Consider the following 72,089-nt stretch of genomic DNA (forward strand, 5'->3'; position numbering starts at 1 on the left):
TGAGTGAAGCGCACAAATCTCGGTATTCTATTCATCCTGGCACTGATAAGATGTACAAGGATTTGCGCATAACTTATTGGTGGCCCGGTATGAAAAAGGATATTGCTGTGTTCGTAGCTAAGTGCCTGACTTGTTCTAAAGTTAAAGCTGAACACCAACGCCCATCTGGTTTGCTCGAACAACCAGAAATTCCTACGTGGAAATGGGAAGGTATAGCGATGGACTTTATTACCAAGTTACCTTTGACAGCAAGCAAACATGATAGCATTTGGGTAGTAGTGGATCGATTAACTAAATCTGCTCACTTTCTGCCCATTCTTGAAAACTACCGTGTTGAGCATCTCGCGCAGCTTTATGTCAAGGAAATCGTCTGCCGCCATGGTACTCCTTTGAGCATCATATCCGATCGCGATGGCCGTTTTATATCTCGCTTTTGGAAATCTCTCCAATCTGCGCTAGGAACTCGCTTGGACATGAGTACGGCATATCATCCTCAGACTGACGGTCAGTCTGAGCGAACTATTCAAACTCTTGAGGATATGCTCCGATCTTGTGTTCTTGATTTTGGAGGTAATTGGGATTCACACCTGCCTTTGATCGAGTTTTCTTATAACAACAGCTATCATTCCAGTATCGGTATGGCCCCATTTGAAGCACTTTACGGTCGTAAGTGCCGCTCCCCGATCTGTTGGAGCGAAGTGGGTGAAACTCAAATCACAGGACCCGAGCTTGTTCAAGAGACAACCGATAAAATCGCCAAGATCCGTGATCATTTGCTGACTGCCAGAAGCCGACAGAAGAGTTACGCAGATCGTAGGCGAAAGCCTCTCGAATTTCAAGTTGGTGATCTTGTTCTCCTCAAAGTGTCGCCTTGGAAAGGTGTTGTCCGCTTTGGGAAGAAGGGTAAGCTTGCTCCTCGTTATGTTGGTCCATTCAAGATTCTCGCGCGTGTGGGAAAAGTTGCCTACAGACTTGACCTGCCGCTCGCGCTCAGTAATGTGCATCCAACGTTCCATGTTTCCAATCTCAAGAAGTGTTTAGCTGACGAGAACCTTCACATTCCACTTGATGAAGTTCAAGTTGATGAATCCATGCATTTCATTGAGAAGCCTGTTGAGATTATGGATCGCGAGGTTAAGCAAACCAAGCGCAGTCGTATCCCTATCGTGAAAGTTCGCTGGGAGTCCAAGCGCGGAGCCGAGTTTACATGGGAAAGGGAAGATCAAATGAAGATCAAGTACCCGCACCTGTTCTCTGCGCAACCTACTTCGAGATAAATTTCGGGACGAAATTTCTTAAAGTAGGGGAGACTGTGACATCTGCCCCGATCCGACCCGACCCAGGTACCCGTTCTCTGACCCGATCTCTCTTTTATTATTTAATATTTATACTTATATTTTACTTTTAATAATAATATATATTTTCCTTCCCGCCTCTCTCTCTCTCTTTCTTTCCGCCGTCCCGTCCCTCTTCCTTCTCTCTTTCCGCCTTCTTTTCCCTCTTGTCGCCGTCCCGCCCTTACGCCTTGTTTCCCTCTTTGCTTGTCCTTTGGTTCTTCCCGCCTAAGGATGTCTGCAGCTCCACGCGCCAGACTCCTTACATGGAAGCCTGCGTGAAGACATCTTGTTCCTGCGATGCGTGAAGAGAACTCTTCTCGCAGCGCGCTAAGAATGCATGTTCTTCCCGCGATGCGCTTAGAATTCTTGTTCTTCACGCAGCACGCTAAGGATTTGTGATTCTTCCCGCAGTGCGCTAAGGATTGTTGTGCCAGCCTTCGCGCTCGCGCACTCAGCCTTCCCGCGCTTAACCCTTGTATCTTCTGTTTAAATCTAGCCGTTTGCTTTTGTGTTGTCTTATCTTCTGTGCTGTTGACCTAACCTATCTAATGTCTGAATAGTTACTTTCGGCGCAGCATGCGTACCAACCCCCATTGGTTGGTAGAAAAAGTGACTGACATTATCTTTTGAGATCTGCTTTTGCCATGCTTGACCAGTACCTTTATCTGAACCGCCCATGCTTTTTACTGTTCCCTGTCAGCTTTATCTTGCCCCCTGCAGCTGCCATATCTTTTGATATCTTTACTTTTCAGAACTTTTTACCGTTGATATCTTTTCTTTTACTTTTTGAGATCTTTTCCCCTTTTTCTAGGGTTTGTGTCTCCTAGGGTTTTCCTATAAATAATAATAATATTTTCATAACACATCACACACAAACACTTAATCTCTCCTGTTCTCTTGCTCCTTGCTCTCTCTGCCGTCTTCCTCTCCTGCCTCCGTCTTCCTCCCTGTTCTTCCCTGCTTTTCCGGTAATATATATATATTATATATAATAATTTACTTATTAATTATGCTAACTTATAATCAAGACTTAAAACAGATCATTAAAACAATAATCTTATTTATAGGTTAACTTGTGCTTGTTTAAAGTTGGTTCTTGCTTTATCTTACACCGCATCGTTTATCAAGTGAGTTATCTCGTATCTAATCCCTTTTTATTTTTGCTTTGGGATGTTCATGTGTTCATACAAAACTTGAGTCTTAAACTGTTTATGAACTTTAGTCGCGCAGTATCCCATGTGTTGAGGACGTAGACTTGGCTGTTTATTTGTATGTGTGGATCATTAACCGTCTTGTCGGTCTATTCCGCAGTTTTCATGGTACCATTAGATGAACACGGGAGAACATTCGTTTATGATTTTCTCTTTTGTTACACTTGCACAGTTAGTCTTGTTTGTGAGCTCAATTGTGAGCACTGGCAGTCTTGTCTCTTAGAGTTGGTCCCGATCAGATTACACCCTTGTTGAAAACCAGACATACACATGTTGCGCGCAGATTTATTGTTATCTATGTATTGTATTAAACTTGATTTCTCACCAACACGCAAGTGTTTGACGTTTATTTTAACACATGTTCAGGTTTGCAGTAGCTGTTTTGGAGCTTGTGGACACGTAGGACGTTTTTACTTTTGGACCTAGAATTAAAATGTATCAAGACAAGTTAATGTTGTTTGAATGTTATAATTTATAATATATTGATTTATGTTTGATTTATGTTCTTTATTTTCCCCGCTGCGCGTGCGCGATAAAATGTGTATTAATAAATATTGACACCAATAGTGTCACGAGTAATGAAACAATATGTGGCACCCCGATGTATAATCCGCCTTTGGTCGGGGTGTTACATAAGTGGTTAGGGGCAGTCAAGTGGTTAAGTGGTAAGGTGGACAGGTTAGACTGTGGATTATGTGTCTTCAAATACGTATATAATGCATGTGGTGGTTGTATGATAAGTTGCTTGATTAAGTAAAACTCACTCAGCGTAGCTGACTTTTAGTATGCACGCAGGTGAGCTGATTATAGAGTTAACATGAGGACGGCACATGGCATGGATTGAACGGCTGGCATCTGAAGATAGAAGTAAAGATGTTTTAAATATAATGTTTTGTGTCATGGTATCAAAGAAAATATTTAATGTTTTGTAACAAATGGTTGATGTATTACATTCCGCGAAAAGTTTTAATAAACTCTGATTTGTAGAACTGTGTTTATGAGTAAATCCGACGCTAAAGTAAGGCACCGGGATCGGGGCCTTACACACAACGAACGGGGGTCCGGGGGCAGCGCCCCTGGCAACGGGGTTCTAGGGGCGGCAGCCCCTAGCGGGGTCCAAGGGGCAGAGCCCCTGGCTGGGGTTAAGCTGGCGGCAGCCCCTAGCGGGGTCCAGGTCAGCTTGGAAAAATTTTATTTTCGTTAACTGTCTTAACACATTTTCCATAAGGGTTTTAATTATTATTTTAATTCGCTATCTCCTTTGCCATAATGAATTAAGACTAATTCGTTACTGTTTCATCACCTTACACGCCTGATTCGTTAGTTGATTCGTCAATCTATTTCGTTAGCTTAACATAGCGAATGATGGGTAACGAATCAACTAAATATAAATAATTGGTCATTAACGAATCTCCTGATCCGCTGTCTGGTTCGCTGTCTCATTATAACGAATTGACCAGTAGCGAATGACCTAGTTCGCTGCTGTAATTATAACGAATTGCGAATCACCTGATTCGTTATTTGAACATACGAATGGATTGACTAATTCGTTATTTTATCATAACGTACCACACCTGAGCATAACGAATTGCGTCCATCTTATCCAGACTTTGACTCAGGATCAAAGTCAAAATTGCCAAGAACAGCAAATAGTCAACAGATCTTAGATCTGCAATTAAACCCTCGTTTCTTAACCAAATAACATGATTTAGGTATCAACAGATTCGGAATTACAGTACCTACAAACCCTAACCATTTAATCAGCCAAACATTAACGTTTAAGGGGTGCAATTTAAGCATCTATGTTACGGCTTCTTTTAGGTTAACAATTAACCTATCAGTTGTTAATCAATTTCAGTAGGATTGATGTACTAGGTTCGTTTTTACCATCTAAACTTAGGTCTAAGATTATCTCATTGAATCCGAACCTAAATAAACGATTTCCGATTATAACGTACCTTAAACGAGTCAAACTACGAACACGAGCTGGTCTTTGATGTTGTTTTGGTCCGTCACGACATTCCAGCACCAACAAGCTAGGGTTTTCGCCTTCGGATCTTGGTTCGGGTTTGTGTGTGTTTTTGATGGTGTAGGCTATGGTGTAGAGATGGATAAAATGGAAATGATTAGGGTTTAAGGGTATTTATACTCCCTTAAGCCCATGGACCTAAGGCCCATTCCATCTTTTATTCCATCCTCTAAGGTCCAAGTCCACTCTCTCATAGTTTATTATCTAAACTGATAAACGACACACTAATAAATAAATAAAACTTGTTTTATTAATCTTATCAGAATCAGGATGTTACATGTAACATTTTAATTAAATATTCTCTTAAAATCCATTATTATGTTATTAAGAGTTACTAATAATGATGAAAATAGTAACCGTAAATTTTTTAATGTTCTTTAAGTGAAGCATAATTTATGCATGTTTATACATATAATTGTGTATTTATCAATAATAATAATTTGGAAATTAATTATGTTTTGACCGAAATCAAATAATTAATTTGTATAAATTGTATTAAGTTTACTTCAAGTAAAAGAAAAAACAGTGGACACATTTTGGATTTTAAAAAATGCATATATATTATGTTGACATTTTGAAGTCAAAATATGACATTTTAAAATTAAAAGTTATGACCTTTTAATTCAAACATGGTTTGTTAATTTTTTTTCAAGATGGTAGGTTACTAACTATAATTTTTTCAAGATGGTAATATTTAATTCAAACATGGTTTACAATAAATGTTTTAAATTGATGGGCAAATAAACTCGGGTACTATCTTAGAGTAATAAATATTGCAGTTATTGATTTGTAATAAATGTCTTAGATAATGTTCATCTTTTAAATCAACACTGAGATAAAAGTTTTGTTGAATTCACATTGTAGAATTGTTTTATTGATTTGGAGACTATTTTCATTTGTTTGCTTATTATTGTACTAATGCTATAGGTTATAAATATTTTAACTTTATATTTATCTTTGTTAGTCTTTGTATGTTTTTGTATTTGATTCAAATAATTTATGATGTCTTATAATTCATGTAAAAGTATCATTTATTTATAAGTAAAACATTTGCATTTTATTAAATTTATATGATGTTACTTATATATCATGTTTTTAAATATGTTGCACCGTGTGTAACACGGGTACTATCCTAAATCAATATTGGAATCCAATGATCTGTTTCTTTTAAGAGATTTGGATCACTTAAAGCTTGCTAATGTTAAAAAGAAATGACACATTTGAATTTGGAAAATGAAGTTAGTGATAAATGTTTTTCAATATGGTAATATTTATTGAAACATGGTTTGTAATAAATGATTTGAATTGATGTGCAAATAAACACGGGTACCATCTTAGAGTAATAAATATTACAGTTATTAATGCGTAATAAATGTCTTAGATAAAGTTCATCTTTTGAATCAACACTGAGATAAAAGTTTTGTTGAATCGACATTGTAGAATTGTTTTATTGTCTTGGAGACTAATTTCCTTTGTTTGCTTATTATTGTACTAATGATAAAAGTTATAAAATATTTTAACTTTTCGTTTATCTTTGTTAGTCTTTGTATGTTTTGTATTTGATTCAAATAAGTTATGATGTCTTATAATTAATGTAAAAGTATCATTTTTTTATAATTACAACATTTGCATTTCATTAAATTTATATGATATTACATATATATCATGTTTTTAAATATGTTTCACCGTGTGTAACACGGGTACTATTATAAATCAATATTGGAATCCAATGATCTGTTTCTTTTAAGAGATTTGGATCACTTAAAGCTTACTAATGTTAGAAAAGAAATGACACATTTGAACTTGGAAAATAAAGTTAGTGATAAATGTTTTTTAAGATGGTAATATTTAATTCAAACGTGGTTTATAATAAATGTTTTAAATTGATGGGCAAATAAACACGGGTATTATCTTAGAGTAATAAATATTACAGTTACTATAAGATTGTGTTTATAAAGTTATGCTAAATTTTATGATTTTCTAAATGTTTTCTTGTGAAATTTTATGATTGTCTATATTTATATGGTAATTATTACATTCACACATTTTGTTTTTAGTTTTACATAATCTTATAGATATTAATGTTAGCATAAACTCATTATGAAATACATTAACATTTTAGTTTAATACTTAATTAATCAGGTTGTATGGTTTGGTTTGTTTTTCAGGTTCTATAGCAAAATAATTTTGTTTTTGGACGGAAAATTTTGAAGTTCATACTGGGATAATACGATTTAAATATTTTCATAACTTTGCTAATATAGACAAGTTTGTGTAACTATTAACTTTTTATTTGACAATGTTACTGTCTAATATTTTGATTAGGCCATCCTAATGTTAATATATGGTTGTCTATTTATAAAATTTTATGATTGTCTATACTTATTTTGTTATTTATCTATTTTCAACCCATTTGTAACACGGGTACTATCCTAGTTAAATATAAGGAAATGGTATTTTATCAAATCACTATTAGAACGTTAATGTGTCTTGTCAATTAATCTCGTAACTAGTGTTTGTATTGTAACATCCTACTTTTGATTATAATAAATAAATGAAATTTCGTTTATATATTGTGTCGTTTATCGGTTTTGATAATAACTTTACACGGTTGGGCTTGGACCTCAGAATATGGAATATAAGATTGAATGGGTCTTAGGTCCATGGGCTTAAGGGAGTATAAAAACCCCTTAAACCCTAATCCTTTCCATTGAATCCATCTCTACACCATAGCCTACACCTTGGAAAACACACACAAACCCGAACCAAGATCCGAAGGCGAAAACTCGAGCTTCTTGGTGCTGGAACGTCATGACGGACCAAAACCACATCAAAGACCAGCTCGTGTTCGTATACTGACTTGTTTAAGGTACGTTTATGACTTGAACTTGTTCGTTTAGGTTCGGATTCCGTCTAGAAATCATAGATCTAGGTGTATATGGTATAAACGAATCCAAAACAACAAACCTCACTGAACTTGGTTAAGATTTGAAGGGTTAATCGATTGATAAACGAGCCGTACCCTTATATGTTAAAAACGCACCCTTTAAACGCAAATGTTTGGCCGATTAGTCACCTAAGGTTTGTAGGCGCTATGATTCCGAGTCTATTGGTACCAAAATCATGTTATTTCGTTAAGATTTGGAGGGTTAATTGCAGATCTGAGGCTTTGTTGACTATTCGTTGTTCATATCAATTTTGACTTTGACCCTGAGTCAAAGTCAGAATAAGATGAATGCAGTTCGTTATGATTAGATGCAGTTCGTTATGACAAGATAACGAATTAGCCAATCCATTCATTATGCCCGGATAGCGAAGTAGTTCAACCATTCGTTAAGACAAAATAACGAATTAGATCACCCAGTTCGTTATGCTAAGATAACGAATCAAGTGATTCGTACTTGCCCAATTCGTTATGATAAGTTAGCGAATCAGATGACGAATTGGATGATGATTAGATGACAAGTAACGAATTAGCTAACGAATTAGGCTATATTAGTTTTGGCGAAGGAGATAGCGAATTAAATAATAAATTAAAATCCTAATGGAAAATGTGTTAAGACAACTAATGAAAATAATATTTTTTCAAGCTGACTTGGCAGCTTAACCCCAGCCAGGGGCTCTACCCCTTGGACCCTGCTAGGGGCTGCCGCCCCTAGAACCCCTCTGCCAGGGGCGCTGCCCCGGACCCCCGTTCGTTGAGGGTAATAAATAAGACTAGAAATACGTTATGGAAAGTGATAGTAATTAATACATGTAATTGTTATACATTTAGTCGTGCACAGCTCAAGAAAGGGATTACTATTAACGGTGAACGTAACCGTGTTTAGGTGAGTTTCTAGCCCCATTTCCTTGTTATGTTTTCGGGGCTGTGTGCATACTCGATGTGAATGCTAATACACTTACCTTAAATGGTAAGTGTATGTCTTGATGACAAATGTGATAGTTATGAATAACTTAGCTTGATAGTACGTGAACGACCTTCGGGTATTGCATGTATTGTAAGGGCAAGTAAAGTATGGCATGTATGATATGTGTAGATGAATAAGGAAGTATGTACGACTATGAGAGCAACTTGTAAGGCCTCGTTACCGGTGGCCCTACTTTGGTGTTGGATTTACTCATAAACACAGTTCTAAATATCAGAGTTGATTAAAACATTCGCGGAATAATAAAACTTCAACCATAATATGTTACATAACCTTTAAATCTTGTCGTATAAAACATTCAAATTCATTTAAACATAAAACATAGTCTTTGAAAACATCATAACATTTTCTTGAGATGCCAGTATCTTCGATTCCATGCCATGTGTCTTCAATCACGCGAGCTGCCTCAACCTATTAGCCTGCGTGCATACTAAAAGTCAGCTACGCTGAGTGAGTTCTAGTTAATCACATAACTTACTTTACATACACATACATGTGCCCTTAGATACGCATTACATACTTAACCTGTCCATCATTCATCATAAACAATCATAACTAATATTACATTATAAAGAGCATTCGCTCTACATACCTCGGATATTATTAGGGTCCGGTACCCTCAATCCTCAGATATTATTAGGGTCCGGTCACCCTTCATCCTCGGATATTATTAGGGTCCGGTCACCCTTCATCCTCGGATATTATTAGGGTCCGGTGCCCTTTCTTCCATACCTTTTTAACATACTTTTCTATATACATAACGTAAGTTTCATACATGCTGAAACACCCCGACCAAAGGCGGATTATACATCGGGGCGCCACATATTGCTTCATTACTCGCGACACTATTGGTGTCAATATTTATTAATACACATTTTATCGCGCACGCGCAGCGGGGAAAATAAAGAACATAAATCAAACATAAATCAATATATTATAAATTATAACATTCAAACAACATTAACTTGTCTTGATACATTTTAATTCTAGGTCCAAAAGTGAAAACGTCCTACGTGTCCACAAGCTCCAAAACAGCTACTGCAAACCTGAACATGTGTTAAAATAAACGTCAAACACTTGCGTGTTGGTGAGAAATCAAGTTTAATACAATACATAGATAACAATAAAATCTGCGCGCAACATGTGTATGTCTGGTTTTCAACAAGGGTGTAATCTGATCGGGACCAACTCTAAGATTCATAAGACTGCCAGTGCTCACAATTGAGCTCACAAACAAGACTAACTGTGCATGTGTAAACAAAAGAGGAAAATCATAAACGATAGTTCTCCCGTGTTCATCTAATGGTACCATGAAAACTGCGGAATAGACCGACAAGACGGTTAATGATCCACACATACAAATAAACAGCCAAGTCTACGTCCTCAACACATGGGATACTGCGCGACTAAAGTTCATAAACAAGTTTAAGACTCTAAGTTTGTATGAACACATGAACATCCCAAAACATTAAAAGCAAAAAGGGATTAGGTACGAGATTACTCACATGATAAACGATGCGGTGTAAGATAAAGCAAGAACCAACTTTAAACAAACACAAGTTAACCTATAAATAAGATTATTGTTTTAATGATTGGTTTCAAGTCTTGATTATAAGTTAGCATAATTAATAAGTATATATTACCGGAAAAAGCAGGGCAGAACAGGGAGGAAGACGGAGGCAAGAGAGGGAGGCGGCAGAGAGCAAGGAAAACAGGAGAGAGTAAGTGTAGTGTGTGAAGTGTTTAAGAAAATAGTACTATATATAGGCAAACCCTAGGGGACACAAACCCTAGAAAAAAGGGGAAAAGATCTCAAAAAGTAAAAGATTCCAAAAGCAAAAGATATGGAAAGATATGGCAGCTGCAGAGGCAAGATAAAGCTGTCAGGGAACAGTAAAAAGCATGGGCGGGTCAGATAAAGGTACTGGTCAAGCATGGCAAAAGCAGATTCTCAAAAGATTATGTCAGTCACTTTTTCTGTCAACCAATGGGGTTGGTGCGCATGCTGCGCCGAAAGTAACTTTTCAGACATAAAGCAGATTAGGTCAACAGCTCAAAAGATAAGACAACACAAAAGCAAACGGCTAGTTAAACAGAAGAAAACTCAAAGGGTTCAGCGCGAGAAGGCTGACACAAAAGGTCAAGAGAGCGCGAGCGCGAAGGCAGACAGAACTAACCTTAACGCGTCGCGGAAAGAACTACCATTTCTAAGCGTGCCGCGGGAAGAGTCACATTTCTTAGCGCGCCGCGGGAGGAACTAAAATTCCTAGCGCGCCGCGGGAAGAACTATAATTCTTCGCGCGTCGAGGGATGAACTACGATCCTTAGCGCGCTGCGAGAAGAACTACAAATCCTTAGCGCGTCGCGGGAAGAACTTCCGTTCTTCGCGCGCTGCGAGAAGAATTACAATTCTTAGCGCGCTGCGAGAAGAGTTCGTCTCGCGTATTGCTGAAACAGGTGGTCTTTACGCAGGATTCCTTGTAAGGGGTCTGGCGCGTGGAGCTGCGCAGACAACCTTAGGCGGGAAGGAACAAAGGACAAGCAAAGAGTTAGAAGAAAAAGAGGGAAACAAGGCGTAAGGGCGGGACGGCGACAAGAGGGAAAAGAAGGCGGAAAGAGAGAAGGAGAGGGACGGGACGGCGGAAAGAAAGAGAGAGAAAGAGGCGGGAAGGAAAACATTATTATTATTATTAAAAGTAAAATATAAGTATAAATAAATATTAAATCATAAAAGAAAGAGATCGGATAAGGGAAACGGGTACCTGGGTCGGGTCGGATCGGGTCAGATGTCACAGTCTCCCCTACTTTAAGAAATTTCGTCCCGAAATTTATCTCGAAGTAGGTTGCGCAGAGAACAGGTGCGGGTACTTGATCTTCATTTGATCTTCCCTTTCCCATGTAAACTCGGCTCCGCGCTTGGACTCCCAACGAACTTTCACGATAGGGATACGACTGCGCTTGGTTTGCTTAACCTCGCGATCCATAATCTCAACAGGCTTCTCAACGAAATGCATAGATTCATCAACTTGAACTTTATCAAGTGGAATGTGAAGGTTCTCGTCAGCTAAACACTTCTTGAGATTGGATACATGGAACGTTGGATGCACATTACTGAGCGCGGGCGGCAGGTCAAGTCTGTAGGCAACTTTTCCCACACGCGCGAGAATCTTGAATGGACCAACATAACGAGGAGCAAGCTTACCCTTCTTCCCAAAGCGGACAACACCTTTCCAAGGCGATACTTTGAGGAGAACAAGATCACCAACTTGAAATTCGAGAGGCTTCCGCCTACGATCTGCGTAACTCTTCTGTCGGCTTCTGGCAGTCAGCAGATGATCACGGATCTTGGCGATTTTATCGGTTGTCTCTTGAACAAGTTCGGGTCCTGTGATTTGAGTTTCACCCACTTCGCTCCAACAGATCGGGGAGCGGCACTTACGACCGTAAAGTGCTTCAAATGGGGCCATACCGATACTGGAATGATAGCTGTTATTATAAGAGAACTCGATCAAAGGTAGGTGCGAATCCCAATTACCTCCAAAATCAAGAACACAAGATCGGAGCATATCCTCAAGAGTTTGAATAGTTCGCTCAGACTTACCGTCAGTCTGAGGATGACATGCCGTACTCATGTCCAAGCGAGTTCCTAGCGCAGATTGGAGAGATTTCCAAAAGCGAGATATAAAACGGCCATCGCGATCGGATATGATGCTCAAAGGAGTACCATGGCGGCAGACAATTTCCTTGACATAAAGCTGCGCGAGTTGCTCAACACGGTAGTTTTCACGAATGGGCAGGAAGTGAGCAGACTTAGTCAATCGATCCACTATTACCCAAATGCTATCATGTTTGCTTGCTGTCAAAGGTAACTTGGTAATAAAGTCCATCGCTACACATTCCCATTTCCACGTAGGAATTTCTGGTTGTTCGAGCAAACCAGATGGGCGTTGGTGTTCAGCTTTTACTTTAGAACAAGTCAGACATCTAGCTACGAACACAGCAATATCCTTTTTCATACCGGGCCACCAATAAGTAATGCGCAAATCCTTGTACATCTTATCAGCGCCAGGATGAACGGAATATCGAGATTTATGCGCTTCACTCAGGATATCAGCGCGAAGATTCTCATCAAAGGGAATCCAGATGCGATTGAGATAGCAGAGAATTCCACTCAGATTAGGGACAAAATGTGCTTCCGCGCCACACGCTAACTCGGCGCGAAGATTACCATTACTGATGGATGCGCGCTGCGCGTCACGAATACGCGATTCAAGGTTGCTTTGAATCGGCGCGAAGTGAAGCTGGGTGCGCGGCAAGATACAGTTGAGCTGGCAGGGTTTTCGGCTGAGCGCATCGGCTACCACATTAGCCTTACCAGGATGATACCGGATCTCACAATCGTAGTCGCTGATGAGTTCGTTCCATCGACGTTGTCTCATGTTAAGTTCCTTTTGATCAAAAATGTGCTGAAGGCTTTTATGGTCTGTGTAAAGGATACACTTAGTACCATAAAGGTAGTGTCTCCAGATTTTCAAGGCAAATACAACTGCACCAAGTTCGAGGTCGTGAGTTGTATAATTCTTTTCATGAACCTTAAGTTGCCTTGATGCGTAAGCGATAACCTTGCCTCGTTGCATAAGAACACAACCGAGACCTTGGTTGGATGCATCGCAATACACGACAAAATCATCATTACCCTCAGGTAACGCAAGAACAGGAGCTTCACACAACAATCGCTTGAGCGTTAGAAAGGCTTCTTCTTGCTTCGAGCTCCAAATATACGGTTTACCTTTGTGCGTCAGAGCTGTTAAAGGCAAAGCGATCTTTGAGAAGTTCGAAATAAATCGCCGGTAGTAACCAGCTAAGCCCAGAAAGGAACGGATCTCAGAAGGAGAGGATGGCGTAATCCAGTTCTTGATTGCTTCAATCTTGGATGGGTCGACATGAATACCCATCTTGTTTACAACATGACCAAGAAACTGTACTTCATCAGACCAAAATTCACACTTGGAAAGCTTAGCATAGAGTTGCTCAGCTCTAAGCTGTTGCAATACCAATCGGAGATGTTGCTCATGCTCGGCCTTGGTCTTAGAATACACCAGAACATCATCGATAAACACAATCACGAATTTATCCAGGAAGGGCCTACACACCCGATTCATTAGATCCATGAAAACGGCGGGTGCGTTGGTTAGACCGAAGGACATGACCAAGAATTCAAAATGGCCATAACGAGTTCGAAAAGCAGTCTTCGGAACATCTTCATCGCGGATGCGCAACTGGTGATAACCAGAGCGGAGATCAATCTTGGAAAAACAAGAGGCACCTTGGAGTTGATCAAAGAGGTCGTCAATACGCGGTAAGGGATACCGGTTCTTAATGGTGAGTTTGTTCAACTCGCGGTAATCTATACACATGCGAAACGATCCATCTTTCTTTTTAACGAACAACACCGGAGCACCCCAGGGCGAAGAGCTAGGGCGAATGAATCCTTTAGCAGTCAACTCTTGAAGTTGGCTTGCCAATTCTTGCATCTCAGCGGGCGCAAGACGGTAAGGAGATTTAGCTACGGGGGAAGCACCAGGGACAAGATCAATACGGAACTCGACTTTACGAGCGGGAGGGATACCAGGAAGATCATCAGGAAAAACTTCAGGGAAATCACGCACAACAGGGATATCGCGAAGCTTCTCTTCAGCAGGTTTAACCACATGGGCTAGAAATGCAATACACTTCTTCCGCATGAATCTTTGGGCTTCGGCGCAAGACATAAGTTTAAGACCGCGGGAGGGTTTTTCGCCGTAAATATGAAGATCACCATTTTCTCGAGGTATGCGAATCATCTTCTTGGCGCAAATAACTTCGGCGCGATTATACGAGAGCCAGTCCATACCAATGATAACATCAAAGCTTCCAAGAGGCATAGGGATGAGGTCGATTAGAAAATCGTTTTCGTTAAGATTAAGCGTGCAATCTTTAATCACAGAGTTAATTAAAACAGTTTCACCATTAGCCAATTCAACTGAAAAATCTTCTTTTAAGTTATCGCGCGGTCGCGCAAGCTTCTGCTCAAACGCGCGAGAGATAAAACTACGATCGGCGCCAGTATCAAAAAGTACAGAAGCATAAAATCCGTTAAGCAAAAATGTACCATTAACTACGTCATTATTCGCTTGCGCTTGGTGCGCGGTTATGTTAAAAGCTCGTCCACGCGTTACTTGGTTCGAAATCTGGTTCACCGGGTTCGCTTGTGTAATCTGAACTTGTAGCCTTGGGCACGCGTTCCGGAAATGACTGGGATCACCGCAGTTAAAGCACGATCTGGGTCGTGGGTTTTGGTAGGTTAGTTGTGGATTCTGCGGGTAGACTGGTGGTGTTTGCGCAATTGGGTTGGCGGGAAGGACTCTACAGTTCTCAGCAGTGTGACCAGTACGGCCACATCGGGTACAAAGTCGACACGGGGTTTGGGTTGGGTGGTGAAATCTACAGGTTGGGCAAAAGGGATGGTTTCCTGTGTAAGGTTTCTTAGTTGGTGGGGCAGGGAGTGCTGGGTTGGTTAAGGCATAGTTGTGGACTACAGGAGGTGTTGGTAGGCTGACAGAGGGTTAGGCGCGTAAACTGGAGGTTGATAAATGGGTTGCTGGACAATGGGCGGGTTGGTAAGCGCATAGGCCTTGCGCCTGCGCTTGAGGTTGTTACGGTTTGAGGGTTCAGGTTTGGTTTCTGTTGGTTCAGGGGCAGTCTTGGTGAGTTTGGTCTTCTCAGTTCCCCGCAGGAACAGGGTTCCTGCTCTGACATGGTTGTCGCTGAGCACAGCGGCCAACTCGATGGCGTCAGAGAGGGTAACTGGGTTTCTGGCCCATACAGAATCTTGAATTTCCATGGGGAGACCCCCAAGGAATTTCTCGATTGCTCGGCGTGAAGGGGTAACAAGGTGAGGGACCAGTAAGCTTAGCTCGTGGAAGCGCGTCGCGTACTCGCGCGCTTCGCCACTGTACTGCTTAAGATCCCAAAATTCTTCTTCCAGGCGCTTAACTTCGTTGGGAGGGCAGAATTCTCGCGTAAGAATTTCCTTGAATTCCTCCCATGTCATGCTAGAAGCAGCCTCTGCGCCACGCGCATGAGCTACTCCATTCCACCATGTAAGCGCTCTGGATTCCAGGACACTGGAATCATATAGGGTTCGTCTGTCTGAGGGGCATTGGGTGTGGAGGAAAGTGTTTTCTATCTTCTCGAGCCATTGGAGCATCACGGTGGCTCCTCCAAGACCTGTGAACTTTGGAGGGTTACCCGCGTTAAAGGATTTAATGTTGTAGCCAGAGGTGTTGGTATTGTTTTGGCTCAAGGCTTGGGCTATCGCGGCGGCCATTTCCTGGGAACGTTGCTGTCTACGCATGCGCGAGGCATCTCTTCTTTGAAATCGGCGAGATAGCGGAGGCATTCTATAAAAATTTTAATTTTAGTTAATATCTTGGTTTTAGCGCAAAGTTTTAATCTTATAAAGCTTGGTTTCACGGAGTTAGATGCTATCAAAAGTTAAAGTAAAATAAATGACCCAAAATGCAGACTTAATAAAGGTAACAAATTCGAATCAAGAATCGACAATTCATGTATCACCATGACTTTCCGAATTCCAAATTTAAAATATACGAGTAAACGAGTATTGGAGATTGACAATTCATGTATCACCATGACTTTCCAATCTTCAATATAAAATATACAAGAAAATGAGTATTGGAGGTTGACAATTCATGTATCACCATGACTTTTCAAGTCTCCAACCTCAGAACATAATCGTAAATGGAAATTGAAAATCAACTATTCATGTATCACCATGACTTTTCGGATTTTCAAATCCCACAAACGAATATGTAAGTAAAATCAATAAAAATCGAAATTCAACAAAAATCGAAACATCGCGAAATAAAACATAAAATCCTATACTGCGCAAGCGCGAGCATATTCATAAATAACGAGTAATTAACAATAAGCGCGCAAACATGAGATTTCTCTCATGCGCGAGAAGGGACTCTTAGGTATTCTAGGCCGTTACGTCTAACCACCTATCCTAAAGTCAACGAGCTCTGATACCAATCTGAAACACCCCGACCAAAGGCGGATTATACATCGGGGCGCCACATATTGCTTCATTACTCGCGACACTATTGGTGTCAATATTTATTAATACACATTTTATCGCGCTACGCGCAGCGGGGAAAATAAAGAACATAAATCAAACATAAATCAATATATTATAAATTATAACATTCAAACAACATTAACTTGTCTTGATACATTTTAATTCTAGATCCAAAAGTGAAAACGTCCTACGTGTCCACAAGCTCCAAAACAGCTACTGCAAACCTGAACATGTGTTAAAATAAACGTCAAACACTTGCGTGTTGGTGAGAAATCAAGTTTAATACAATACATAGATAACAATAAAATCTGCGCGCAACATGTGTATGTCTGGTTTTCAACAAGGGTGTAATCTGATCGGGACCAACTCTAAGATTCATAAGACTGCCAGTGCTCACAATTGAGCTCACAAACAAGACTAACTGTGCATGTGTAAACAAAAGAGGAAAATCATAAACGATAGTTCTCCCGTGTTCATCTAATGGTACCATGAAAACTGCGGAATAGACCGACAAGACGGTTAATGATCCACACATACAAATAAACAGCCAAGTCTACGTCCTCAACACATGGGATACTGCGCGACTAAAGTTCATAAACAAGTTTAAGACTCTAAGTTTGTATGAACACATGAACATCCCAAAACATTAAAAGCAAAAAGGGATTAGGTACGAGATTACTCACATGATAAACGATGCGGTGTAAGATAAAGCAAGAACCAACTTTAAACAAGCACAAGTTAACCTATAAATAAGATTATTGTTTTAATGATTGGTTTCAAGTCTTGATTATAAGTTAGCATAATTAATAAGTATATATTACCGGAAAAAGCAGGGCAGAACAGGGAGGAAGACGGAGGCAAGAGAGGGAGGCGGCAGAGAGCAAGGAAAACAGGAGAGAGTAAGTGTAGTGTGTGAAGTGTTTAAGAAAATAGTACTATATATAGGCAAACCCTAGGGGACACAAACCCTAGAAAAAAGGGGAAAAGATCTCAAAAAGTAAAAGATTCCAAAAGCAAAAGATATGGAAAGATATGGCAGCTGCAGAGGCAAGATAAAGCTGTCAGGGAACAGTAAAAAGCATGGGCGGGTCAGATAAAGGTACTGGTCAAGCATGGCAAAAGCAGATTCTCAAAAGATTATGTCAGTCACTTTTTCTGTCAACCAATGGGGTTGGTGCGCATGCTGCGCCGAAAGTAACTTTTCAGACATAAAGCAGATTAGGTCAACAGCTCAAAAGATAAGACAACACAAAAGCAAACGGCTAGTTAAACAGAAGAAAACTCAAAGGGTTCAGCGCGAGAAGGCTGACACAAAAGGTCAAGAGAGCGCGAGCGCGAAGGCAGACAGAACTAACCTTAACGCGTCGCGGAAAGAACTACCATTTCTAAGCGTGCCGCGGGAAGAGTCACATTTCTTAGCGCGCCGCGGGAGGAACTAAAATTCCTAGCGCGCCGCGGGAAGAACTATAATTCTTCGCGCGTCGAGGGATGAACTACGATCCTTAGCGCGCTGCGAGAAGAACTACAAATCCTTAGTGCGTCGCGGGAAGAACTTCCGTTCTTCGCGCGCTGCGAGAAGAATTACAATTCTTAGCGCGCTGCGAGAAGAGTTCGTCTCGCGTATTGCTGAAACAGGTGGTCTTTACGCAGGATTCCTTGTAAGGGGTCTGGCGCGTGGAGCTGCGCAGACAACCTTAGGCGGGAAGGAACAAAGGACAAGCAAAGAGTTAGAAGAAAAAGAGGGAAACAAGGCGTAAGGGCGGGACGGCGACAAGAGGGAAAAGAAGGCGGAAAGAGAGAAGGAGAGGGACGGGACGGCGGAAAGAAAGAGAGAGAAAGAGGCGGGAAGGAAAACATTATTATTATTATTAAAAGTAAAATATAAGTATAAATAAATATTAAATCATAAAAGAAAGAGATCGGATAAGGGAAACGGGTACCTGGGTCGGGTCGGATCGGGTCAGATGTCACACATGCATCATTCATTCTTCATCTTACAACATACATATAACATCAACCATTTCCTGGCAATACATGCAATTCCGAAGATCGTTCATGTATCGACAAGAAACCATTCATACATTTCACATAATACATATATGGCATACACTTATCACTTAGGATAAGTGTATTAACTAATCACATCGAGTATGCACATAGCCCCGAAAACATAACAAGGAATGGGGCTAGCAACTCACCTGAAGTCGGTTACATTCACCGTTAATAGTTATTCCTCTCTTCAGTTGTGCACGGCTAACTGTATAATAATTACATGCATCAATAACTATCACTACTCTTCTCGCATTTCTAGTCTAATTAAAACCCTCAACGAACGGGGGTCCGGGGGCAGCGCCCCTGGCAGCGTGGTCTAGGGGCGGCAGCCCCTGGCAGGGTCCAAGGGACAGAGCCCCTGGCTGGGGTCGAGCTGCCAGGTCAGCTTGGAAAAATTTTATTTCTCTTAACTGTCGTAACACATTTTCCATTAGGACTTTCAAATTTTATATAATTCGCTAACTCAAAGTTCAAGGGCTTATTTGTAATTAATTCATTCTTTTCTAAGTCCAAGGACCATTCTGTCATTTAATTAAACTTTAGTTCGTTATCTAGTTATCAGATTCGTTATTCAGTCTTTTAACGAATTAGAATTCTATAACGAATGGAGTTCTGATTCGTTACACCATAACGAATCACCACTTATGGACCTTCTTAACGAATTGAAATTTATAGCGAAGTGGTCTTTCATAGCGAACTGGAAATCATAACAAATCGCTCAACTGGTTCGTTATTCTTCCTTAGAGAATTAGCCTAACGCACCAGGGTTCTTCCGTAACGAACCACATAACGAATTGAAGCTCATTCGTTATTAACCCATAGCGAATTAGGGTTACGGTTTGTCAGAGAATGCCAGGAACATTCCCTGACAACCTTAAATACACAGCCGCCTTTCCGGCGCCGCCGTGCCGGAAAACCGGGCGGTGGCCGGAAAAACGCGGTTTACCATATTTTACACCGTTTTTCATCGTTTTTCGTCCCGTTCGATCCAGATCTGAGCTAGGGTGACCCCTAAGCTCATCATAGGTTCGGTTTATACCCGATTCCACCCGGATCTCGTGACTTAAATGGTTTAACGGTGTCGGCTCATTATTTCGTAACTATATCCTAGCAGTTTAAGTTAATAAATCATCATACTAGTATTACCTCGGGTCGGTGCTCGGTTTCCTTCTTGATTTCGGCTTAGGTAAGGAGAGAACTAGAGAGAAAGCTTAAGTGTGTGTTTTGGGTGGTGTATGGAATATGTGTGAAAAGAGGGATTTAATGGTGATTAATGGTATTTATATTTAGGGATCATGGGCTCAAGCCCATGGACTCTCCTTCTTTCTTTCATAACCCAAGTCCATAACCCATATCCAATTACCCAACACTAGCGCGACTTGTAATCTGTTTATCTAAACCGATAACGACCCACTATAAAATAGACAAAATTCATTTTATTAATATTATCAAAATCGGGATGTTACAATGATATGTATGATATTAAAATGGAGATGATAATGAAATGTAAGGTAAGGTTAAAGGGTTGCATACCCTAATAATATATGCGAAGGTTAAAGGGTTGCACACCCTAATAATATATGCGAAGGATAAAGGGTTTCATACCCTAATAATATATGCGAAGGATAAAGGGTTGCATACCCTAATAATATATGCGAAGGTTAAAGGGTTGCATACCTTAATAATATATGCGAAGGTTATAGGGCGTAATGCTCTTTAAAACGTAAGGTATGATTATGCAAGTATGAAAATATGAAAGTATGAATGAAAGTATGTAAGCGTGTATGTAATGTATGTTATATGATTAACTAGAACCACTTAGCGTAGCTGACTTTTAGTATGCACGCAGGTGAGTAGAATGCGACAGCTGCTTTGAGATGGACACATGGCAGGACTGAAGAAGCTGGCATCTGAAGATTTGTCATGATGTTTCGACACTATGTTTTATGTTATGTTTTTAAAAGACAAGTTATGGATGTTTGTAATGGATGGTTGACAGTTTTTGTTATTCCGCGAAAGTTTTAATTAACTCTGATATTTAAAACTGTGTTTATGAGTAAATCCAACATCAAATGTGAGGCACCGATAACGGGGCTTTACATGTATATATATATATATATATATAAAACTAATTATTTATAAATTGGATTAAATGTTATTTATGGGTAGTATAAAGGTGACTTATAAAATATAAAAGTAATGACTATTATAATTAAATGATAAACATTAACATTGATATCGCAATATTAATATCAATAGAAATCCAATCGATCAATTATTAAACATTCTAATCTCAAACCTAACTTAATCACATCGAAATTTTATTCCAGTAAATCGTGTTATATCTTTTATAATTAATTTATATTATTATATTTAACTATGAATCCTTGTCGGTGTATCCCAAATGGTTCATCATCCTCTCATCATCATTTTATTGTGTTCATCCGATCAGGTGAGTACCACATTCCCCTATTTTACTTATTTTCCACATTTTGGGGATATATGCGTAAATATATTTCTCATATATACTTATACACAAAAGTGCAACTATTGTCTTATGTGCTAACAACTTATACCTTACTTGTTTATGTGCTTATATGCTTTCGCATTCGGAGAGGTCCAACATAATCTCAGTCTAGTATGATCATACGCCAGTTGTTACAGCTTTGTGCTTCTCGACATCTCAGTTATACTTGTTCATTAGGTTAATTTGTTATTCTCATATGACTCGTTGCAAATACTTATTTTCTATATGAACATTTAAACTGGTGTGTTGCTCACTCAACCTTGTGTTGACAAAACCATTCTATTTTTAACGCATATGCAGGTTATCGTTTGATGTGAAGTAACTGAAGTACAAGATCACTTAAGGATATATGCTAGAAGAAAACTTAATGAGATATATTGCTATGGATTGATATATGTACTTTCTTTATTTGAATTTTGTATGGATGATTGTTATTTGGAAATTTATTTAATAGATATCGTAACTTTTAATAATGCATGATAGTAACCTTTGAAAAGCTGTGAGCAATCAGTTCACGCCCCGATATTTTCGTCGTAGGTTGGGGTGTGACATAAGTCTTATGCCAAAAGTCTAAAATTAAGCGTGAAACAATGTACCAAAAGTTGAAAGCTTAAACTTTTCAACTTGTCTTCTAAACTTTGATGGCAAAAGTTTAAAGTTTTAAAACTTTGAAACATACTTATAATTGTTGAGATTTAAAAGAATATATTTTGGTATAACTTCATAGATCTTCAAATTTGTTACCCATTTTTATGATTATGTTTAGAAAAGTGTCAACTGATGGAATAGTTACATGATCCCACCATGCATCAATTGATTGATTAAAGGCAGCATCCTTGCATGAAACAGTACATAAATCAACTTTCTAACCACCATAAATATTCTTGTCCTCATTTCCTTAGCGAATCACCCCTGCCACAATATCTATCCCTAATTCCAATCTCTGATTGATCACAAAGATAGATGATGAACAAAAGGACCATGTCTCTAACATTACAACAACCAAATCGCTCCGCTGACCGCTTTAAAAAGTCTTTCTCCATAGACTTTCCTACCTCTCCTGATGAATCACAACAGACCATGCATCATTTCACTCATTCCCACCACCCCATCGCGCTCGTTAGCCTGCAGGATCCGTTCACCTGCTCCGGCTGCAAAGAACGCGGTGCCGGCAAGAGGTTCGCATGCTATCAATGTGATTTCCAGCTTCATGATTTTTGTGCTTTGTCCCCTCCTTTTCTTAAAGCACACCCCCTTCATGTTCACCACCAGCTTGTCTTTTATTCCAAACCCAAACCAGGTAAACTTGCAAAACATTAAAAACAACAAGTGTATGTACCATATATCATATGTCGTTCTTTATTCGTATATTTAGTTTAGCTACACCACCTTCATTTGATTTCACACCATCAAACAACCGTCCATTAAACACTCAGACGATTGTTTTGACCAAAAGAGAGTAACTTTGAAAATTATTGGTCGTAACAGTCACTTAAACAAACTATAAGGGGTGGTCAAACTCTGAGAAATATTGGTCAGAATCGCCGTGCAGCCAATATCCAGATAGTCCTTCTGACCATAGACATAGTCAAACTATGAAAGTTTTTTTGTCAAAACGATCGTTCAACCTTTATCTAGATGACAGTTTGTAACGGTGTGAGATTAGATGTTAAACAGGACGGTTTGTATAGTTGCCCCAAGTTTAAAAACAACTACTATTTGTATGTACATGTACCATGTTTTTTATTCTTATATTAATTAATTATGTTTGATGAAGGTGGGATTCGATGGCCGACATGTAATGTTTGTGGCAAATCAACCAAAGGTTTTATGTTCAAATGCAACTTTTGCCACTTCCAAATGCACCCATGTTGTGCTATGCTTTCTGACCAAATCAACTACCCATCTCTCCACAGCCACCCCTTGCACCTCTTGCCACCCGACGACTTACTCAGCTCGGTCTGTAGAGACTGCAACCGAAAGAGATCTGGCCGCCTTTATGGCTGCAGGGTTTGCTACTATCATCTCCATGCAGTTTGTGCTAAGGACTTGATCAATGGGCTCAAAGTGAACGGCGTCACCAGCACCCAGAAGCCAGGTGTGCTGGTGCCTGCCGTCCGGCTTGCTTCACAGGCGGTTATTGATTTCATCGGTGGACTGATTGACGGTATAGGGGAAGGTGTTGGAGAGGCTTTGGTCCAGAACGTCGCCAAGAGTCCCCGTGGCCGTCGTAATGGAAATAGAAGAATGTAACCACGGATTGGGCTCCGTGTTTACTATTATGTTCTATTTATATGCGTAATGAAGTTTCTTTTATTAAATATTGTTATATACGGGGTTCGTATATTTTCACTATAAAAAGTTGTATCATATGCATGTTGTAAATTATAGGTGTGATTATACTATAAAAGAAAAATGTCATTATGTGTAATTAATACTTAAAAGGATTCTATATTATGGGGGTTTTAGTTTAAATTAAGCGTAAAATTTATAATGAAATATTATAGTTTCTTCATAAAATAACACATAACACGTATAGTCAAATAGTCATCTATTTAAAAATAAAATATATGTAAAGACTAAAGTGAGTAAAGCCTGGAGGTCATTATCTAATATTATAGTGATAGTGATGTGGAATTAGATCCCTTCTTTTATTCATATATATATATATATATTTATATATTAAAACATTTTTTCTTACCTTCGTGAAGTGTACAACCAAAATAACAAATAAGTGTCTATTTCTAGCATGATTTAATCTTTTAAATATATGAAAATTGTAAAATGGAATCCTAAATGCTTCACAATAAAGTAAAGATTTTGCTAATCAACTTTCATAAAAGATTCTCAAAGTTCTAAATTTATTTTGAAGACTTGCTATCTAAGACTTCTTTTAAGAAAATAAACATGTTATCCGAAACTGTCATCAACAAATTACACACAAACTACACTCTTAGTTGTTATTTGGGATGTAGTCTGATCTAAGTATTCAAGAATCTACCCCATATACGTGCATGGTATACAATATTTGCATAAATAATATGTATTTAGCATGGTGGCTTGAACTTATTGTTGCATGCCAATATACTTTATAAATTATAAGTTTATATAATGGTGAATAATGCCAAGCGGATCTCATTATTGTATATATAAGTTCATCATATGGATGGTGGGAATGCATCTTAGCATGCCACATATCATGCAATTCTCTAACATTCACATCAGTATCACGTCATATTTTCTATCAAATATCAAAACCAAGAAAACACATTATTCACCTATTATCTCACACCCCAAAGCCATTTTCAATATTCAAATAGTCTAGTAATAAATAGTAAAATAATTATTTTATTTCACTGTATAGAAATGGACGCATGGCCTTTGGGCCTCCTAAATTAATGGACTCCAATTTAACAAAAGAAAAGCCCATACTACTAGTCTACTACATATACATGGTAATTTTACAGACATGGGAATAATATTTTCTTAATTTATTATATTATTCCAATAAGGAAAAAGAGTTTTCTAAATAATTCGGTCAGAAATTCACAACTTCTCAAAATTAAATTTAAAGGACAAAATATCACCAAATGTAATGAAAGATTGACATTAAGTTTTGTAATTATATCTATATTATTTAGTAAAAGAAATTATCTCTATTTTAATTTTTTTCAAATTAACCAATTTGATTTTAGTTTTTGTAACCATTTCTAAATTAGTTAATCAAGTTTATATGATGTTACATATATTATGTTTTTAAATATGTTTCACCGTGTCTAACACGGGTACTATCCTGACTTATGTTTAATATGATAGTTAAAAAATGTTATGATTTTGATGATCAGTTTGTTGTATTTTTAAAAAAAAAAACATCTGAATTTTTAAAATTATGGTTATAAACATCTGAATTTTAAACATGGTAATTTTGAAGTGATATTGTTATCTAACTTAATGCTAAAGTCAACATCTAATATAATGAAGTTGTTTCCTCTTTTAAGTACTTACATGAAAGACCATGTAAGATTATTAAGCACCATGTTTTGAAGATAATACGATAACCAGGTGACTTACAAAATATTTATTTTGGCAATATATTATATGGTGTTTTGAGTGAATTAGATTCGCATCAATTTTGGCTTTCAAATTCACTCATATGATAATCTAGTTTATTATCAAATTGATGCAAAACCTATAAATATTTGGTAAAATCACCTCAAAAGCATCCAAACAAAACTAAAATCTCCATTTTACAACATGTGACTCTACCCAACCCGAACCACATCAAAAATTCAATAATCAAGAGATGAACATTTAAACACTAAAACGGCCCTCGGATTTTTTTTTCTTCACCTAAGGTCCCCATAATTGGTTGAGTTGCCCTAATGATGATGAGCATAAAATATGTTGTGTGATGGTGAATGATAGGCATAACACACGGTTCTAAAATTGACTTTGTGGCACGTGATACAAGTACGCATGCTCTTTTTCACTCAAAAATAATTATGGTCCTTTTGTCTACCGGTATTTATCTCTATATTTTGTTTTTGATGTTATTAATGTCTACTTTTTACCTTGTTACTCTTTCATCACTTCACATTTATCTTTGATTCTGTATTTTTTTTTACTACTGTGGGTTTTAAAGCTGAGGGTCTCGCAACCTTTCTACTCTTTGGGATAGAGGTAAGGCTTGCCTACATCCTACCCTCCCTAGACTCTACCAATAGCTTGCTATTTGTGAGATTTTACTGGGTATGGTGGTTGTTATTTATGTTCAATTGTATACAACTCTGTGATAAATACTTTATGTTCTTCATCTTGGTACACACCATTTTCATGTCCCAACTTTAATAACCACCAATATTACATAAATTCTGTTTTACAATTGAACAAAAACATATTATGTTATTATGACCTTATGTACAACAACATGATACTACTCTTTATATGGCAGTGGATTACTTATAGAAAGATCCAAGCAATGATATTATGTTATTATGCGAAGGATCTGCAATATGGTCAACAAGGTTCTGCACGGGTCCTTTACCGGTCACAGCTGCTTGAACATAGAATCCTAGCCACACGACCATTGCCAGACGCCCGTTTTTAATCTCTTTCACCTTCAGTTCTTGAAAACCAACCGGATCTCCAGAAAGGTTTAACGGGTCGAAGAGTGCACCGCCTGGATAATTAATGTCACCAGGTAGGTATATTCCTAACGGCTCAAGCGCCTCTATACCACAGTATCTTGCATATTCTGGCCCAACCTGCACCAACACATGAATATTCATGTACATACACAAGACTTATGAACTGAACCGCACATCTATTTCAATTTAAAGTAATTGTTACCATTAGAAGAACTTGGCAGATTGCTATGACAATGACTCCTTGACTTCCAGCAAAATGCAGCCCCGGGATACCAAGGTAATCCAGTGTCTCGCCCTGCGGATGGAATCAAGTCAACCATGTTTAAATTGTCTACTATCGATATGTTTTTTTCTTTAACTATTCCAGTCAGGGGTGTGCATGGGTCGGTTTTGGGCTAAACCCGAACCATTTTGAGAACCATTCGGTTTATGGTGTCGGTTGTTTGGTTATTGCCATCTGAGCTTATAAATTAGGCCGAAAAAAAAAATAAACCAAAAATAATTAATTTAGGCTAAAATCATTTTGTTAGTTATTAAATAATTGATAATTGAATATCATATTTTAGTTACATATTTATTAAATTCTTATAAATTACTTAAAATAAAAAATGAAAATTTAGAAATTCGGTTCGGTTTATTTATGCGCAAAACCTAAACCGAACCGTAAGTTCGGTTTTTACGAAAACATAAAACCAAACCGTTAGTTTTTGTTTCAGTTCAGTTTATCGGTTTGCTTTTTTCGGTTTCGGATCGTTTTTTTGGGTCTCCCCTAATTACAACGGGTAAGGTATAAAACAGAAAGCTTAATGAGGAAGAGGTTCAACAAGGAGAGGACTACCTGAAGCTTTGAGTATCCGACTCGCCACCACACAGGTTCAACAAAATGGAAAGCACCTGCAAGGTCTAATAGCTCCGGAATCAGCGCACCCAATGCAGCAAGCATAGCCCAGCGTGCATGCAATATTTCAAAACTACATACAAGTGAATATTATTACATGTCGATTGTGGTCAGTCAATGACACCATGGGTAAGAACTTACTTGTAGTATCTCTCGAAAGCTGCAGGATCTTGACTGAGGCCTGCAATATCAAATCCGTAATCACCAGGTAGTTCACCGTCAAGATATGCAGGATACTCAAATGGGATCGGACCGAGCCACCGAGGCCTCTCTTCTCCATACCAGAAACTGTCACACATATCCAAACCAACTTTTAATACTCTGGCAACTCATTATATACACATAAATATACATGAACGATTTTGGAGCATGTTATATACTTTATATATATTTCACGGGTTGAACAAATCCAACCTGTTGTAAACCATCAGTTTCTATGAAGATTTGTATGTTGGTCATCAGCCATTGGGGAAATTAAATTATGAGGATTTAATAATTATAAATAACAAATAAAGAAATTCTAAGAATTCTATAATTATATTTTAAGATAAGATATAATGGAATTCTTCTTAGGATTTTGTAAGTTTTAAAAAAATATATATTAGAACAAGTTTTAAGGGAAAGGTTAAAATACAAAGGAACACAAAAATGAGAAGTGTGAGAATGATTTGTAGCCAATGAAAAAACCCCTCAACAAAAAATTCAAAAAAAATAATAAAAAAATCATAACTCAAAATATAACTAAAAAATGAAAAAAAAAATTAAAAACTCGAATGTTTCCTCTATCATTATCGTTTCAAACTAAAAAAGACGACGAAGAGACACAATGCCGAGATCAAAGACACAATGACAAAAATGAACAAAAGACACAATTACTAATAAGTATAAAACACAACTTTGGTGCCGCAAAGCACTATTGGGACGCTTTGCGGCACCCTTTTGGTCCGCAACATTTTTGTTTTTTTCCTTTTAATTATGGTATCGCAACAAACGTAAGGATAACCAACCTAATGTCAATTTTGTTTTTGTTTTTGTTACGGTACGGTAACGAACTTGATAGAATCCGACCAAATTCGTGTGGACTCACCGTGTTTTGTTTTAAGTCCGGTGTCGCAATGAACAAAACGAAAACCGTCCGAATGACATTTTGTTGTTGAGGTGTCGTAATGAACATTATGAAAACCGACCGAATTCACATCGACTTACCACATCAACGTCTGAAACCGACAACGCTTAGGTTTTGTTGTCACGTGTCTGGGTTTTACCAACCTGCCCGGCGCAACGCGCCGGTAATACCACTAGTTATAACTAAAAAAGACACAATAGATCGCAAAATATAACACAATGTTGAGTAATATAACACAATATCAAGAAAAAAGACAGTGCCAAGGAAAAAGACACAATCAATGACGAAAATAAACACAATGATAAACAAAAAGACACGATGATCTTTTTCCTTCAACATTGAATCCTTTTTTTTTAAATGAGGAAGACGGTGGATACATTTTTGTGTTTTTACTTTTTTCGTTTTTTTATTAAATTTTGAGTTATGATTTTTTTTTATTTTTTAGGGGTTTTTTTGGATGGCTATAAATCCTTCTCATGTTTGCCCCCCTTCGTAGAATAACTTGACCCCGAGTTTTAAATATTAAATCATTAAGTTAATTATTTAATAGGAGGGAGAGACAAGAAACAAAAATCTAGACTTTACATGTGGCAACCGAAGTTATTTATTTATTATAGTACGAAGATTACCTATCTTTTTTTGCATTTTCTGCTTGTGCTTTATAGAGTGAAGCGTTCTTAACAGCAACTTTTTTTTTCTCCTGCATTCGTCTCTGCAGTGTCTCACCGAGGGGACTGTTAGCGATAGCTTTAACAGCAGTGAAAGGAATAGCTGAGAAAACCACTACTCCAGCAAGCTATATCTCGAAACAAATGAAAAAACATGACATTTATCAACTACACTCGACAACATTTAAAGCTCATTTAACCCTGGTACATTAGTAATGGTGGGCGGTATTTATACACAATGTTATGTTTGGTGTTGTCATCTTCCTAAGCTAAATTAACATTATATAAAAATTATTTTTTAAGAATGTGATTATGAAGTGTTCATATTTAATTGAGTACTTATTCTATATAAACAAGACTCTGATAACAAACAACTAATGCTACCGGCAGTGAACATGGTCATGGACTCATGCCATGACATTCAAACAGTAATGTCTTACAAATTAGGGGTGCAAACGAGCCTAGTCGCTCGCGAGCCACCTGAGATCTGATTGATAGAAAGCTCGAAACAAGCCGAGCTGAGCCTGAGCCTCAAATGAAGATTGTTTAGTTATCAAGCTTGAGCTCGAGCCTTATTTGAGAAGCTCGTTTAGGCTCGTTGAGCTGTTCCAAGACTTGTGTATTTTTTAGTTTTAGCTCTTTTGTACTTGTATGTAGTAATTTTACATGGCACAGCCGAGCTTTGGCTTGTTTAAGGTTTTTCTTAAAATATACAAAATAATTAAAAATGTATATTATACTATGTTATAATACATATAGGAACTCAAAACTCTTAAAATACGTTGTTATCCTGATTTCAAAATTCAAATATTCATCTCTCGCCTAACCAGTTTTCAAATCTGAACTCGATTCATTCTCTCATAACATTCACGATTTTTTCATTCGTTCATTCTTTGTCTAAAAGCAAGCCCTAAGTTCAGCTGCTTCTTGACCCACAACGTAATTAAAGAATGTGATTAGGTGTTGCTATGGGTTTGAAGAAGGCACCTGATTAATGGATTTCACGTTACACTCCTCCAAGATTATCATGGAACAGGTAAATTTTTGTGTCAAATATGCCAAATTATTTAACTTTTTGTGCTAATTGTTTCGAACTAGGGATCAATTTTGGAATTGGGGTTTCTAGGGTTTGTTTTTTATGTATATAAAAATTTCAGGTTTAGGAAATTGGAGCTGAATATGGACCATCAGACCATATGGAGCCTTCAAATTTCAGGTTTATGTGAATTTGGTTTATGAAGTTTAAATTTTAAAAGATTGTGGTTGATTGGTTCAAGATTTTTAAAATGATGGATTAAAAGAGAATTTTTTTTAAAGAATTTGATATGCTATGAAACTTATGAACTTATTTTCTCATGGTACAATATGGTTGTAAGTTTGTGAACATTTGTATACGATATAATGCAAACCGAGTTAAAAGGTTTATTCATCTATGCAAATTTTAATGTTTTATTTTTTTATTGATTTGAACATCTACAATTTTATAGAATATTTTATTGCATCTTCTTTGACACAGTTTTCTTTTTTACTATTTTTGCAAATTGTGAGCCATTGGTAAATTTGAATAACCAAAATGCCCTCTTTTTACACATGTTGGCAATAATAATAGAAGGCAATGGGATGGATTCTATGGCTCATTGATTACTTTCTGTAGTAGTTTAAGTTTCTTCTCAATGGTTGTTTATGCTTGTTTAGGTTTTATGCGAATTTCTTATTCTTCCAGTTTGACTACAATAATTTGACTGATAATTTATCATTATTGATTAGTTTGATTTAATATTTGTTGTTCAAATAATTTCAGGAATTCGTAAGTGACTAAACATCTCATACTAATATTGACCGGAAACGTGAGTAGCGAGCTAGGGTTTGTTCCCTGCCCTAGATGCCTAAATGTTCTCCTAGATCATGGTAGCTTGATCATGAACTGAAAATATTCATTTCTTATAGGAGTTGACATCATGGACCAACGGAGTAAATGACAACAACTCTAACATAGTAATACGTGACCCTCAGTGTACTCATTTATGCAAATATGCTGCTGATTTATTCAACTATTTTCATTTTAGAGTTTTTAGTGAAGTTCACACATGAACATATTTAAATTGTAATATTTGGTCAGCAAGTGTTATAGTTTAGCAGTTAAAGATGAGGTGTGTGTGTGTATGTGTTCGCAATTCATGATTAATTGATTAACATAATTGTTATTAGAGGGTTCATTTGATTAATAAGTTTGACTTTTCAGGTTTCGCAAATGGAGTCTTCAGTTATGAATTTCTTGAAGTTTGATTACCGCCACAACTATTAGATGTTTCTTGAGAAGATTTGTTTTTGCTGCTCATGATGTGTAAATGAGGTAGAAATATGAACTTTTTATACTTTCAAATGGTCATTTTATATGAGTAAATGGGTCTGTCAATGTATGTTATTTTTGTTTAATGAATCAAATGGGTCAATATCATGAGTTAATGCATTTTCACACTTTCATATGGGTCACTTTCTATGAGTAAACAGCCGTGTGTGTTATTTTTTTATGGATCAGATGGGTCATTTTAATCATGGCCTATGATGCACTTTTCTACTTTCATTTAAATAGCTCAACTAAATGAGTCAGTTTGTATGAGTAAACAGTTACTCACCGTTTGTTAGTTTTAGTTAAGATTGACATTTTCTTGGGACTAAATTCATTATTTATTTCCAATTTGTTTTCGGCTTAAATCTTTGAAGTCTAAAAGGCAAAACCGAAAAAGCTGAACATAATTGAAGCGAACCCAAACTGAAAAAACCGGCATCGAATGGTTTTATAAACTCAAGTTTTCTTATTTTTATTTTTTTTTTGGTTGAGCCCAAAACCAATTCGTGTCCCTCCATACTAATTACCACATTCAGTTAAATGTTAATCCCAATTTTATACAACCATAAACCTTTTTGCAGTATGATGTGGAAATTAGTTTCACTCTTTTGCTTTTCATCCATTTTATTCTACACTTTTTGTGATTGGTGGAACTCGGGTAAATAGTTCCTTTTATCGTATTGCGTTTATTATTGTCAGTGTGTCGTTTCATCATTTTTAAAGAAATATGATGCTATTTCTTTAAAAATCTTAACAGGTTGAAAATGAATTCGAAGATTTAGTGCAAAGTTAGCAGGTTAGGTAATGGCTGAGAATGAGTGATTTTTGTTGGTGTCCTAACGGGTTGGGTGGTTTAACCTGCTAACTTGTTTTTCTCATTTAGTTTTAATTTTTAAAAACAAATAATATATTGTACATTATGATAACAACCAAAATGCAGGAAAGGTTTTACCTATTAAAAAGAAAATTGGTCAATTCGGCTTGTAATTTACAAGGTACAAGTTAAAAATGGTCGTTTAAGAAATTGTTCAATTTGCTTAACAAGTTTTAAAAAGTTGCCTACGAAGCGTATAGAATTTATCAATACGATACACAAATTTCCATAAATATACAAATAATCAAAATAATAAATAAAAGGATATCTTTCATTTTTTAGTTTCATTATTTGTATTTATGGAAAAATAGTTATCACTTGCATGTTTAGTAATTTATTTTTTTTATATAGAAATCTGCGTTTTAAGTGGCTGAATGTTTTTGTGCAGTCATATTAAAATGGATTATTGTCTCGGGTGAACTTAAGTACCCAATCCGCATCATGACCGCGACCGTCTTTAGACGGGCCATGCCACCTTGTTTTGTTTAACTAGCTGAAATGCGAGCTCAATCTTGGTTCGTTAAAACCTTGAGCCTGCCCATGGTTTGTTGAGTCGGCTCAACTTGTTTATCTTAATGAGCCAATATATTCAGCTCGAGCTCGGCTTGTCAGAAGCTCCAGGTAACTGATGGCTCGTCAAGCCGAGTTGTTTGTTTTTTAAAAGTTTTAATTTTGTATTTTACTTTTATTTTGTTATATAGAATTCTGAAAGTATTTTTTTTTATCTGATTGACCTCAACTTATTGTAGGTGCAAAGCGAGTACGGATTCTATGAACCTGCATATGGCGAAATTAGCAAATCACACACTCAATGGGTTGCTGCAGCAATTTCAAGTGCAACATTTAATATGAGGTGATTTGCATAAAGTTTTGATCTTTTTTCAAGAGTTCTTGAATATTATAAAAACTTACCGATGTTCTTTGATCTTAGGTCTTTCAACTTTAATCTGATCATTGAAGGTCATATGCAAAAGTTTTTGGTTACATACTAAGGTACATATGAGATTATGAGACTTAATTAGACGCTGCAACTTATATGATTTCTCTTAATATCAAATAAGTACAATACAAATTTTTGATAACTAATACTCTAATTGTAAAATCTCTTGGATAAGGACCAGACATCAAAGTCTAAATCAAATATTAGAATTAAAAAACAAAGCGACAGGGTGTTCAAAAAAATAAAAGAGGGGTAACTTTGAAATGTTGGGTTTAACATTGACGGGACTATTCAAATCACTGAAGATAGGCATGTAAAATATGTCGCTTAATCATTTAATTAAACTAACGAAAACACGTTTTGTTCAGTTCATTTATGTTCGCTTAAATTAATTTTATAAAATATGTCGATAGATGTTTTGTTAAAATATAAACAAAAAATGGAGCTTGTTTAAAATATATGTATATATATTTATACACACTTGGTTATGTTTGGTCGGTTATGTTTATTTGTGTTCGTTTATGTTTAATCTATTATGTTTGTTAAGTTTTTTTTTTGTTCGCTTGTGTTCTTTTACTTTTGTTTATATTTTAAACGAATGAACATAAACAAACACGAACATGCCCGTTTTGCCTTTTTCTTAATGAACGAACATGAGCGTGTTGCTGATTTAGTTCTTTAAATTTGTTTATATATATTTTTTTAGATTTGAGCATTCTTGGGAACATTATAATTTCACTTAATGTACTAGAAAATCAATAAAATTCGGGTTTATGCTTTCATAAAGGAAAGGGATACAATATGCTGACAGTAGGATAAAAAAGTGATGCGACTGTTCTTCTCAACGGAAAGGATGAAATCATCACTTAAGTTATGGTGGGAGGTAAATAATATTGTATTTTGGTATGTTCAACTTTTCGTAATATTTAAGTATATATTTATTATAATCTTGTTTCTTTTTGACATGAAAGATATTTTAACGTATTGTTAATTTTTAGGTTTGTAAGATTGTTGAGGGTCAGAGGTACTCAAAGAGGTTAAACGAATGCCGGTTCACCGCTCTTTGGTAGGTAGTGAAGGGCATACGTTAGAGGAAGCTAAATCTTAAGTTGATGTTGTCTCTTACTGTTTGGATGGGGATTGGTTTTCACTAGACTTGTATGCGCGGGCTGACACGAACACGTCCCGTTTAACCCAAGGAGATTTGTACTTTTTGCATTCTAATTGAGCGTAATTGGATTTTGTGCGTAATTGAGCATAACTTGAATTGAGTGTAACCTAAATATATAATAGGACATGCAAATTGATATGCTATGTTTTTAAAACCTGTAACTTTTTATTACTCTGTTTGCATTGCATTTTTTATTGGACCTTAAGCTCAAAAGAATCATAGCACAAATTTGTTCTGGAATATGCAGAAACTGACCAATAAACAATCAAGGATTCCAAATAATAATCAGAACCGGCTCTGGGGATTTAAATACCTCCGTCGAGTCGAAACAAAAAGGCCCGAAGGCCCTATTGAGTAAAAAATATAATGCTAATTATGTAAATGAAGATTAATGTTATGAATAAAAGATCGATAACAGTTTTGTAATTTTTGAGCTTGTATATATTAAAGATCGATATCAGTTTTGTAATTTTTTTTAATATATACATAAAAGATATATGACACCTGGAAGTTATGTTATGGGCTTTAGCCGGTTGCCGGGTTCGCACTACCTAGGGCTTGCCCTGTCTTTTTATCTTGAAACCATTATAAATTATCTCATTTTTCAACACTTTTAGAACTTTTGGAATAATATTACGAGAGATTAATAAACAAATAGGAGACGAGTAGGCGTTGTAAATTCTTGTTGCCGCCGCATCGCGCGGGTACATATTAGTAAGTCTTAAATATATATAAACAAAACCTCTCCATATTCTCTCAAGCCACCAGATTGCTTTATTTGTAAATGAAGACTTCTCATGCATTTGATCCGAATTCACGAGCATGGGTCACACCAAACCCAGATAGCCTTAAACGAGTTATAGCATCTCATTAAATTAAAAATAAATTTCACCAAATATTTGATATGAAAATCTTATAAAGTAGGGATATACTAAAAATTAGTATCCGATTTTAAAGAAAAATATATTATTTATAATTAAGAAACAATTTTATAGTAAAAAAAAATAAGCGGGTCATGGGTCTCACCAAACTCAAATAGCTTTTTAACCGGGTTATAACATCTCATTTATTAGTGAAACTCTTTCATCACCAAACCCTAAGTATTTTTTATTAACTTCTTTACAATAAATAAAATTAAATCCAAAAGATATATATAAATATTATAAACGAATAAATGTAAAACAACCCCGTAATACGGGGGATAAAAACTAGTTAGTTAATAAATAATAACAGGGCCGAGTTGGAGCTTGAGAAAATGATTCACGAGCCGAGCTTAGGCGTGTTTATGGTTTTTCTCAAAATCTATAAAGCAATTAAAAACGTATATAAATGAATTAATAAACAATACACAAGCCGAGCCCAAGGTTGAGAAAACGACTCATGAGCCGAGCTCAAGATTACTCGTGTTGGAATCCATGTTTTATAGAGTTTCAAACTAATAAAATAAACATGCAAATAAATAAATTTAGTAAGGGATAACGTACTCTAAACAATCAAACTATAAATTAAATAGTAATATATTTCAAACACCCGCCTTGAACCTTTTCTTTTGACTCGATTAACTATCGGGCCAATGATACGATTAATTTAGCAATTATTAATTAATTAAAAAAGAGTGGTGAAAATGGAATGCCTACCTCTTGCCATGAAGCTCGGCAACGGGTGAATTGACGTGGACAGAAGAAATTGAGTGGTGATTTGGCGGTTTGAACTTGAGAGAGGACACAACTGGAACTGGAATTGGAAGTGGAATAATAATGTTGGAGAAGCATGTTTGGATGTCTGGTTGCTTCTCACCACGTCATCCTTTTCTTTAACATTTTATTTCTTTATTGTAAATATAAAACTAAAACATAATTTTATGTGCATCACACGTTTTAGCGGCGACTAATAAGTTCAGTCAAATGTGTAAAGATAAACGGTGATGTCATTTGTTCTTGTTACGATTTCGATGTGCTTTAAACGTTAAGTTTAACTGTCATGTCATGTCATGTGGGCAGTGAGACTTTAAACTAACGCGCTACATTAACTAATGAGTGTTGTGGTTTAAAGTCACATCATCACGTTAAAACCTCACAATTTTCTTATTAAAGCATTTGAGCCCACCATTTCATTGTTAAAGTCACGTTATAACTTTACCATTTCTTTGTATATCGCCCGGGTCGTAATGCCCGGCGCTGCTTTAAAGCCCATGCCACATCACTTTTGATGTTATTGTTGAAGCCTCACAATAAGTAGTCTACTGAGTTTTTATTTTACAGTTTATTAGGTTATATTTATAGTTTGTTTATTTGTACAACCTCAAGTTATACGATTATAAGCCTAAAAGGTTTCAAATTGATACGTTTTAAAGCTACATGCTATTTTAATGTCGCGCCTAATTTATTATTTTTTACACAATCACCTATTAAGTCCAAAACACGACCGACATCGTGTGAAGGGAGACTTCTCCCGTGAAGATCTTCATTCACGTTACTTCACTTACTATTTTAATTACATATTGAGATTTTTTTGGCTTCTATATTTCGTTTACATTATACAAGTAGAATGCTTTCAACTATTCTTAATCACTACTTTCTATGTAAATGAAAAAAACTTAGGGCGTGTTCGTTTCACATAATGAAATGGAATTGTAATTGGATTTTGCATAGGATTTGGAATTAGAAGAAACTGGATCTGGAATCTGAACATTTCCATAGGAATTGGAATTGAAAAAAATTGAAATCCAGTTTCATTTTTAATGTGTTCGTTTGACTAATGAATCGGAATTGAGTTTGTTTTTGTTTTTTACGAGGATAACGGCGGATACATTTTAATTTTTTTTAGATTTTTTTTATTTATATTTTGCATTATAATTTTTTTATTATTTTTTTAGGGGTTTTCTGATAAGATCAAAAACCCCTTAAAAAATATTCAAAAATAATAATAAAAATTCATAAATCAAAATATAAATTAAAAACTCAAAAAAATTAAAAAGCTAAAATGTTTTATTTGTTGTCCTCGTAAGCCAAAAAAAAAAAACTAGAGAAAATATTCCAATAAATTTCTTTGAATTCCTCTACATTTTAGAAGGATTTGGAATCCCTTTATTTAAAAGAATTTGAAGGAATTGAATTCCAATTACAATTTTAAACCGAACACACCAAAATGAAATTTAAGATTTCAATTTCAATGAAACGAACACGCCCCATCTAATAAGTTTATTACTACTCATGTAAATTGAAATAAACTCTTAAACGAAGTTTGAAGTCTTCTTTTACACTAATCTAATGCAAAAGGTTAATGCTTTCAATTAAGGATGCTATTAGTGTTGGGTATTTTTGATCTCATATTATTTTATTATGACATTTTTGAGATTTATGTGCTACCCGGGAATGTGTGGTCCATTTCACGTTCACTCGAAATTTCAAAAGTGTTATTAAATTATATATAAAATTTAATTACAATATTTTTAAGGTTTTAAACTTTTTTTTATTCATTTGGCTTTGTAAAGCATGTTCGATATATTGCTACAAGTTCATTATTGATTTATGGTAAGAAGAGTTATTGGAATACCCGTGTCTACTGTCCTATAAAATGACCATCCTGCTACATAAACGAAGACGGTGAATAAATGAACTCCTTTCTCATAACATACATAGTAGAGATGGATAAATCGGGTTATGTGCTAGAACTTACCGCGTTGTAAACCAAATTAGTTTAGTCAACTTTGGTCAGTACCGGGTAGAAACCAGGTTCTAATAAGAATGATTGAAACCTAAAGGAACCAATTTGGGTCGGCTTGTAAGCGGTTCGGGTCCAAACCGATTTATATTAAATATTTTTTTATATTAATTACCAACAAAAGACAAATAGCTGAAATTCATTATTTTATTTAACATTTTAACAGTTAGAAAACACAATATATTGTAGGGTGAGTTTACTGTACAATAATTGCTTAACGTACGATAGGTACGCGAGACGCTCAAAGGCAAAAACAAAAATGCTCACAGGCAAAAAACTATAAAACGCTCAAAAACGGTTTTCGTGAAAAAAGAACAATCCAAAACTGTTTTTTTCGGTGAACCAATGATTAGTTGGATATGTATTGACGATTCCGAGACGTTGGGATGTGATTTCATGGATCGATTTCGTGAATATAGGGTATTCGCGTACCTATTGTACGTTAAGATATTATTGTATTATATCTTTTCTCATATATTGTAATACATCGAAAAACAAAATACAACTTGTAATATATTTCTTAACGTTTCATTATATTTTTCTCGACTCATCTTTATTATTGTGATGCGTTTAATCATCAAATATGGCTTCGTCATCAAAGCAACTTTTACCTCATCCTCGTACATCTCACGGTCAAACCCTCCTCCCCCTAGCGGGTAAAAAAAAACTGGCTATATTAATGTTCATCCCGTTCAATGGTGCAAACGAAATACGTTGATGGAGAAGAAGCATACTATGTGATTCTCCTATAAAAAACAAGCATTTGCTTTCTGAATTGAACCACCGCTCGCTAATTCTGATAACAAATTACTTGACTCGATAGAATCATATTGACAACGCTCCTAACTAAAGCTTCAAGCCTTAGCCACCAGAAAGAAAATATATAAGGGAATTTTCGACAAGAAGCATCCATCATCTTAAGTTGAATCAGACAATTTTTAGTATTCAGGTTGAAAAAGACCTTACCAACCGATATAAACACTAGCGAGTGTCGAGTAGGGTCAGGTTGGAGTTGGATTGGGTAAACCGGGTCGGGTTACCAAACCCGTTTTCTTGAACCAATAAGATATCATTACATAATGGGCTGGCCCACATACACCGCTCTCTCCTTATGTAAATTCAAATTTTGAAATGAACAACGTACCGCTCACACACAACTTGACCGTTGAAAACCTAGGGTCTACTTCCAATTTCAATTTGGATTTCGAAGCTCTCTCATCAGCAATGGACGAAACAACAATGCCCATTTTCATCGACCCGGAGACCGCGTTCCTCGCTTCCAAACAAGAGACCGGCAACGAGTGGGAACTGTTTAAGGAGAACGTCCGACCACTTAAGCGAGGGCGAGACATTAAACTCCTCAACGAGTCGCTCAAGTCGGGTTCCGATGCTCAGATCAGAAACTCTCTTAACGAAACCAGAAGGTATTGCTTGAATTTAGTTAGTTTGTTTACGCAATGAGTAATTAATTAATTGTTGTTAGGAAGATGATTAAGGCGATCGATGAGTATGAAGGTGAAGATCCTCTACAGCCGTGGCTTCAGTAAGTTATATATTGCATTTAGAGTTTATAGGTTCGGTCGGTAAATCCAGACCTAATTGGTCCTGAGTTTTCAGCCAAACCCTGTAAAGTCCAACTAGCGATTAATCGGACTGGAATTTTTATATGAAATTTTGACTTTTATAAATACACACACATTTTTATAAAACTGAAAATTACTTTGTAAATATTCCAATCTGATTAATCGCTGGTAGGTACCTCACCGCTCCATTAGCGTGTAGCAATTTCTACAACACTGGCTTTGATAACGCTTCGAAACTTGGTGTACATTCTCCCCGTTCTACCTCGTTTTTAATGGTATTTTCTTTTAGGTTCTGTGAATTCTATTTAAGATGCCTGACACGTATTTTGGAGCTTGTTAGATTTGCATCTATTGTTGGCGGTGTTGTAGAACTGGCTAGGCACTTGTACCGACTAGTTTTCTATTAAATATTTATAAATTGGATTGGATTAATATGTATACCTTTTCGAATACTTCAAAGATTTTGACCAATTTGGACATATTTTCACCAACTTTGACTGAAATTTGACCGATTTTGACCGGCTTTGACATAATTTGACCGATTATCATGCTTTTGGTCCGATTAGGTAAATAGAATCGGCAGCATACTGATTGGCGATAAGTCACTGACTGATCGGTGCCTAATCACGATTTTTACAACACTGGTTGTTGGGATGTGAAGCTGCCTTTAATAATATATTACCATGTTGTTTCTGTTATCTTGTGCAGTTGTATAAAGTGGATTCAAGAGGCTTTTCCTTCAGGTGGAGACTGCTCAGGGTTAGTAGTCATCTATGAACAATGTGTTCGAACCTTTTGGCATGATGAGCGCTATAAGAACGATCCTCGTTATCTTAAAGTGTGGTTGGAATATGTGAGTAATCGTATAACTCTGTCGTGTTATAGTAAGCTGTGCCTTGATGTTGACGTTTGTGTATGGTAATGACTCAAATTTGCACTGCAGGCTGAAAACTGTGACGATGCAGAAGTTGTTTTTAGTTTTCTTGATACGAATAAAATCGGCCACACACATTCTGTGTTTTACATATCGTATGCTAATCACCTGGAATCGAAGAACAAAATCAAAACTGCAAATGAGATATACGAGTGTGGGATATCTAGGTATGCTTTTCTTTCTACTATTTTGAGTCTTTGCATTTTATCTTTTGCACATCATACTCCTTTTTTGCTTTTGCATGTGTCCATTTTGGTCTATTTCTGTGTTACATGTGCTATATATAGATATTTAAGGACATAATCCAATACTACCAGATTGCACAGTATTGCAATATATCATACATATGCTTGTACAATTGCATATGCTTATAATTTGTATGGAATCTAATTTACACACAGATTTTTGTCATCATTATGGTTGATCATTCTAATTAGATCCCTTGTTTTGTGCATCAATGGCAATCAATCTTATGGTTTGATTCAATAAGAGTGCTGTCAAATAAGTTATTCTGAATATTTCTATTTTTTTTAATAGTTCACATGCATAATGTGTGAAATTCTTTGATTATGCGCATAAAGGTAATTTAGTTTTGTTTTGTCTATTGTTTACTTTGTCTTCTTATTCAATTATATGGTTTATTTATTTTTTGTTTTGTCCCGTTTCTTGATGAAAAGATCCTTACTTTGCATATTGTAGCATGTTTGATTTATAATGGTAGCAATTTATAAGTAGGATATCATTTTTGATTTGGAAAAGAATGACCCATTATGTTGCAGCATAGTTAAGACAATGCAATATGACCCTTTTTGACATAACCGAGTTCTTATTATATCTATTGCTTGTGATAGGAATGCTCAACCTATTGAGAAGCTAAAATCAGCTTTCCAGAAGTTTTTTGCTCGTTCGATGAACAGACCAATAGCCACTGAAGTAAGTCAATTATATTTATTTCTTCTGCTTTTCTGTTAATTGAATATGAGCATGTATATTGATGTGAATAAATAAAAAATTCATAGGAGGAATCAACAGAGACTCGTCAACCTGTGCGAAGCTTCGGAACCATCTTGGCCCGCGCAGAGAGTGGTAATTTTCTTCTTTCTTTCTTATTATCTGTTGGTATTTACATAAAAATCAAAATCTGTTTCCTATACTCATTCATATTTGTATATCACCTGCCAGGAAACCGCACTCAGGAAAGCAGTTTTGATATTGCTAGAAAAAGACCAAAGCAAGAAGGGTGAGAGCAAATGAATGAAGTTGGTGGGTTTAACTTTGTCTGTAATAAACGTAAACCATTAATCTGTTTCTTGTTGTTTAGGGGTCAAGGGGGTTCACTTAAGGTGTTTAAAGAGACGAGTAGGGGCCCGTTGCATGGATCAGACTCATCCTTGAAGCCAACTACTTGGCACAGTCTACCAGCACGATCCGAGAGAAATAAGGAGAATAACGCCATCCCTTCCAAGTGGACATCAAATAAGGTAGTTAATTAGTTAGTTACTACACACACATTACAATGTCAATCATGTTTTTGTATAATCATCGTTAATTTAATTAATTCTTTCCTTAAAATTTTTAGATTCCACAGAGAGGTTTTGGTAGAGCGGCCCCTTCGGCTCCCTGCATCGAGGTTTTTGTAGATGAAGCAGAATGCGCAGAGTGAGTTTGTGTGTTTACATTTTAAAAGTTGGTTTGCATTTTTTACAAGGATGACTGTTTATGAACGTCTTTCAAGGTCGCATATTGTAAGCAACGGAGGGGGGCGTGTGAAGCTCAGAGACAATGATGGTGGTAAAGACCTTAAAAAGTAAGTAACAAGTGTAACCAACCATAGTTTGTGTGTACGAGACAGTTTGACTTATCGAATCCGTCCTTTGTTTTGAAACAGGGAGACAGAGTTACTGAGGGAGAACCCGTTACGCCATTTTCCTCCAAGCAGTCTCAGATGATCTTATTATTACATTAGTGTGTGATGTTGGTTTGTTGTTTGAATAATGTGGTATTGTGGTTTGGGTCAGCTTTTGTCTATAAAGCGTGGTTCATTTAGTGATGCAAAAAAGAAAAAGAACATTATGTTTAATGCGGAAAGCATTGTTGTTCACATCAATTTGGTTGCAATGTGATTTGTTATCTTGTCCTAACACTATTATTATTGAAATGTTAAATTAATGGCAAGACCATTAAAAGACATAGTGGTGAAGTTTCTCTTCATGCCAATGCTAAATTTCTCTATAATTTTTTACTTTTTAAATTATAAAAATGTGTTGAGATAACTAGATGCTTAAATAATTAATACAATTAAATAAATATTGAATATTGATTATGTTTGTAAACTCACGGATTTCGTTTTCTTTATTTACTTTTATTTGACAACTTTGTTCTTTTTCAGTAGACCCATTTTTTTAACCGATTAGTATAAAAACTATTAAATATTATAAGTCATATTGACACTTGAATGGATTGGGCTTCTAAAAAGCCCAACAAAATAAACACAGTGGACAGATAATCTGGTCTTATATAAATGGGAACTTTGGAAATTGATTTTATTCTATTCAACTAAAACTAAACTTTCCAAAATGCCTATAATCTGGTCTCATAACTCCCCTATAGTTCGATGTAGATGGGCCGGTGGCATAGCCATAGTGATAACCAGATTGGGGCTCACAGCCTGGAGTATAGTGTTTTGGACACACTTCGCCCACACTGCTTCCGTCATGCATGATGCTCCTACCACCCTCCAATCCAAATGGGTTGACATGCAGTTTCAAGACACACAACTCTCGCCGGACTACATCAACCCAAAAGTGCTTATCCGCCAATTTTCATACAGTGTTGAAGGTCCCGGTTGAGACACAAGTGACCCGGAATAAATGCACACTCCAATACCATATGCACCTTGATGGTGTTACATATACCACTGTTGGAGAGTTGGAGGTGGCAGTTGTACCGGGTGAAAATAACTTGCCAGCCACATTCTCAGATATCGAGACCGAGCTGGATGATGGGCCATACGAGAGTTTCAAGCAGAAACTACTTGACGAAAAGCTCGTAGTACAAGTAGAAGTCACCTGCAATTCGACAACAAGTACGGCAGTTAATATTGAAGATATAAAAACAAAATGTAATGTGTTGTTCGATGCGCCTAAATACACTAATTCGATCTGTGAATGCGCCTAGCTAGGGTGTGTCCTTCCTTTCTAAGGTACGTACGTGGTGGAGGCTTTGGATTAAAAACGTGTGATTTTGCAAATAGTTATTTTATGTGGTCGGAGACATTAGTCATGATCGATTTATAACTAGCATAAAATAAAATAAAAAGGGTGTGGATGTGGATGACAATATTGAAATAATGTAAAGTTGTGAATGCATGTATGAGATAATTATTAATGGTTTTTACTTATTTGGATTTAGGCAATAAACTTGTTTCCAATGGCGAACCCCCGGCCCTCCTGTTTTTTTACGCGGTAGTGTAAATTTACTGGTTTTCGTCTGAAATATTTTATACGTAGTGTAGATTTAGCCGTTTTCGACCAAAATTTTATATACGTAGTGTAAAATTTAGCCGTTTTCGCCCGAAATTTTTTATACGTAGTGTAAATTTAACCGTTTTCGACCGAAATTTTATATACGCAGTGTAAAATTTAGCCGTTTTGGGCCGAAATTTTTTATACGTAGTGTAAAATTTAGCCGTTTTCGTCCGAAAATTTCTATACGTTGTTTAATTTTAGCCGTTTTTGGCAGAAAATTTAAGTTCGCCCCCTTTGTTTGTGAACTTTTGAATACATTTTGAGTTCCCCCCCCCCCCCCCCCCCCCCGGTGTCTTAGTCCAAGCTTCGCTACTACAGTTGTTTCATTTGTTAAATATGTTTGTAAAGGTAATTAAAAAGCATAAAAATTCAAGTATGACAAATAGGTAGGTAGATCCTTAATTTGCTGAGGATCAGTTAATTGAAAATAGTAATCGTTGTCTATGTATAAAACTCTAGACAAATATAGACTTTGAGATAGAATGTTAACCACCAACAAATTCAAATACGAGTTTAACAAAACCTTTTGAAATATGATAATATATGTGTTAAAGTTACGTTTCGCAAGTTAGAATTAAGATAACTTAATCTAGTGGTAAAAATGTATGACACTCAATTAAAAGATTATGTTTTCTAGTCTTATTTGAGATATGGTGAATTATATTTTTTTTTGAACAAACAGTGAATCCTCTATATGGGCCACTGGTTAATTCACCACATCAGAATACATTTGTCTTTCGATCCGAAGAGAACCCTTACCTAAGGCCAATGCCCGTGAACAATCGCCTAAAAGCATGACAATGCGTGAGAACGCAGATCAAGAATCAAACTAGTGAACACCACCAACTCGTCTAGTTTCACATCACTTGATGCCGCCAAAACTACTGATGAGGGAAAGGCATGAACCTAGATCACATAAAACACTAAGTCTCTTGCTCATGACTTTCTTTAGGCCTAGACCAACGACTTCAGATTTTTACCAATGGTTTAATTTTCAAAGTAACATTATTTTTTGTCTTCTTCAAAACACTCAACTTTTCCCTCAGGACCTGCAACTATCGCATATATTTGAAAATATTTCCGGCGAAGCCTTTTACATTCTTTTTTTCTTCATTTCAGCAAACCTTTTACAACAACTAACGATATCGGGTTCGCTAGCCTGAAAAGAATGGGTTCTTCATTAATACGGTATTATACGTTCTATATAAAACAGATAATAGAGTGGATTATGGGGAGCCCGTATCCATAAAGGTAGCTCCACCACCGCTCTTTCTTATTACTACATCATAAGCTTATTTAGTTAAATGTATTTTAAAAGTTTTTGAGATATGGAGTTTTTTTAACTTCGCTATAAAATTTTAAAGTGAGAGAAACAAAAGGTGTTTGAAAGCAATTTTTTTTAAAAAAACTTAACGTTTGAGATTCATTGAAGAAAAATATTTTTATTAGAAAACAACGGCTTATCCGAAGCTAAATTACACTGGTAGTGGTTGGTATATTGATTGAAAGAATAGAATGTAATGACTTATCACGAGGAATGTAAAAAAAGATAGGTTTGGTACCACTATTATTTATTATATGGCTAGAGAAAAGTCTGAGAAGTTACAACTGCTTTTTATTAGATCTCAGCCCTAGAAAAGACTAGGGATGAGCACGGTACCGTACCGATACCGACCTGTACCGGTACCGAAAATCGTAAATTTTTTGGTACCGGTACCGAAATATTCGGTTCGGTACCGGTACCGAGGGTAAAAATTCGGGAAATACCGGTACCGTACCAATCCCGTAACTTAAACTTTGGTACCGATTCGGTACCGACGGTATCAAATCGGTACCGATTTCGGTATCGGTACCGTCACCGATTTGTTCATCCTTAGAAAAGACCTGAGGTGAAATCATGACCCTTGATGTATTAGTTTTCAGCAGTTTTCATGGTGGTTATTGCAGGTTTAGGATGGTTGTTAGTCTCATTGATAGGTTTAGGATGGTTGTTAGTCTCCTTGAATCTCTTCCCATGTCGTATCCAACATCCATTATTCCCGCTCTCTAGATGTATAAAGAACGGTGATGTCTCCACTGATTTCATTAATTGGAACAGTTGCCTTCTCCAACATCCAACATCAAATATTAATTCTGTTTGTAAACCCACGGATTTCGTTTTCTTTATTTATTTATTTATTTATTTATTTATTTTTATTTGACAACTTTGACAAACCAAGTGGGTTGTTTATTAACTTTAAATAGGCCCAGTGCATTTTAAGTCATCTTCGTTAAGCAATACACTTAGGTGGTGTTTCTTTTTTTCGAGATAAAATATTTGTAGTCTGCGGGTCACATCTGCAGATATCTATAAAAAATAATTATCATGAAACTTTGAAAAGAAAAGCCGAAACTCATTAAAAAACACATGCATTATTTATAGTATAGTAGATTAAAATATATTGAATATAATTAAGTTGAAAATGTAATTTAATATAATTTTGAATTATTTTATTAGCAATAAATTATAAGAATAAATATTATTTATGATAAGATTTATTGTTTTAATAGTATGGTAGATGACTTGTTAAAATATATATCCCTCGCAACTATTAAGTTGTTAGGATTCACGTCCCACCGTGAACAAATGGTGTAATATCAAATATATGCATTTAGAATATTTTATAAAAAAAATTATCTACAACAACATGTACTTCATTTCTGTGGCTTTCACACCTTAAATTTACTTACAAAATTTTAAGAAATAAATAAGAGTAAGATTGTGATAAATGTAAAACGATATTTTAATGACATGATTTTTCATAATTTTTATCTAATCTAACTATCTATATAATTGACTATCAAAAAATCCTACGTTTCGCTCTCACGCCACTCCCTACCCCCCCTAAGTCCACCAGATTGCTTGATTTCTGAATGGAGACTTCTCATTTATTTAGCATGGTTTGACCCAGATAACTTTCACAGGTCATAACATCTCAAATCCCCTTTATTTGTGAAACCTTAGAATCAAAATACCCCATCCCTAATATATATCTGAACAACAATCGTTCCCTCTTCCGTCGTCATCTGAACAATCGATGGCGTATCTACCTTCGAATAACCAAGGCAACATCTATCTAAGTCGATGTCTGTGGATCATTGTGTGAGATTGATTGATCGAAAAGTTGAAGATGAGGATCTGGTCGTTGCCTGCGACGTGAGAACCACCGCTACTGTCGCCGCTAGACATGACCTCGCTGCTAATCGAGCACCTTCACTACCATGGCTGTTGTCTTTGATTCATATGCGATCAACCCCTACTGTGATAGCAAATTAGAGTCTCTGATCATATTCGTCACCAAGGTTTAATTTAAATTTGTCATCAGTTGATCTTCTTACTTCTTCCTAGACCTAAATCTATTAATCAGTGGACTGTAATGAATAATTGGAATTAGTTTGATGTTAGTTAGGGCAACTTATCTAACCACAACAGAGATTCCGGCGAGCTAGAAAACTCAAAACTTTGTAGTATGTTTCTATGTTTCTGTCATACGAATCGAATACTTGTAATATTTTTTTTCTTATTTGTGGCTGGTCATCAACGATCGACATTATGCTTTTGATGTGGGCCACATCTTGAAGCCATATGCTTATTGAAGAGCCTACCTCGGGTTTGGGCTTCTGAGGCGGCCCAGAGGGATGAAGAGGTTAGCATAAGGCCAGTAGGGAAAGCCCATTGGGCCTAACAAAAAGAAGATGGGAAAAGGATTTAGTCAATAAGTGATTACATCAGGAGACCTTTTCAAGATCACTGTCCCTGACCAGGAGGGAGGCTCAAGGCAAGTATGCTTCCTAATCCCAACCAATGGCCGAAGGATAAAAGGCTGAGGGACGAGGACTTAGGAGAGAAGGGAAGAAACCGGACCAAGGGAACTACTCTTCTAGGATAATTAAGGGATATAAAATGTAAAGGGAGCCTCCTCCTCCCCCATAAATAAGGAAGAACAATACTTGTAAAATGGGGGGACAAAATTCTCCTAATTTGCCTGGAAGTGAAATAAAAAAGGCAAATGTAATGAGCCCGAAAGAAAGGATACATCATGAAGATGAGGCTGAGAATGAAGGTTTGGAGACTAAGTCCATTATGTAACAACTCGGGTTTCATTTATCCAATACCCGACTCGCTTTCGTGTGCGGGTTATTCTTGTAAATATAAATATCGTGTTTATTGTAACAACTCGGGTTTTCAAATTATTATTTATTAACCGTTACCCGACCCGTTTCTATGTTCGGATTATTTTATTCTATAAAATATCACGTGTATCGAGTATCTATTTTTTTTATTAATATTTGTTTATTATATTTATTTAATATATAAACAAATAACTTTGATTTATATACATTTTTAACCCCAAACTCAAGTTCTAAACCAATTTGTATCCTCATCATTAGTCCAGGGACTTAAATGCAAAATGATTATATTATTATATTATAACTCTTTAACCCAAACCCATAATTAAGATCCAAACTCGTATTCATATTTAAACCCGCAACCCGTTTTAGTTTTTTCTTGGTCCTTAATCTTCGTTAAAATCAAAATAGATCTTACCAAATCGCGAATAATGTTTAACCGATCTCAATTGTAGCTTATAATTGGAAAAACGAATATTGACTTATCATAAATCTTAATTTATCAAACCGTCTCTATACTCGTTTCTCATTATACGCGTAAACAAACACCAAAATTCAATTAAACCAACATACATCATCGTCTCATCAGCGCAAACACTAACCCTATATCCAGTTGTGTTTTAATCACGAATCTGTGGGTGTTCTTGACTTCATATCGGCCGTCCGTCCTCTGTCCAATTAACGAACATATTGTAATCGTGTAAGGTAATTATTTATATGGATTTGTTCGTCGTTCATCCTTCATCTATAACCCTAACGTTAATCGAAATAATTGTTAACAGATTGATCAATTGATTAATCTAGGGTTTTTAGTAAACCTAGTTCGTTGTCTGTTCAATTTATAATTTATGTTTTTATGGTTGTATTCAATCAGAACCGTGGTGCCTGTGATTGATGGTTTAGATCAGCCGTGCTGCGCGCGTTCGAGTCCCGGCAGCCTTGTTTTGGTTTTAATTTTTGTATTAACCCTTAAAGGTTATTTTATTAGTACTTTATTAATATTAATTTATATTATAAATCTTATAACATCATAAATAAACAGTATTTTTATAAAATTGACACAAACTATTTGTTTTTTTTTCTGAACCTTGGTAAAACCATATATGTATGTATATATATACATACATATATGTATATATATATATATATATATTTGTAAGCACATATTAACTATTTAAAATTGTTAAAGATTTTAGTTTTATAAAAAGGGTTTTAATATATATTTAGAATATATCATACCAATTCAAGTATTTTATAAAATGATTATATTTTATATAAATATTATTATTTATTATGGATATTTACAATATTTATACAAAAGAAATCTTATTTAATAATAAAAATATATATTAACGACATTTTAGTAAAATAAATATTTTAAAACAATCTCTTTATATAATCAATTCAAAAGTTATAAATATTTATTTAGTTAGGTATTTTATTTATAAATGTAATTTTTCATAGTTAAAGATATATTATTTAATAAACTAATAATAAATTAACGCAATATATAAATTTCACAAGAACACACTCGACCATCAATTTCCGAACTATCTAATTTTAGTTTCGTATTCAATCCATATTTATTTTTCCGCAATTATTGTTACTTAGGACTTCTCGTCAATATCATTCCCGAAGAGCTTCGTTTACCGCTTTCTTACCTATTCATTATCTCTTGCTTAATCATCGAGGTGAGTAATCACTCCCCTTTTTACTTATTTTAAACATTTTTGGGGACACGTGCGTATCTTATATATTTAACTATTATCTAGTATTCAAAACCGCAACTGTTAATCCTTGTGTGTATATCGGTTTTTGCCTAACTTGCTATTTGCTTACTTGCTTTATTTGAACGCTATTTGCTTACTTCGGCAACCGATGTCCATTGTTATGGCAACGGTTTAGTCCTTTCTTGGTAGCCAATGTCCATTTATATGGATTGGTTGAGCCCTTTCTTTATGGTTTGCTTTCTTTATGGTCTGATTGATTGTTTTATGTGCTATGGCTTAACTTCTTATCTCACAAGAACAGTTTGTATCTTTATTTATTTATTATATAATATTACTGTTGTGTCTTAAACTGGTGTTTTACTCACTCAACATGTGTTGTTGACAAAATTCTATTTTATACGCATATGCAGGTTATTGTAGAAATTTAATGCCAGTTGGTGAAGACTTAGTGAAGATTTTAGTTAGAATAATATTTTAATCAAGATCATTAGGAATATAAAATTTGTATTGTTGTAGTTATGGATGATGTACTTGTTTATATTTGATTTATTTGAAAAGTGAATTTAATTAATAGATATTGTCATTTAAATATTGCATGATATTATCTTGAGAGCTGTGACAATAATTCACGCCCCGACATTTCCACCTTAGGTTGGGGTGTGACAAATTGATATCAGAGCCGAAGGTTTAGGATAGATCGTTAGTGGTGCCCTAGTAACATGCTTAGGAGCCCCATACTTGTAACACCCCGACCGATGGCGGATTATACATCGGGGCGCTACGTATTGTTTCATTACTCGTGACACTATTTGGGTGTCAATATTTAATAAATACATTTCATTGCGCATGCGCATAACACACCATAAAGTAACATAAATCACATATCATAACTCATAATATTCAAATACATAAATTTGTCTTGTTATATTTTAAACTAGGTCCAAAGTAAATGAAAACATCCTACGTGTCCTCGAGTTTCCAAAAGCAGCTACAGCAAACCTGAACATGTGTTAAAATAAAACGTCAACACTTGCGTGTCGGTGAGAAATCAAGTTTAATAGATATAAATAGATAATAACAAAGCACTGCGCGCAACATGTGTATAACTGGTGTTCAACATAGTGTGTAAACAGATTGTGATCAAGCCTAAATAGATCATAGCTCATAGTTCATAGCGTGCTCCAAATCGAGCAAAAACAAATAATCATTCGTGTATGTGCAAACAAACCAAGAAAAATGTAAACAATAGGTCTCCCGTGTTCATCTAATGGATCCATGAAAACTTCGGAATAGGCCGATCAAAGCGGTTAATGATCCACACATACAAATATACAACACTAGTAAACGTCCATAACAAATGGGTTTTGCGCACATAAATTTCATAAACAAGTTTAAGACTCAAGTTGTACGAACACATGAACATCCCAAAACGTTAAAAATAAAAGGGGATTAGGTACGAGATTACTCACCTGTAAAAGGTGCGTTGAAAGATAATGCAAGAACCAACTTTTAAACAAGCCAAAGTTAACCTATAAATAAGAGGTTATTGGTTTAACGATTGGTTTTTATGTCTTGAATATATGCAAGTTACTTAAACAAATTATTTAAAAAAGAAAATTATATAATATAAATTTACCGAGATCTGGGCAGAAAAGAAGAGAGGACGGATTGCAAAGAGGGGAGCTGAGGATCTTCGGCAGAGAGTAAGGGAGAAAGATTTTGGGGAGAGTTAAGTGTTTAATATCCAAGAAATTAGTTTTATTTATAGGAAAACCCTAGGGAACACATCCCTTGAATTGGGGAAAAAGATCTTATCAAATCAAGGCAAAAGATATCAAAAGCAAAAGATACAAGCAAAAGATATGGTGGCAGCTGCAGGGGATGGGGAAGGCTGACAGGTTACTGTTCATAGCATGGGAGGGGTCAGTCAAAGTACTGATCAAGACATGGAAAAGAAGATTTTAAAAGATTATGTCAGTTACTTTTTCTGACAACCAAGAGGGTTGGTAAGCAAGCTGCGCCGAAAGTGACCTTTCGGACAGATGTCAGATCTGGCCTACTGTGCCCATACCTTGGCAGGTATAGCACAGAAGATAAGATATTTCAAAAGCATACAGGCTGGCTTAAACTGGAGGAAAGACTTAAGTGTCTAGCGCGAGAAGGCTTGAGTGCGCGAGGGCGAAGGCAGACAGAACAAACCTTAGCGCGCCGCGGGAAGAACTGAAATCCTTAGCGCGCCGCGGGAAGAACTACAATTCTTAGCGCGCCGCGGGAAGAACTGAAATCCTTAGCGCGCCGCGGGAAGAACTACAATCCTTTGCGCGCCGCGGGAAGAACTACAAATCCTTAGCGCGCCGCGGGAAGAACTACAAATCCTTAGCGCGCTGCGGGAATAGTTCGTCTCGCGTATCGCAGGAACAGCTGGTCTTCACGCAGGCTTCCTTGTAAGGAGTCTGGCGTGTGGAGCTGCGCAGACATCCTTAGGCGGGAAGAACCAAAGGACAAGCAAGGAGTTAAGAAAAAGGGGGTTCAAGGCTTAAGGGTTAAGCAGAGGGGCGGGACGGCGACAAGAGAGAAAAAGAGGCGGGACGGCGACAAGAGAGAAAAAGAGGCGGGACGGCGGAAAGGAATATTATTATTATTAGTAATATATATATATATATAATAAATTTATAAAGATTATAATCAAACTTTAAATCTTAAAATCGGATCCGAAAACGGGTACCTGGGCCGGGTCGGATTCGGGCAGTTGCTACAATACTTGCTTGTTCGTTTACCTGATGTGTTATATCTGATTGTTACAGCTTACGTAATTGGTTGCTAAATTAAGTACTTATTTAACTGTTTAAATAATGATTATTCTTATTATTATATTATTATGCACACACACACAAAACTCCGAGGCTATGCCTCAACCTTCAAAGAAAATTTTTCATAAATATTTTAAATTAAATCAGATTGCCTTTTATTTTTGGGAAATTTCTTAAGAATTCCCTACTTTTGTTTTTACTCCTTCATCTTAAGGCTAGGTAGCATGACAAATTCTTTTCGGCCAAAGAGGAACACAATTGTCATACGGCCGACACCTTAGGTTGATTTTTAACCGAATTCACGGTGGTTCGTGGCTAAACTCGGTTTTTCCGATTATTGTGTTTTGTTATTTAAATGGTTAGTTGGGTGAAAAATCCATGGTATCCATGGGCACCCCTACTATCCATTCTTCATCTTGTTTTGAATATTTTTGTTGGGGTTCATCATATGTGGTGGTTCACGGGATGCTCCAACTACTCATATTTTTCTCTCGTTTGTTCGTTATTTAGTTTGGTAGGTTAAAACAACATGTAATGCTCATCGGGCCGACAAACTTCATTGCATTGTTAATTCGTTAATTAGTTGGGACAATCAAATTGCCATGTAACACTCATGGGCTGTCCAACTCAGTTATTTTATTCGTTAGTTCGTTGGGCCATTCAAATTGCCATGGAAAGCTCATGGGAGGCCAACATCCACAATTTATATTTCGTTAGTTTATTGTAAACTTAATTAAATAAAAATCTAAAATTTTAAACTGAATTATCTTCTCGTGTAGTCATCACACTTTAATCATACCCTTTACCTTATAAGCTTTTATCTCTATTCCTTATGATACGACACGAATCCCCCATTTCTTACAAGCAAAGTTATTATAAAACAATTAAACTTGTATTATTTAGATGATTTCCTCAAACTCATCCTTCATCTTATAAATTTTTATTTTTGGTCCTCACAGAATATCCCATCTAAGAAATCACTGTCGTCCTTGACATCAATCATCTGGTTCTCATAACCATCGTATGGCTGCGTGTATATCCAAGGAGTTAACTGATGCAACTTCTAAAATATAAACTCAAATTCAAAACATTAATACAACCAATTCAAACTTGTTCATTATCTTCCTTGATGGAAATTTTAATTAATTTACCCTTACTCATACTCACAACAACAACAACGACAACAACAAGCGGAAGTCTAATCATAAAAACTATGTTGTTAATCAAACCAATCATCAATCTCGACAAAATCAAAGTATTCCGAGCAAGAAACTTTCCATTGGTATTCACTCGTTATGCCACACTAATAACTTTCATCATTCGATTCAATCCTCATGTCGTTTTTTCACCCAATGAAATCGCTTCGATCATCCTCGCATATACTTGCCCTACACCGCTTAATGCACAAGTTGTCCCTCAACAGCCTACCTCTCAAGCTCAACCTGATGCCCTTACTACCTACTTGCTACCATTCCGGAGATCCTAATCCTCCCCGCGATATGTGCCCCCATATTATCCAAACTAATCAAGTTCAAACAATAGTTAAACCCTACTACATTACCCATCAAGTCCAAACCTATCATTCCCTCGTCCTTCAAGATCCTCTCGTCAACCAAGATCATTTATACGTAACCCAAACTTATTAGGTTCCGCACCCGCAAGCTCAAGTTTACCAGGCCTACTCTAAGAATCAACATTCTTGCAACATGTTTAAGCTCAAGTTATTCAAGAAATGCCGAATCAATTTATGTAAGGCCCCGTTGCTGGTAGCCCTACTTTGGTGTTGGATTTACTCATAAACACAGTTCTTAATATCAGAGTTAATTAAAGCATTCGCGGAACATTAAAACTTCAACCATAATATGTTACATAACCTTCAAATCTTGTCTTATAAAACATTCATAGTTAATTAAATAAAACATAGTCTTTAAAACATCATGACATTTCTTCGAGATGCCAGTATCTTCGATTCCATGCCATGTGTCTTCAATCACGCGAGCTGCCTCAACCTATTTGCCTGCGTGCATAATAAAAGTCAGCTACGCCGAGTGAGTTCTAGTTAATCACCTAACTTACTTTACATACACATATACGTGCCCGAAAGTACGCATTACATACTTAACCCGTCTATCATTGCTTTCATATACATTCATAACTATCCTTACGTTATAAAGAGCATTTCGCCCTACATACCTCGGATATTATTAGGGTCTGGTACCCCCCATCCTCGGATATTATTAGGGTCCGGTACCCTCCATCCTCGGATATTATTAGGGTCCGGTCACCCTTCATCCTCGGATATTATTAGGGTCCGGTACTCTTTCTTCTATAACTCCATAGCATACTTTTCTATATACATAATCGTAAGTTTCATACATACATCATTCATTCTTCATCTTACAACATGCATATAACATCACCATTACCTGGCAGTACATGCAATTTCGAAGATCGTTCATGTACCGACAAGAAATCATTCATACATTTCACATAATACATATATGGCATACTCTTATCACTTAGGATAAGCATATTAACTAAACACATCGAGTATGCACACATCCCCGAAAACATAACAAGGAATGGGGCTAGAAACTCACCTGAATGCGGTTACATTCACCGTTTTTGGTTATTCCTTTCTTGAGCTGTGCACGACTAACTGTATAACAATTACACGTATCAATTAACTATCACTACTCGTATCATCTTTCTAGTCTTAGTTATTACGCTCAACGAACAGGGGTCCGGGGGCAGCGCCCCTGGCAGCGGGGTCTAGGGGCGGCAGCCCCTAGAAGGGTCCAAGGGGCAGAGCCCCTGGCTGGGGTTGAGCTACCAGGTCAGCTTGGAAAAATTTTATTTCCATTAACTATCTTAACACATTTTCCATTCAAATTTTAAATCATAATTAATTTGCTAACTTAAAAGTTCAAGGGCTTCTTTGCAATTAAATCATTCTTTTACAGGTCCAGGGACCATTCTGCCATTTTATTAAACTTCTAGTTCGTCCCAGTCCTTTAACGAATGGGGTTCATAACGAATGAACCCATTCGTTACCTTATAACGAATCAGACCTTATTCGTTTGGTTTGGTTAACGAATTGAACCTTATGATGAATTGAACTCTCATAAAGAACCAGTCCTCATAACGAATTAGACCTTTTAACGAACTGGTCATCATAACGAATTGGACTCTTTATAACGAGCTGGCATTATAACGAACCACTTAGTGAATGAGACTTAGTTCGTTATTCCTTCCTTAACGAATCAACACACGAATTACTTGCTAATTCGTTACGCCTGCTGAAGAACTAGGGTTATGTCAGAATGTCAGGGAACATTCCCTGACATCCCTACCTCGTACACCTTTTCCGGCGCCGTCGCCGGAAAGACGCGGTTTCGCCGGAAAAACGAGTTTTGACTCGTTTTTCACCGTTTTTCGCCTCGTTCGATCCAGATCTGAGCTAGGGTGATCCCTAAACTCATCTTAGGTTCGGTTTATACCCGATTTCATCCGGATCTCGTGGCCTAAACGGTTTAACGGTGTCGGCTCGTCGTTTCATGTCCATATCTTACGGGCTTGGGTTTATACAATATCAAACTATCAATACCTCGGGTCGGTGCTCGGTTTCCTTCTTGGTTTCGGCTTAGGTAAGGTGAGAACTAGAGAGAAGGCTTAAGTGTGTGTTTTGGTGGTGTATGGAATATGTGTGAAATGAATGAAAAATGGGTAATTAAGGTTTATATAATTATGGATCATGGGCTTAAGCCCATGGTCTTTTCCTTCTTTCCTACATGACCCAAGTCCATAACCCATATCCATTTTACCCAACACTAGCCCGACTCATAATAATTCGTATTCTCATTTTATTAACCGAAACTAGAAAAACAGGATGTTATAAGTCTTCCCTCCTTAAAGAGGTTTCGTCCCCGAAACGTAACTATTACTAAAACAAATCCGGATAAAACTTGCGCATCTCTTCTTCAACTTCCCAAGTAGCATCTGAACCCTTGCGATGCTTCCATATCACTTTCACTAAAGGTATAACCTTGTGACGAAGTTGCTTCTCCTTGCGGTTAACTATCTCGATCGGTTTTTCAATATAGTTCAACTGTTCATCAACCTCAATGTCCATTAATGGCACATGAGACGTGTCATCAGCTAGGCATTTCCTTAGGTGAGAAACATGGAAGGTTGAGTGAATTCCTTCTAACTCTTCGGGCAAATCCAGCTTATAAGCCACTTCACCCACACGATCCATAATCTTAAACGGTCCAATGTACCTCGGGCTCAACTTCCCTCTCTTTCTAAAACGGATAATTCGTTTCCAAGGCGAGACCTTGAGCATCACATTGTCACCAACGTTAAACTCAATCGGTCGTCGCCGCTTATCAGCATACGACTTCTGTCTGTCTTGAGCCGCTTTCATTCTTGCTTTGACCTGATCGAACTTTGAAGAAGTTTCTTGCACAACTTCTAGGCTTCCCATCTCTTTCTGACCGATCTCCCCCTAACACACCGGGGTCCTACATCGTCTACCGTAGAGCATCTCAAACGGCGGCATACCAATACTTGAATGGTAGCTGTTGTTATAGGAGAACTCTGCTAGATGCAGGTGATCATCCCAACTTCCTCCAAAGTCTAAAACACAAGCACGTAGCATATCCTCAAGGGTTTGGATCGTCCTTTCAGACTGTCTATCGGTTTGAGGATGATACGCCGTAGTGATGTTCAATCTCGTTCCCATAGCTTCATGGAACTTCTTCCAAAACCTCAAAGTGAATCGAGTATCTCTATCAGACACGATCGATAACTGCACTCCATGCTTGGCCACAACCTCTTTTATTCACAAATTTGCTAACGTTTCTGACGATATGGCCTCTCGTATGGGCAGCAAGTGAGCACTTTTGGTCAACCGGTCCACTATCACCCAGATGGTATCATGATGCTTAGCTGTACGAGGTAGCTTAGTTATGAAATCCATGGTGATGTGTTCCCATTTCCATTCTGGTATCTCTAGAGGCTGCATTTTTCCATAAGGTTTCTGGTGCTCTGCCTTGACTTGCAAGCAAGTTTGGCACTTACTGACATAATCTACTACATCATTCTTCATGCCTGGCCACCAGTAATCTCTTTTCAAATTTTGGTACATCTTCGTAGTTCCTGGATGAATCGAATATCTTGACTTATGAGCTTCATCTAAGATTCGACCTCTGAGATCCCCATGGCATGGTATCCACATACGGTCAAACCTAGTCTTAACACCATGAGTGTTTTCCATCAACTTGTCTTTCTGACCGAAAATCCTTTCTTTCTTCACTAGCCCCTCATCTACCAACACTTCAGACTGTACCTTGATGATTTCATCAAACAGAGTTGAATTCATAATCAACTGGTATGACTTCACTGTTGCAATGACTTCCTCGTTCTTACGACTTAGCACGTCGGCGACCACATTAGCTTTACCAGGATAGTACTTAATGTCGCAGTCGTAATCCTTAATCAACTCCAACCACCTCCTTTGTCTCATGTTCAGCTCTTTTTGTTCGAAGAAATACTTTAAACTTTTATGATCCGTATAAATAGTACACTTAGTACCATACAAGTAATGCCTCCATATCTTTAAGGCATGCACTACTGCTGCTAGCTCTAAATCATGCGTCGGATAAGTACTCTCATGGACTTTCAACTGTCTAGACGCGTAATCTATCACCTTTCCTCGTTGCATCAAAACGCAACCTAACCCACGATGCGAAGCATCAGTACAAACAACCAAATCCTCGTCACCCTCGGGTAAAGCAAGGATTGGAGCTTGCGTGAGTCTCTTCTTCAACTCCTGAAAAGCCTCTTCTTAAAACTTACCCCAACTGAATACTATCGACTTTCGGTTTATACTGGTTAACGGTGCGGCTATCTTGGAGAAACCTTCGATGAATCTCCTATAGTAGCCAGCTAACCCTAGGAAGCTTCGTATATCAGTCGGATTCTGTGGAGTCTTCCAATTCGTTATTTCCTCAATCTTAGCTGGGTCCACGGTAACGTAATCCCTTCAGGATTAATCACGTGACCTAGAAATTGCAATTCTCGCAACCAGAACGCACATTTCGAAAACTTAGCGTACAACTTTTCTTTCTTTAGAGTCTCTAACACCTCTCTAAGATGCTCGGCATGATCAGACTCGCTCTTTGAATAAATCAATATTTCATCGATGAAGACGATAACTGACTTATCCAGCATCGGCCGACACACCCTATTCATCATGTCCATAAATGCTGCAGGAGCTTTTGTCAGACCGAATGACATCACGAGGAACTCGTAGTCTCCATATCGCGTTCGGAACGCTGTTTTAGGGATGTCTGCCTCTTTCACCTTAAGTTGATGATAGCCTGATCTGAGATCTATCCGTGAGAACCAACTTGAACCTTGCAGTTGGTCAAACAGATAATCAATTCTTGGCAAAGGATATCTATTCTTTACCGTAAGCTTGTTCAACTCGCGATAGTCTATGCACATTCTCATACTTCCATCCTTCTTCTTCACGAACAACACTGGTGCGCCCCACGGGGAAACACTTGGTCTAATAAAACCTTTGTCGAGGAGTTCTTGCAGTTGGGACATCAGTTCTTTCATCTCGGACGGTTCTAGACGGTAAGGCGCTTTCGCGATGGGTTGGGCTCCGGGTACTAAATCTATCATAAATTCTATCTCTCGCTCTGGTGGCAAACCCGGAAGATCCTCAGGGAATACTTCTGGGTAGTCGCACACAATAGGAGCATCTTTCATTTCTTTCGTCTCAGCCGTAGCGTTAACAACATACGCCAGGTAGGCACCGCACCCTCGCCTTAAAAATCCCTCGGCTTTTATCATCGAAATGACATTAAGCCCCGAACATTCCTTATCACCATGCACCGTCACCGCACTACCATCCAAAGACTTTAACCTTATTATCCTACTCTTACACATTATCTGAGCTTCGTACTCAGACAACCAATCCATTCCCAAAACTACATCGAACCCTCCTAAGGTCATAATATACAAGGTAACAGGGAACTCATGTCCCTCTAACTCTATCTTACAGTCCTTAACCATTTTCATTATTTTAACCGAAGCGTCACTAGTGGTTTCTACTATAAAAGTTTCAGACACTCGGCAAGATTTCATTTTAGCTAATTTACTAAATGGTGTAGCTACGAAATTTCTATTCGCACCCGAATCAAATAATACTGAAGAAGAAATACCGTTTACTAAAAACGTACCAGTCACAACATCTGAAATCTGTTTGGCCTGTTCCTGGGTCAGCATGTAGGCTCTAGTCCTTGGCCTAGTTTGGTCGGCATCTTTCTTTCCACTACCTCCAGCTCCACCATCAATACACTCCCTTTCCATATGACCCGTCTTACCACACTTGTAGCATGCGGGTTTTACATCACACTCGTTAGCATAGTGCCCCACCTTCCCACACTTATAACATGCATTTGTCCCAAGCCTAAACTCTACACCATGAGCCTTTCCACATTTGTGACACAAATCCGAACCAGTACCCCACTTGCACTCGCCACCGTGCACCTTACCACACGTCTTGCACGTCTTCCTCTCCCACAACTTCTTCTTCTTGTCCTTAGAGTTCCATAACTAAGTACCTGGTCGCTTGACATGATTGACCCACTTCTTATCTTTCTTTTCTTCCCCTACCACAACTTCATCTACCGCCAGGTCCTCATAAACCATCTCTGTGAGTTCTACAACAGAGTAAAAAGTAGCTGGTTTATTCGCCCTGACTAGTACGCGGACTTTCTGTGGCAATCTCCTCACATAGTGTAAGGCCCCGTTACTGGTAGCCCTACTTTCGTGTTGGATTTACTCATAAACGCAGTTCTAAATATCAGAGTTAATTAAAACATTCGCGGAACATTCAAAACATTCAAACCATTACATTCCATAACCATAATTCTTGTCTTATTGAGCATTCATAGTCATTTAAAAACAAGACATAGTCTTTTAAAATAAAACATCATAGCAAAATCTTCAGATGCCAGCTTCGTCCAACTCTGCCATGTGTTCTCCTCAAGCTACCTGCCTCGTTCTACTCACCTGCGTGCATACTAAAAGTCAGCTACGCTGAGTGAGTTCTAGTTAATCACATAATCATACAATACCTTCTTACATTTCATACTTAACCTCTTAACTTTCTTTTATACACACATAAGTGGATATACTTTCATTCTTACCTTCATACTTTCTTTACATACATAATCATACGTTTTAAAAAGCCTTTCGTCCTATAACCTCAAAAATATTATAAGGGTCTGGTCCCTAACATCACAGATACTATAAGGGTCTGGTCCCTAACATCACAGATATTATAAGGGTCTGGTCCCTACCATCACAGATATTTAGGTTCTGGTCCCTACCATCACAGATATTATTAGGGTCTGGTCCCTTTGCTTCTTGCTAGTGTACCATACCTGCTCTTACATAATTTCCTTGACAATACGTGCAATCTCCGAAGAGCGTTCACGCACCACCAACATAACACACATACATTGTGCATATGTCATATATTCATACATACATCATATCTTGCATCATACGTATCAGTCATATCTTTAACTACCACCTAACGGGACATGCAATATCCGAGGATCGTTCACGCACCATCAAGCAATCATCATTCATAAATCATACGAGGTATACACTTACCACTTAAGGTAAGTGTATTAACTATCACATCGAGTATGCACACTGCCCCGAAAACATAACAAGGAAGTGGGGTTAGAAACTCACCTCAATGCGGTTGCGTTCACCGTTTACGGTTATCCCCTTCTTGAGCTGTGCACGACTAACTGTATAATAATTATACGTTTCAGTAAACTATCACTACACATATCGCTTTTCTAGTTTAATTATTACCCTCAACTAACGGGGGTCCGGGGGCAGCGTCCCTGGCAGCGGGGTTCTAGGGGCGTCAGCCCCTAGCGGGGTCCAAGGGGCAGAGCCCCTGGCTGGGGTTAACTGTCTTAACACATTTTCCATTAGCATTTTGAATCATTGATTAATATGCTACTTAAAAGTTCAAGGGCTTATTTGTAATTAAATCATTCTTTTCTAAGTCCAGGGACCATTCTGTGATTCTGTTAAACTTCTAATTCGTTAGTTATCCTTAACGAACTGACTTGCCATGACGAACTGGTTCTTGTAACGAATTAGATCCTTTAACGAACTGGTTACTTACACGAATTGGACTTTTAACGAACTGGACTCTTAACGAATCAGTCCATGTAGTGAACCAGTCCAAGTAGCGAATTGGACCTTCTATTTCGTTATCTCCTTTAACGAACTGGTCATAACGAATCAAGGGTAATTCGTTACCCTTTTCCCTTAATGAATTGGATACGAACTACAGCTAGTTCGTTAATCTTTCCTTAGCGAATCAGCTGGCGAATTACCTCTAATTCGCTAGTTATTTCTTAGCGAACTAGGGTTAGGTCAGATTTGTCAGAACATTCCCTGACAACCTCGTACGCGTTTTTCCTGCGCCGCCTTTCCGGCGCCGCCATTGCCGGAAAACTCGCCGGAAAAACGTATCTTCACCGTTTTACACCGTTTTTCGTCCCGTTCGATCCAGATCTGAGCTAGGGTGACCCCTAAGCTCATATTAGGTTCGGTTTATACCCGATCCCACCCGGATCTCATGACTTAAACGGTTTAACGGTGTCGGCTCGTCGTTTCATGATTATATCTAATGGATTTAAGCTCAAACAATAAAATACTATCATTACCTCGGGTTGGTTCTCAGTTTCCTTCTTGATATCGGTTTAGAGAGAGAGAGAGAGAACTAGAGAGAGAATCTTAAGTGTGTGTTTTGGATGGTGTAAGGGATATGTGTAAATGAATTAAATGGAGGATTAAGGGTATATATATTTTTGATCATGGGCTTAAGCCCATGGTCTTTCCTTCATTCCTCCATAACCCAAGTCCATAACCCATATCCATTTACCCAACACAAGTCCATCTCGTATTCTATTCAACTAAACCGATAACGACCCGCTATAAAATAAACGAACTTTATTTTATTAATATAACCGAAAGTAGGATGTTACACATAGCACTTGATTCTCTTAGCCTCAGTGTTGACCATATCGGGTACCAACCTAGACATTCGGTTGAACTCTGTGGTGTACTCACGATGTGTCATCGTCCCAGCTTTCAAGTTCAGGAACTTCATCTCCGCCCTCTCAACCTCGGCGTCAGCACAAAATTTCTTCATAACCAGTTCTTTCAGATCCTCCGACCTCATAGCCTTGATTTCATCTCGACTCCTTCTTTGCTCAATCGATTCCCACCAATACATCGCCTCATCTTCAAACGATTGGGTGGCATAACCGACAGCTTGATCGGGACGACACTTGTTAATGCGGATAAGTTTATCCATGGCGGTTATCCATTGAAGGGTAGCGATTGCGTCTCCCAAACCAGTCAGCTTCGGCGGGTCACAACCCTTGAAGGACTTATAGTTGCAATCACCTCAGCCCCTCTTCTTATCATCAACTTTCACAGACCTTACAACACTCGAAGCCTCCTTCTCTCTTTCATCATCTTTCTTACCATCTCTTCCTGCCCCTTCGGCGGTTCTTTCACGGCCTCCAGCAGACCCTTCAGGTGTGACATCCCACATCGGTTGGGAAGGAGAACTAAGCCTTCCTTATAAGTAGGTGGATACCTTCCCCATCATAACACGTTTTGGGCGCTTAATGGTAGTGGATGAGAGGAGAATTCCACAGTTAAGCGTGCTCAGGTGGGAGAAGTATGAGAATGGGTGACCACCTGGGCAACCAAAACAAATCCGTGAGGCGATGGTGGTACGTCCCGGCCAAAGCGGACAATATTATGGTGCGGTGGTAGCTGGGTAGTTACAAGTGGTATTAGAGCCAGGGCCAGACCGGTGGTGCCAGGTCCTGCGAGGACGCTGGACCCCTAAGGGGGTGGATTGTGACATCCCACATCGGTTGGGAAGGAGAACTAAGCCTTCCTTATAAGGAGGTGGATACCTTCCCCATCATAACGCGTTTTGGGCGCTTAATGGTAGTGGATGAGAGGAGAATTCCACAGTTAAGCGTGCTCAGGTGGGAGAAGTATGAGAATGGGTGACCACCAGGGCAACCAAAGCAAATCCGTGAGGCGATGGTGGTACGTCCCGGCCAAAGCGGACAATATTATGGTGCGGTGGTAGCTGGGTAGTTACATTAGGATTCATGTTCTTCACAGCAGCTGCTACAGCTTGAACAATAGCTGCTTGGATTAAGGGATCGAGTTGAACCCCTTCATTGTTGTTAAGGTTTCCTCTAGCTGCGCTTCCTTCATCTTCGGTGTTGGAAGCTGCTTCAACCGAAGGTTGTTGGGCACGACGAGGCCTGCCACAACGTCCAGTGCGGCCTCCTGCTCCAACAACTACCATAGATCCAGCCATCGTATTCTGGAAGGGAAAACACAAACGTCATCACTGAAGGAACTATTTAGTACAAGGATAGTAAGGCTAACAGGTAATAACAGTGGCCAGCCGTGATTAGCTGATCACGTTACTTTTCGTGTCCTATACACTTCCCTTTATGAGTCTATTTGTGCTGGTTCTACTCTAAACATTTAACCAATCGAACAATCAATTAATCCTATCCCTAACATTCACATATTCTTTCTTTAGTAATTAAGCTAACATTTACATACATATTTAATCATACACTTTACCGTTACTGAGCTTTCTTGAGTGACACATGGCTATCTCGAACTGGCATCTTCTTTCTTTTCTTACTTTAATCCCATTCTCTATTCGAGTCTAAGCATATAAGATGCTTAAATCTCTCGAACTTTGCTCTGATACCAACTTGTAAGGCCCCGTTGCCGGTAGCCATACTTTGGTGTTGGATTTACTCATAAACACAGTTCTTAATATCAGAGTTAATTAAAACATTCGCGGAACATTAAAACTTCAACCATAATATGTTACATAACCTTCAAATCTTGTCTTAAAAAAATTCATAGTCAATTAAATAAAACATAGTCTTAAAAACATCACATCATTTCTTCGAGATGCCAGTATCTTCGATTCCATGCCATGTGTCTTCAATCACGCGAGCTGCTTCAACCTATTAGCCTGCGTGCATACTAAAAGTCAGCTACGCTGAGTGAGTTCTTGTTAATCACTTAACTTACTTTACATACACATATACGTGCCCGAAGGTACGCATTACATACTTAACCTGTCCATCATTTCTTTCATATACATTCATAACTATCCTTACGTTATAAAGAGCATTTCTCCCCACATACCTCGGATATTATTAGGGTCCGATACCCTCCATCCTCGGATAATATTAGGGTCCGGTACCCTCCATCTTCGGATATTATTAGGGTCCGATCACCCTTCATCCTCGGATATTATTAGGGCCCGGTCATCCTTCATCCTCGGATATTATTAGGGTCCGGTACCCTTTCTTCTATAACTCCATAGCATACTTTTCTATATACGTAACCGTAAGTTTCTTACATACATCATTCATTTTTCATCTTACAACATACATATAACATCACCATTACCTGGCGGTACATGCAATTCCGAAGATCCTTCATGTACCAACAAGAAATGATTCATACATTTCTCATAATACATATCACTTAGGATAAACGTATTAACTAAACACATCGAGTATGCACACAGCCCCGAAAACATAACAAGGAATGGGGCTAGAAACTCACCTGAATGTGGTTACGTTCACCGTTTATGGTTATTCCTTTCTTGAGCTGTTCACGGCTAACTGTATAACAATTACACGTATCAATTAACTATCACTACTCGTATCGTCTTTCTAGTCTTAGTTATTACCCTCAATGAACAGGGGTCCGAGGGCAGCGCCCCTAGCAGCGGGGTCTAGGGGCGGCAGCCCCTAGAAGGGTCCAAGGAGCAGAGCCCCTGGCTCGGGTCGAGCTGCCAGGTCAGCTTGGAAAAATTTTATTTCCATTAATTGTCTTAACACATTTTCCATTCAAATTTTAAATCATAATTATTTTGCTAACTTAAAAGTTCAAGGGCTTCTTTGCAATTAAATCATTCTTTTACAGGTCCAGGGACCATTCTACCATTTTATTAAACTTCTAGTTCGTCCCAGTCCTTTAACGAATGGGGTTCATAACGAATGAACCCATTCGTTACCTTATAACGAATCAGACCTTATTCGTTTGGTTTGGTTAACGAATTGAACCTTATGACGAATTGAACTCTCATAACGAACTAGTCCAAAAACTACAAGTGAGGATTCAAACTACTAGAAGATGTTGTTGCTTGTCGTATTCTATTGATGTACATAGAAATATACATCTTTTCGGCATCAAATAATCTCCAAAAACTGCAATTTCTATCTAATAACATAGCATAAAAGGCTACTTATCATAATAAAACATAATTTCAGGTGAATCCAAGCCCCAAACGAAGAAACAAGCAAAAAGACGAAGAAAAATAGAAGAAAATAGAAGAAAACAAAGAAACACGCCCCCATGCCTCAAGAAACACGCCCCCATGCTTCTGACACAAGAAAAGACAAAATCTGGAAGCAAAAGCACGGGGCCGTGGGCGAGAATACAGAAAAGACAAAGAAGAATTGAGCACATGTCACTAAAAAACACGGGGCCGTGCCTACCAACCACGGGGCGTTGCCACCTCACAGAAAAGACAAAACAAATCTGGCACATGTCATAAAAATGCACGGGGGCGTGCTCCGCAAGCACGGGGTCGTGCCTCACTATCCAGATTGCCTATAAATAGTGGCTCATGTTGCACTCATTTGGTGTGCCTTGAAAAGAGTTCTCTCCGGTTTTCACTTATAAAAACACACTAACACTCACTTTGAAGATCTAGTGAAGAGTTTGAAGGCGGAGGTCATCACCACCAATCATCATCATCAACCATCATTACCATCATTAAGAAGAAAGATTTATCTACATTTGGTTATATTGTTCTAAGTTTAATCATGTATTTGCTATTATCAATCATCTTAATGTTTATCATCATGCTCATTATGAGCTAAACTCCTTTTACCATCTAAAATCTATGAAGAAGCTTTGTTTTACTTGATAATTAATCAAGACATGTGATGTAGTCTAGTAAAGTACATGGTTATATTACAATTATCTTTTGATGAGAAATGTTTCACCATCTTAAATCACTAATTCAAAGTTGGTGGTTGTCAATACCATTGGCAATCGTTCATGATCGATTTATGTTCTTGAAAGACCGAAATACTTTGATACATTATCGAAACATGGATCCTTATAGTGTACTTAGAAATGATGAGATATAAGTTATGGTGTATTTTTCTAAACCTTGGTAATCCGAAAATGGCTTTTCTTAGGATATCAAATTAGTTAAAGAAATCATATGTTAACGGAATGTGTAATTATAACCTACATAAATCAACCAAGGTGAGGTTGTGTGATGAACTACAACCACCCGAAGTTGTTAGAATTGGTATTTGAGAAATCGAAGTCAATCCTAATCTTTCTACTTTACGAAACTACTTGCCAACTTAAATTGACATCATTGAGATGGTATGACATTAGGAAAGGGTGGACTTTAAAATGCGCATACTATCTCCTTAGTGCCAAAGATGCTCACTTAAGGTTTAAGGAGCTATCTATCATATATTGCTATGGCAAGTTTATCACATGTCCAAATATTAATTGTCAATGTTAAAATGGAGTGGATTCTTGATCTTAGATGGTACCCTTTGCATAATTGAATAACTCGTTTAGAATCTCTTGTCTTGGTCACCTATATATTATACATAAGTATTTACATTTTATAAAAAGTCAAAAAATTAACCCCAAAATGATTAAACCCCTGATTAAAGTAAAACAACGATTTATTATTAGAACATTTGTGTCCACGGATCGATTCTTGGTTCTTACCAATACTATTCTACATATACGATAGCCACTTGCCTATTTTATGTGTGTTTAGTCTTTGTATAAATCACTTTTATAAATTTAAAACACGATCTTGTGCAAAAGCAAATCATTCCATCCTTCTATATTTTACGCCACGCGTGGCACACATCAAGTTTTTGGCGCCGTTGCCGGGGACACAGTACGTTTCTAAGAACGATCCAAGTTTTAATTTAATCATTGTTTATAGTTGTACAAATTTTTAACTTCTATTTTATTTTATCTTTATTTTTTTTTACTAAATACTAAAATAGATATAATTTTACGGCTAGCCTACTTTTTACCTACCTTTGCCTTACTTTACTTTAGCTTAATTAATTTAGACCTTAGTTTAGTTTAAAATAGTTTAACCTAACTCATAGCTTAATTTAGACTAACTTTAGCTAACTTTTACTTTAGTGTTTAATTTTGATTTAGTCCCATGTATGTCCTCTACTTTTGAGCCTGAGCTTGTTTCTCCAATTTCTAAACCGGAACGACTCTTTCGTCGACGAACTCGTAAACGGACTACAGAAACCGCCGAAGCAATCAAAGACGAATCAGTAGACGCCACCACATCAGGAGAAAATCAAACCGAAGAAATGATGGTGGCCCAGAACAATGAGCCGAACATGAGCCAATATGCCAAGCCAACTCTCGAAGGCAATGGCAATGGAGTGGCTCCACCCGAAATCACCGAAAATTTCGAAATCAAATCAAGAACCATTCATATGGTGGCAAATTCAGTTCAATTCCATGGTTTCCTCGACGAAGATCCTCTTTCTCACATATCTCGATTCTTACGAATCTGCGGAACCTTTAAAATCCAAAAATGTTCAGAAGATCAAATCAAACTCAAACTCTTTCCTTTCTCTCTAAGGGGCCAAACCCGAGAATGGATAGAATCTCTTTCCTCCTGTTCCTTCACACTTGGGACCAGATGGTTGAACAGTTTATCCTCAAATATTTTCCGCCCGATAAAACTGCTAAATACCGAGCCAGCATTACCGGATTCCGGACCGATGATGATGAATTGTTACACGCAGCATGGGAAAGATACAAAAGTCTTCTAATAAGATGCCCACATCATGGACTGAGCGTATGGTTACAAGTACAAACTTTCTTTGATGCACAATCCAGTCAAAACAAACAGGCCATCGACCAAATCGCTGGTGGAGACCTGGGATCCAAATCACCTAACGAAGCATTTGAAGTCCTGGAGAAGGCCACAAAGAAGAGTTTCGATTACAACCCACCAAGATCTACACCAACCCATAAAGGAATACACCAGGTTGATTACAACACTCTTGTCACAGCACAGCTTGAAGCTCTTTCCAAAAAATTCGAACAACTTCAAGCTGAACTATCAGAAACCAGACTCACCTTGTGGAGGAAATCATAAGCCAAGTGACTGTAAAAAAGTCATCATGGCCAAGGAAGAAGTCGATTTCATCGCTCGACAGAACAACGCCTTTAGCAATAACTACAATCCAGGATGGAGAACCATCCTTCAGCTGGAAAGACGGAGGTAACACTCAACCTTTACCCGGATTCAAAAAAAGACTGATGAATCAACCCTTCCAGCCTAAACCTCAATTTCCAGATCAAAGTTCAAGTAGCCATCAAAACCGAAGATACTCTAAGATCGAAGAAATGCTAATCCAATTGATGACCAAAACAAATGAAGCAGAAAAGAAAGCCGACTCAAGAGCTGTTGATATCAACGGAGTATTATTAAAACATGAAGCCGATCTCAAAAGTCAACAAGCATCACTTCAGAACCTACAAACCCAAATCGGACAAATTACCCGACAATTATCCGAAAGACCACCTGTCACTCTTCCAAACAACACAATCACCAACCTGAATGCAACAGCTAATGTCGTTACGCTCAGGAGCGGTACAACCACTGTTGTCTCACCAACTTTAGAACTAGTTATGGAGAAGAAGTCTCTTGATGAAACACAGGAAAGGCTGACCCCAACAAGCACAGTACAGTCTAAGGAGTCAATTCGGACCTATGTTCCGCCAATTCCATACCCCGGAAGACTGAAGCAGGAGCGATTGGAAGCCCAGTATGGGAAGTTTCTAGAACTCTTTATGTAACTCCATATCAACATCCCTTTTGTCGAGGCTATTGCTCAAATGCCAAACTATGCCATGTTTCTCAAAGAAGTACTGACAAACAAAAGGAAGCTAGAGGAGCTCTCACATGTCACCCTAAGTGAAGAATGTTCAGCTGTCCTCCAGAGCAAGCTACCGACAAAGATGACCGATCCAGGGAGCTTTACTATCCCTTGTCTCATAGGAAATTTATCTGTTAGCAATGCCCTGGCTGACCTAGGAGCTAGTATTAATTTAATGCCTTATGCGGTTTTTGCAAAACTAGGGATAGGAGAACCAAAGCCCACCCGCATGAGCATTCAGTTAGCTGACCGATCCATTAAATATCCTCGGGGCATTGTCGAAAACATGCTTGCCAAAATTGACAAGTTTGTTTTCCCAGTAGATTTTGTGATTCTAGACACAGAGGAAGACAAAAGTGTACCTCTAATTTTAGGAAGACCCTTTTAGCCATAACAAAGGCTATCATTGATGTTTGCATCGGCAAACTCACTCTCAGGGTCAATGACAAGGCAATCACTTTTGACATAGGAATATCTATGCAATATCCGCAACAACATGATGACACCTTATATTGTGTTGACATTATGGACTCCATCGTAAGTTGCTATATGCGAGATTCCTCCATCAATACTCCTTTAGAAACACAAGTCTTAGACAAAACACTCAACAAACTCATTTTAGAAAACGAAAATTTCAACTATAACTACCACGAAGAGCCAGAAATGATATACGAAATCATTGAAAACAATGAAAAATCAAAACCATCAATCGAAGAACCACCAGCCTTAGAATTGAAAGAACTACCAAAACATCTCGAATACGCCTTTCTAGAAAAAGATTCTCAACTCACAGTAATTATTTCATCTCACCTTTCTAAAGAAGAGAAAGACGAACTTCTTAAGGTTCTTAAAAACCATAAGAAGGCTATTGCATGGAAGATCATGGATATCAAGGGCATCAGTCCTTCCTTTTGTCCAACATTAAAGACATCTCAACCCCAACTTGAAAGATGTGGTGAAGAAGGAAGTAATCAAACTGCTTGACGCCGGATTAATCTACCCAATCTCGGATTCACCTTGGGTTAGTCCCGTTCAAGTAGTACCCAAGAAGGAAGGAATGACGCTCATAATGAACGAGAAGGACGAATTAATACCAATGAGAACCATCACAGGCTGGCGAGTTTGCATTGATTACCGGAAGCTTAATGATGCCACAAGAAAAGATCATTTTCCACTTCCTTTCATAGACCAATTGCTAGAACGATTATCTGGAAAAATGTTCTACTGTTTTCTTGATGGATTTTCTGGATACTTTCAGATTCCCATTACTCCTGAAGATCAGGAGAAAACCACTTTTACATGTCCATACTCTGTTAGTGCACGGTTTTGCGTCTAGAGTCTTTGTATTTATCGTTAATGTTTGTTTATTAATTAATGTAATATTTAATGTTTATTATTAATTAGTTCGTTAAGGTTAAGTCTAGTTCGCTAGGGATGTTAGCGAACTAAGACTAGTTCGTTAAGGTTAAGTCTAGTTCGCTAGGGATGTTAGCGAACTAAGACATTATAATGTATTCCCTCCTGATTTGTTAGGGGATGTTAACGAATCAGGGGGTGGTTCGCTATGTTAAATTATGTAACGAAGGGGAAGCTGGTTCGCTAGGGGATGTTAGCGAACCAGGTCGCCTTCTATATATAGTGAACTACTGTTCACTTTAATGTAAGTTTTTGGAGAAAAGTTTTCAAAAGGAATTTTTGAGTAATTGCTCTCTCTCAAGCTTCACCTTAACATTATCCGTATAATATATTGATAATATATACACATACATAACATTAAATCAAGGTAAATTATGAGCTAGATCTTTAATAGTGGTAATCGGATATTCACAGATCTGAGATCTGTTTATGGTTATCGATTGTTTATCCGGGATCCAACAAGTGGTATCAAAGCTGTTGGTGCTCTTTACACTTGATTTGGTGTTTTAATTGTTATTGTTCTTAAGTTGTTTGGTTTTGTTTGGTTTTGAATCAATTTTGATTTGAATTGATTGAATTATGGATAATTTGGATTGAGTTTGTGTTGGTTAAGGTATTGGATAGGTGTGGATTAAAGGAATTGA

The 72,089-nt window shown here is 37.4% G+C and overlaps 3 protein-coding genes across 3 annotated transcripts; 2 read left to right on the plus strand and 1 right to left on the minus strand.

The window, feature by feature from the left end:
• Positions 1 to 21,359: 21,359 nt before the first annotated feature.
• Positions 21,360 to 23,525, plus strand: LOC143617455 (protein VACUOLELESS GAMETOPHYTES). Its single transcript, XM_077090009.1, has 2 exons — positions 21,360 to 22,525; positions 23,003 to 23,525. The coding sequence occupies exons 1-2, from the start codon at positions 22,189 to 22,191 to the stop codon at positions 23,476 to 23,478; spliced, it is 813 nt and encodes a 270-aa protein (XP_076946124.1). The 5' UTR covers positions 21,360 to 22,188; the 3' UTR covers positions 23,479 to 23,525.
• Positions 23,526 to 26,068: 2,543 nt separating this feature from the next.
• On the minus strand, positions 26,069 to 36,145 carry LOC143617462 (chlorophyll a-b binding protein 7, chloroplastic). Its single transcript, XM_077090013.1, has 6 exons — positions 36,037 to 36,145; positions 29,026 to 29,192; positions 27,412 to 27,558; positions 27,211 to 27,343; positions 26,575 to 26,667; positions 26,069 to 26,489 (listed from the first exon to the last, which is right to left on the minus strand). Exons 2-6 carry the CDS (start codon positions 29,100 to 29,102, stop codon positions 26,181 to 26,183), a joined length of 759 nt encoding a protein of 252 aa, XP_076946128.1. The 5' UTR covers positions 29,103 to 29,192; positions 36,037 to 36,145; the 3' UTR covers positions 26,069 to 26,180.
• A 3,191-nt stretch (positions 36,146 to 39,336) lies between these two features.
• LOC143617471 (mitotic spindle checkpoint protein BUBR1) lies at positions 39,337 to 42,727 on the plus strand. The gene is made up of 11 exons (XM_077090022.1): positions 39,337 to 39,546; positions 39,606 to 39,665; positions 40,414 to 40,558; positions 40,649 to 40,806; positions 41,491 to 41,572; positions 41,659 to 41,725; positions 41,822 to 41,879; positions 41,961 to 42,120; positions 42,219 to 42,298; positions 42,375 to 42,446; positions 42,528 to 42,727. Exons 1-11 carry the CDS (start codon positions 39,347 to 39,349, stop codon positions 42,586 to 42,588), a joined length of 1,143 nt encoding a protein of 380 aa, XP_076946137.1. The 5' UTR covers positions 39,337 to 39,346; the 3' UTR covers positions 42,589 to 42,727.
• The last annotated feature ends 29,362 nt before the right edge of the window (positions 42,728 to 72,089 follow it).

Source organism: Bidens hawaiensis, unplaced genomic scaffold (genome assembly GCF_021521415.1).
Source record: "Bidens hawaiensis isolate Kalapana, Puna unplaced genomic scaffold, B.hawaiensis_p1.1 tig00002323_1, whole genome shotgun sequence".
Classification (NCBI taxonomy): Eukaryota; Viridiplantae; Streptophyta; class Magnoliopsida; order Asterales; family Asteraceae; genus Bidens; species Bidens hawaiensis.

What these genes read in the sequence shown, in the direction of transcription:
- LOC143617455 (XM_077090009.1), top strand. Translation starts at nt 22,189, where the DNA reads ATGATGAACAAAAGGACCATGTCTCTAACATTACAACAACCAAATCGC. An exon ending in TTATTCCAAACCCAAACCAG is followed by an intron (nt 22,526 to 23,002) that starts GTAAACTTGCAA and finishes TGTTTGATGAAG; the next exon opens with GTGGGATTCGATGGCCGACA.
- LOC143617462 (XM_077090013.1), bottom strand. Translation starts at nt 29,102, where the DNA reads ATGCAGGAGAAAAAAAAAGTTGCTGTTAAGAACGCTTCACTCTATAAA. An exon ending in GAAAATGCAAAAAAAGATAG is followed by an intron (nt 27,559 to 29,025) that starts GTAATCTTCGTA and finishes TATGTGTGACAG; the next exon opens with TTTCTGGTATGGAGAAGAGA. An exon ending in TCGGATACTCAAAGCTTCAG is followed by an intron (nt 26,668 to 27,210) that starts GTAGTCCTCTCC and finishes TTCCATCCGCAG; the next exon opens with GGCGAGACACTGGATTACCT.
- LOC143617471 (XM_077090022.1), top strand. Translation starts at nt 39,347, where the DNA reads ATGGACGAAACAACAATGCCCATTTTCATCGACCCGGAGACCGCGTTC. An exon ending in TCTCTTAACGAAACCAGAAG is followed by an intron (nt 39,547 to 39,605) that starts GTATTGCTTGAA and finishes AATTGTTGTTAG; the next exon opens with GAAGATGATTAAGGCGATCG. An exon ending in AAAAGACCAAAGCAAGAAGG is followed by an intron (nt 41,880 to 41,960) that starts GTGAGAGCAAAT and finishes CTTGTTGTTTAG; the next exon opens with GGGTCAAGGGGGTTCACTTA.